Below are 72,089 nucleotides of genomic sequence, written 5' to 3' on the forward strand. Positions count from 1 at the left end.
GATGATATTATCTATTTTGAATTACTATATGAATGTAGTGATTATTTCATGTTCACATACGAACTTACTAAGTTTTATAGATTACTTTGTTTAATTTTTTATGTTTTGTAGTTCTACAAAGCTAGCTCAGATCGGGGATCGTCAAAGACTTCATCGCACTATTGATCATCTATTTTTGGTACTTTTGAAGTTATGTATATATTGTATATGGCATGTATAGGCTTATGTCAATTTGGTTTGTTTGATGGATGTGTATTTTGGCCATTAGAAATGGCATAAAATGATAAACTTAATGATGTTTTATGAATGTCCAAATAGTTCTACTTTTAATGTTTGGTAAAAGACCTATAATGAATGAATGTGGTTAATGTGATTATGTATGTTTGGATTAGTTTTGCTAAATGAATTATATATGTGAATTAAGCTTAAGAAAGCAAAATAAATTGTTTGGTTTTTGAATAGGTAAATGATATGGAATTGAGTATTGAATTTAGTTAAAAAGGATATGGTATGATTATGTATTGGTTGATGAATTTTGGTTTCTTAATTGTGTCTTAAAATGATACCATATGAGCTTGTGTAAGTATATGCAAAAAGGGTGGCAAATTGGCTTTGCAAATGACCTATTTTTGTCCACACGGGCGTGTGTCTCAGCCATGTGCGACACACGGTTATACTACACAGCCATGTGTCCCCTGGTGTTGAAATTGAATTGAAGTCAGTATGCTCGACACTGTCTCACACACGGGCGTGTGACTGACCGTATGGTATAAGTCAGTATACCCCTAAAAGGCACACGGGGGTGTGGTTGGCCGTGTGACCCAAGTCAGTATACTCTCCAGTTTTCACACGGCCTGGCACATGGCGTGTCCTCAGCCATGTGATACAAGTCAGTATGTATGCCCTATTTTCACACGGCCTAGGACACTGGCGTGTCTACTAGCCGTGTGAGGCACATTGTGACAGCCTTAAAATGACCCTAGTCGGAATGTGGTTTCGGGACCACAAAATCGAGGCATAAAAATAATTTAATATTTATTTTATTGCCTATAATATGTGTTAACTCATGTGTGACATTTTTGATGCTTTAATTTAGAGTTGTAAATGTGAATTTCACTAGAAAGGACCTAGTAGAAAACTTTGAAAGTATGATGGGGGAATGTGTGATGACTAATTAAAGCATGCATGCAAAACAATGGCCTTGCATGTCAAATACCCCTCTTTTTACAAGTGATGGCCGGCCATGACAAGGGAGTATGGGCTAAACATGTCATGAAACATGTTTTGTTGGTGCATTAGGGAGAAACAATAAACAAATAAGTATGGGTAATAAAGAAAGAAAAAAAATGTGTGTGAGTGAACCCCCCTCATTGCCGTGCATTGAAGAAAAGAAAGGAAAAAAATTTTGCTCATCCATTTCATTCTCTCTTGACCGAAAATACCAAAGAGGAAGGAAGGAATTTTTGCTTCATGTTTGGTTTGGAAGGGGATTAGGAAGAGATTTGGCTATACTTGCATCAAGATTAAGGTATGTTTGAGGTTGTGCCATGAGATTCATGCATGTTTTAGTTGCTAGCTTGATGTTCTTATTAGCCCATGGTTCAAATCTTTGCTATGTCATGGAATGATATTCGCCAAAGTGGATGTGGTGTTAATGTCATTGCATGCTAAATATCAAGCTTGATAATGATACATGTGATGGGGGATTGAGGACTCTTAGATTTTCTTTTAGCATTTTTGAATGAAATACTAAGTTCTTTGTTTAACCATGACCAAATTGAAACGGTATGGTGTTGTGGTGTATTCGGCCATGGTATATCCATAAGTATGATTCATGCATGTTGCATGGTAAGTAAGATTTAAGCTTTGGATATGTGTATATATTTAGATATAAGCCACTTGAGAATCGGCCCTTGCACCTACATGAATATATGTTTGCACATGATGTATTGGTATGACATATATACTATTTCAAGTGTATATTTGCTTGTGATGATGTTTCATTATGAAGTAAATGAGAGATGTGTATTGAGCGACGATATGTAATCGTTAGTTAGTAAAATGTATGCTGTTTTGTGTGGTATTAAGTGTATAATTGGCCTCAACATGGACATGCATATTCGCCACATGAAGGGAAATTGGTGTGCATGCATTCGGTTAGAGGCAAGCATATTGATGCCTATTCTTGGCTTAGAAAATTCGCTAAGAGGAATATTAACTAATGTGTTGAGTTCGATTCATGATTTCGTACATATGCGACTTTGATGCCTAATGAGTATATATATTGACTAAGTACCTTGAATTCCTCTTCGATGCTCAAATGATTAAATCGATTTATTTGTTAAATTAAGCTCAAGAGCAAAGGGGAACTAAATCCGACAAAGGGAAGGAAAAAGTGGTCGAATAGCCATTGAAATCGTTCGACGACATCCTAGGTAAGTTCTTGAGTAATAGAGCTTAAATTCTGAATTGATTAGATCATGTTTAAAGCAAATCAAAATCATGCTCTTTGTGTGTGGCTATTGAGCCGAAATTGCAAGTGTGAAAAGTGCCTTGTGTTTGAGTTTTGCTAATGAAAATGAAATGCGAAATGTGTCATGATTTATTGATAATTGTGCTTGGTTATTCGAATGATGTCCGGGCTAAGTCCCGAAGGCTTTGTGCTAAGTGACTATATCCGGACTAGGATCCGAAGGCATTCGTGCGAGTTAATAAATCCGGGCTAAGCCCGAAGGCATTTGTGTAAGTTACTAAACCCGGGTTAAGTCCCGAAGGCATTCGTGCGAGTCACTATAACCGGGCTTCGTCCCGAAGGCAATTGAGCGAGTCGTTATATCCGGTTAAATTCCGAAGGTACGTGATTCGAGAATGAGCGATCTTGCTGTAAAATTTTCAGTTAATACGCTTGAAAAATTCCAGCGATGAGGTACGTCGTTCGTATGTGCTTGAATTAGTTGATTCCCTGAATGATATTCGATCGGTCGAGTAATGAGTTTCCGGTATTTGGCTAAGATGATCCCTTATGTATGAATATAGGGGTTGGAATGTGAAATGAGTATGATATTGAGAATTTGTGCATATGAAATTATCCGTTAGCTTTATGAATGCTATGCTTTTGTTGTGCTGGAATTTCTTGTTCAAACTTACTAAGCATAAATTGCTTACTCCGTTTTCTCTGTTTCTTTGTTTATAGATTTTGGCTCGTCAGCTATCGGACTCGGGATTTTTGGAAGTCGAAGTCTCCCACACTATCAAAGCCCTCATTTTGGTACAATTTTGGTTGAACTTTGAAATGGCATGTATAGGACTACCCTTTTGTTGAAGGTCATGTACCTTTCGGTTTTGTGTAAACTTGGATAGCAATGCGAAAATGGCTTATATACGTTTTTAGCGTAGTACCATAATCGTTTGTATGTTGATCATTATGAGGTATGGAATTGTTTTGAAACGATTAGCCATTGGAATGGTTAATCATGATCACACTTTGTGCTATGTATGCAAAAAGGGCCAATTGAATCATGGAAATCATGAAATAGGTAAAGCCTACCTTAAAGGCAGATGCTCACAGCAGCAGTGATGTGGATGTGAAAAATCACTAAAAATAGTAGGAATGGTATTAAATAGTGAATAAATTATGTAAATTAACTTTGATGAATCTACTTTCATATGGAAGAAACGAAACGGTCATATGAGTTATATGTTAAGAGATATTAAAGTTCTCGTGAAACAGGGCCAGAACGGTTTCTGGATCCCCTGTTCCGACTTTGGAAATTCATTGTAAATTAACCAGAGATAATTAGGAGTCATGCCATATATGTATAGATTCCTCTCTGAGTCTAGTTTCTATATAAACAAACGGAATCAGTATTAAATCCATGTAAAAGTAGATATTCAATTCGTAACACACGAAGGTCAGTGTAGTCGAACCCTGGAATAGGGGAGAATTTAACTAATAAACTGTACTAATTGGCTCGACCAAAAATTCTAGAAAAAAATTTGTAGATGGACATATGAGTCTAGTTTCAGGGAAAAATTACGAAACTAATTTTTGAGCTTTGAAACTCAAGATATGATTTTTAAGGCGACAGTGATGCAGTGACCAGCTAGTCTGAAAATTTCTAAATGGACTGTGAAAATAGTTAAGTCTGTGTGCACCTTGTGTCCGATTCCGGTAACGGACTCGGGTACGGGGTGTTACACACATGGCATGTTCACACGGGCGTGTGACCCTTGTATGATTGAAAATTTTCTAAGTTTTTTTTTTTAAATTTTAGTATGTTATCGGTTTAGTCCCTAACCACTTCTAAAGCATGATTAAAGCCTCGAAGGCCCTTATAAGGGACAATGTGATTGTTTTGAATGATATATGAGAATGAATGCTTGAGGTTAATAAACGTAAGCTAAATGTTGTATATTGATCGGTAATGTCTTGTAACCCTACTCCGACAATGGATACGGGTTAGGAGTGATACAGTTATCGTCTCCACAGGGATTGTATATGTTAATCAATATTTTGAAAAATTAATATTAACAATTTGGTAAGAGAAACACAATAATTTTGAGTGTTGGAAAAAAAATAAATGACTAGATACAAAGTGATCCTTAATGCAAGTTAACCTAAATGCAAATGAAATGAATGGTTAAAATGGATGGGATGGATTTAGCAACAGGATTCACAAGATTTTAACAATGATAACTTGCATGGTCTAGAATAATTACATTATTTAACTTAGTTCATTTTCATCATGCTTACAATGTTTCGGAAAAATAATTCAAGGTAACTTGATCTTTCATGAGTTTGAAACCAAAATTAAGTCCTTTCGAAATCTTTTACTTAGAAAAAAATGCATTTTACTGGTCATATTCAACTAAGGGTTCCTCAAAATTCATGTGAAGATCAAGACCAAGGCTACTACCGAACCAATTAAGTTACTAATGGGGCTGATCACTCGCGCTCGAGCCAAGAGATTTAAGGAAGCTATCTTAGGCCTGATTGATCGAATATGGGGAGAAGCTGTTGCAGGGCTTATCGATCAATCTTGGACAAGTTCTGCATGCGTTCCATGCAGCTTGCTACAAGCTGAGCTTTAATTTTCAACTTGCTATTTTTCTATTTTCAACTTGCTATTTGCTATTTTCAGTTGCTGAAATAAGGACATTAAGTTGCTTTAGTTATGTTATTTTTTATAGTTTGAGTCTTTAATTGTGTCATAAATTAAGCATCATTAATTTGAGTTTAAATATGCAATAATCTGAACATCTTTAATATGTCTTAAGTCTATTAATTATGTCCTATTTAGTACAGCATTAATATATGTTTTTAAATTGGTCTTAGTTCAGACATCATGATTGTGTCTAATGTTTATACAAATTAAATTGTGTTATTAGCATATTTAAGCCGAGTTTAATGTGTCTTGTAGGTGTTCACATTGGCTGCTGCTAGGAAGCTTCCTTTGGGCTGTTCATATGGCACAATTATGAGCTGAACATAACCTCCCAAGAGCCATTTCGTGTTCAGCAAAGCATCAAGTGCTTTCACACTTGATTGACCGATTGGCTGCCAAGTTCACACCAAGGTGACCATCCAAATCTACATGTTCACACCAGGAGGCTGTTCATGCGCCACAATCAGGATTAAAATGTTAGATGCACATTCGACTTCCCAAGATGGAATCAAACCATGTTCACACCTCCTTGACCGATCATATACTTGCATATTCAGCTCAACTTTAAAGTCCACATGGTTTGACTGATTGGGAATTGTAAATGGCATGGCTGTTGGCATCAGCCATACCTAGGAGTTTCCAAAAGACTCCTTGGATAATTCAACAGCCATTTTACCTCAATTAAGCTGATTGCAAACATGTCCATTCGGCTGGACCTTATACAGCCTGTAAATATTAGGCTTAAAACATGTAGAACAGACTTTTTGCACCTTTGATGAATTAAAAAATATTTGTGAGTTGTTCAACTCTCTTTGTTATTTTGTGACTCAAATTGACTTATCTAGCTAATCTAGTGGCGTCAATCTGATTCTTGTGAACTTATCACTTCTCAAAGTGTGGCGTTCAGCTTTATACCGATTGGTTCCTATCTCAACATAGATAGTGGGGTCACGGTTTATCTATCTTTTCCACTTTAAGTGTTGACATAAGATTCGGGTCAATATTTATTTATAATATTGGTTCACTTTTCAACCTTAAGTCGAACCTATTCCATCCATATCCTATCTACAAAACACCCATTTTGTTATTTTAAACCAACTGCTTTCATAATCAGCCTTTCGACATGCTAGTCCGAATATTACTTAATTTTACGATCGGGAACACAAGCGGCTCGAATCATCCAACGAGTACGAGATCATATCACAGAGATAGGTTAAGTTTGAAACAATTTAATCACATAAACCTAAAAATTATGCAAGTTAATAGAGCTCTTTTGAGTTATTATGAACCTTCAATTTAGTCGGGTTAGGATCTAAATTAAACATTCACTTTTCAATTATTGCATCTATTAGTCGTCATCTGGTTAGGATCGCTCAACTAATTCTAATGCATTCAATCACATATGAATGAAATACAAACTACATGTTCAATAATTGAAATTATAAATTAATATTATATATAAAGAGAATTAAAGTTTATAATTAAAAATAAAATATAAAGCGTAATTAATTTAATCAAATATATAATAAAGCAAATTTAAAGATGTAATTAGATTAATTGAAGCAAAACAACAATCCAAAAGGTAAGCAGAAGAGGTCATGGGCCTAAAAAGGGGAAAACCAATAAGAAAACCCCATGGTGCTGCTGGTGATACTCGAGGTTCTCGGAAAACTAATGGTAACCATATCGAAACCTCAAAGCAAAGAGGGGAGGGATGGAGACGGTGGTGGGGAGGTTCAATGGGAAAGAGTGATTTTTTGAACATATTTATGTATATATATTTAATTTTTTTGAATTATGATCAAATTGAAATTATTTGTAAATTTTAATGCTTATTTTTAAAAAATTATGATTAAATTGATATAATATGTAAAAATTAAGGGCTAATTTTATTTTTCTATTTGTGATTTTAATGAAAGTGACCAAAATGATCGAAATATATAATATTAATGCTTAAATCAGTAAACTTTTATTTTGGGTTCCCAAAATAAAAAAAAATTAATAATTGAGTGAATATCTATATAGTTTATCTTAAAATATAATTTGAAATCAATTTAACTTTCATTTTCTTTCTCAAAGTGAAAAACAAATATGTATAATATATAACATATAAAAAGCTCCTAATAGAAGTCAATAGGTCAATTTAGATATTACAAATTTAAATTAATAACTTTTATTTGTAATTTTTCCCATTTTATTCTCTTTAATACACCTAATAACAAATTTACCTAATAAACCCCATTAAAATGTATTTTAACAATGTTAATTACTTAATTAAATTATTATATTTCATGTCCAAATAAACCATATCAATTTACCTCTAATTAATTATATTTTATTTTCTTAAATTTTTGCATTTTAAAAAAAAATTGAGACTGCAATTTATCTTTCTACATAGATACCAAGTTTTTAATTTCTTACAATAGTTTCATTTAAATATTTTAAAAATAAAAAGTATTTTTTTATATTGCTAACCTCTAAAATTAAACTGAGCTGTTAACTGAGAATGTATAGTATAATTGTTTTTTTATTTAAAGGAGAAAATGTCATAAATATCTCATTGAAAAAAACAAAAGAGAAAACGTCATAAATAGATGAAATATTATTCTTTTTCCTATTGTGAAGACTTTTGGCTTTTCACCTTCCTTGTTTTTTATCACATTGTTTTTATTTATTTTTCTTTTCATATAATACATTTTAAAATAAATTAAAATTTCACGAGTATTACTAAAAGTATTAAAATCTTAATCTATCTTTACTCAAATTATATTTAATTTTCTTTTATTTACTTGAACAATCTTTAAATTATGTTATTATTTCATAGTTAACATTTATGATTTATAATAGAAAATTATTATTTGAAACTATTTATAAAATATTAAAATGAAATTACTATTAATAATTAATAATCATCGTACTTTATCACAACATCCTCTCACTCCAAGTCATCAAATGAGAGTATTTATAGATAAAAAAATCTAATTAAAACACGGGATTGTTGTTTATTAAAGTGTTCTTAATTATACTTCCTTTATTATTTTAGGTAACCACTTTAAGATAATGAATTACTTTTGTATCCTTAAAAAAAAAACTTAAATGAAAATATTACAAACTGACTTTTTGCTTTTCAACTTTCTCAAATTTGTTTGATAGTTGTTTATTAAAGGATTAGATGTTAAAAATAACCTTAAGAAAATGTAAAAAAAAAATTTAATTAGTCCTTGTATTAAATTCACATCTAATTAGTCCTCTATCGTTGATTAAAATAATCAATCAAGCTCTTTTGTTAATAATTTCTATCACTGACCACTAAAATAAATTAACAAACTAATTAGATGGTGATACATGACACTTTTTATTTAATCTAATATTTTCACATAAAAATATAAAATATCAAAAAAATTATAAAAATATAAATATTATTAAATATAGAAAATATAAAAATCTATTAAACTCTAATAAATTATAAAAATCATAAAATATTGAAAATTTTATAAAAGTATATTAAAATTCTATAAAAATCATAAAAATATTAAAATTGATATAAACTTATAAAAGTTATAAAATAAATCAATCAATTGAACTGATTAAATTAAAATCGAAAAGGATATTAATCTAAGAAAACTTTTAGATCAATTGACCTAAAAATAGGATGGTTAAACCAATTTTTATTTAATTGAATTAAATAAACCAATCATATTAATAAATCAATAATCTGATCAATTCATCCATTAGCCCAATTTTGAAAAACTTTGGTTAAAAAACTAACACAAATTGTTTTAACAGAATGTTATAAATCCATCACTGTCAGACATCCTACCACTATTAAGGTCCATCACAAAGTTGACAACTTCCAACACTAAACCGATGACAGAAGTACCGTCATAACCTTTAATATTTTCTGTCTATAATTTGTCAAATCAGGCAACTGTCCGTCACCATACGATTTTTTTAGAAAATTAACACAAAAATTTAATTAATTACATAAATGATTTTTTTTATTAAACACATAAATGACCTAAAATCTCTAGTAAAAGTTGGTGGAACTAAAGACTTTGGCGCCACCAACATGCCACATCAACAATCGAGATAAAAAAATTATTTTTTTAGCAGAGCCATGTAAAATGGCGCCGCCTGTATAAATATCAGAAAAATATTGTAATTTCTGAAAAATGAGGGGACTTTAATAAAAAAAATTCATTTTTTGGTAGAGCCAAATAAACTGGTGCCACCAGTTCCCAATGTGATTTTTTTAAGTTTTCTAAAATTTTAAATATATTAAAAATGTTAAGTATAATTAATTTTAAAAGTTTAATATATTTAAAATTTTAATATACTTAATATATATTTTAATAAGTAAAGATAAAAAATTCTTAATATATTTAAAATTTTAAAAACTTAAAATTTAAATATATTAAAAATGTTAAGTATAACCAATTTTAATATTTTAATATTTTAAATATATTTTAAAAACTAAATATATTAAAAAAGCTAAGTACAACCAATTTTAAAATTTTAATATATTCAATATATTTTTAAAAATATATTTTAAATTTTAATATATTTAATATATTTTTAATAGGTAAAGAGAAAATATTTTTGATATATTTAAAATTTCAAAAAATTTAGAAAAATTTAAATATATTAAAATTTTAAATATGTTAAAGAAAATGTTAAGTATCATCAATTTTAAATATTTAATATATTTAATATATTAAAATATATTAAAATTTGAAACATATTAAAATTCTTTTAAGTATAAGCAAATTTAAATTTTAAATTTCTAATATATTTTTAATAGGTAAAGAAAAAAAGATTTTTAATATATTTAAAATTTTAAAAATTTAAAAAATCACATTGAGAACTGATGGCGCCAATTTATTTAGCTTTACCAGAAAATAAATTTTTTATTAAAATCCCCTATTTTTAGGAAATTATAATATTTCTCTAATATTTATAATATTTTATACAAATAACACCATTTTATATGACTCTACCAAAAAATTAATTTTTTTATTTCAATTGCTGACATGACCTATTAATGACGCCAAATTTCTTAGCTCCACCTATTTTCACTAGAGATTTTAAGTCATTTACGTATTTAATAAAAAAAATGAGTCATTTATGTAATTAATTAAAATTTTTTAGTTAATTTTATAAGAAAGCCGTCACGATACTCTGTCACTAGTCTTAATTCCCGTCACTATTTCAACCACTAAATTTTGTCAAAATTTTAATATCGTCAAAATTTTCTAACTTCATGTTTCTGTATAAATCTTTTGACTAGTTCTGTCGGAAATTTATTTCTATCACAAGTTGTTTCCATGAAAGACACGGGTAATGCTACGGAGTTATAAATAGAACAGAAACTATAAAGAAAACTTCTGTAATTTTTATGGACATCCAAATATGAAAAATACTGACATTAATCCAAATTTCTTAATCCGTATCTCCTGCACATTCAAATAAAAATATGTTACATAATTAAATGGTAATTTTCTTAGTTACAAAAAAAAAATTACAAAGTAACTAAAAAAATAAAATTGTAAAAGAATATAGCATGTTCATAAAATTAAATTTAATAACCAAAGCTATGGATCAAAACTTCACAGAGCAGTTAAGAGAAACTATTTAATTGCACGTGTGAAAAGAGAGATTAAGCTAAACATGTCATGTGTTTGAGCGTTAGTAACCTAAGTGGAGGAGCAACAAGCCTTGCAAAATGTTAATTAGCCATGTCCGAAAAGTTCAACAATGATACATAAGAAATAAGAAAAATCAGCAACAAAAAAGTACCCATGTTACAAGACAATGATGTTCCATAAAACATTACAGTAATCAAACTAAAAACAACTATATTTTAAGGTCCAAAGAGAAATTCAAAAGTAGTGAATATCTTAAATTTACATATTAAAAGCATGATCAAACACTCTAAGTAGCTTCATTCAAGTTGACACTCTTAATCTTATTTTACAATAAAAAAACTGATTAATGCAATCACATTCACCTTAGCATAACCATCCAAGGAAAACAAGCATGTAACGTAAACAATGTTTATTGCTACTACAGGCTAACCCACAACGATGACGATGATGCCTGTGTCATATTCTTGAATCAATTCCCCAAAAATCATATGACTTGGAATTGTTACAAGACCAATTATCTTAGCAGGCTGCATAAGACAACCATTGATTTTGAATGTCAATTAAGCAGAAACACAACTTCTGCATAGATTTATTCTGCTAGGGTAACAAACCATTGCAAGTAGTTTAAGTCATTTGGTCCATAACACCACACGGGGCTCCTACAATGTGATTCTCCACCTAATAAACAACTCAAAAGAATAAGGAAATCACATATATGCTTGAAACATGTCTGTTGAATGTAAGATGAAATTATTAATGTTTGAAACATGTCTATTGAATGTAAGACAAAATTATTAGTTATACTTGTGTAAGACCCAAATTTTGCCCGGGGCCTAATAAAATCATAGCTCAAATACCAAAATTCAACTAAAACCCAAAATACCCCAAGCCTAAATACAACCCAAAATAAAAAAATAAAAAAAAATGAAGAAAAAGAAAAAAACCTAACCTCTTCAACCTATGTGCCGCCTTAAGCGCCGCCCTAGCCCTCTTTTATCTACCACTTGTAAAAAGAAAAGATAGTAAATAATAAAAAAAAATGTTGTAACAAGGCTATAAAAGCCATCATAAAACCAAATGTAAAGGGGAAGGAGGGATAAAAAAAAAATTGTATTTTCACATAGAGATCAAAAATCCAAAGCAAAAACAGGTTGATTTTAATTTCTTGTATTCCCTTTGTTCATTTTTCATTTTTGTTATTTTATTTTATTTTCTTTATTTTATATATATATATATATATATATATATATAATTTAATTGAATTACTTATTTGAATTCCCTTGCAAACATGTTTATATTTTTCCTTTTAAATCTATTTATGTATACCATTTATTTCCCAATTTTAAATTATACTTTGTTTATTTCAAACACTTGCCTATATTACTATTTTTTATATACAATGTTTATATTAAGTTTTATGCTTTATGTATCTTGTTAATTGTTGGTAAGTAAATCTTGTTTCAAATTATTTTGTATAATTATTGATTTATATTATATAGTATGTCATTCTTATATTCTTTTGTATATTCTTATATTGTTGCATTTATATAATTCATCTATGTTACAACTTGTTAATATATACATTATTCGTTTTAAAATTTTATATAGGTACACATTACTATTGCTATGCACATAATATATATTATATACATATATACATTTTTGAATATTGGTTTTAAATTATTTTGCATAACACTAACTTTAAATTTCCTCTTATAATACTTATTTTGAAGCTCATTTATATGTTAAACTTTATATACTTTATGTATTATTTATTTTTATTTTTATTTATTTTACGATCTATTGTAAATTTTTTGCATGTATTATCTGTTTATGTATATATATACATATAATTTAGCTACTTTTAAATTGTTCATTCCAAGTTTATTTGTTTTAACATTTTTATTACCTTTTAAAATATTTTTCTTAAAATAGATTTTTATTTAACCATTAGTTAGAAACGTTAAATAGTGTATGTGGTAAGATTATTATCATTGGGCATGTTTCAATTTTCGTGTTTGTACTTTTCAAAAAATTGTATAATATATTATTGATATATGTTTTCATATTTGTTACTTTGTTTTGCATCCCCATGTATTATATTATGATTGAGATTGCCAACCTATTTGCCTGAAATTATTCATTTCATTTTCTTTGCTTCAAATGAATCGAATAAATACGTTGTAAGTTTGTTTCCATAATCACTCCCTTTTAAAAAAAAAATAAAAAAAAATTTCAAAGCGAGGTAATATTTCGTGTTTGGTAATTCGAGAAATTGTACCCTAACGTGTTGGGTTTCGATTTTCTATTTGACCAAATAAATACTCTCGAGATTTCGTCCATGTTTTTTTCAAATTAAAAATAAGGTAATATTTCGAATTTAGGAAATTCAAGAAAATAGTACCCTAACTTACTAGGTTTCAATTTTTCTTGTTTAACCTAAATAACTAAATATCCTTTTGAAATTTCAAAAGCATGAGTTTTGGAAATTATAAAATGATCTTGTATCGAGGATTTGAAATGTTGTGTCCTATCGTGCTGGGTTGCGCTTTTTCATTTGTTCAAAACAATCGAAGATCCCTTTGGAATTTCACTCAAATTTTCTAAAAACTCTTTAAAATGAAAGAAATGTTCGATGTTTGGCAATTCGAGGAATAGTGCCCTATCGTGTTGGGTTGCAATCTCCCGTTTGTTCAAAATAATCGAATGTCTCTTCGGAATTTCACTCATGTCTTCCAAGGTGAGGCAATGGTCAATATTTGGAAATTCGAGGAATCGTGCCCTCTTGAAATGGGTATCAATTTTTCGTTGGACCAAATAGTTGGGCATCCTTTTGTTATTTTCAATTATAAATTTTGAGCGTCGAAACAAGAAGATTTTTGGAAAAGGACTCGGGTTATTCAAATGTTATTAACAAGAACCACATTTCAAAAACATTTTTAATTTTAGACAAAAGGACAGTATTTAATCGATTTGGTACAATTTTGGGCGTAATGAGGGTGCTAATCCTTCCTCATACGTAATCGACTCCCGAGCCTATTTTCTCATATTTTCGTAAACCAAAATCATTGTTTTAGTAAACCAAAATGTTTTATTAAAACAACCCAAATTTCTAGGTGATCCGATCACACCTAAACAAGAAAAGATTGGTGGCGACTCCATTTTCGCTTTCCAAAAAATCGATCCATCATTTTTAAATAAAAAAAAAAACAAAAAAAAATGGTTTCGACAGCTTGGCGACTCCACTGGGGACAATAAGAGAGTCAAGCCGCAAAATAGATTATTTTCTGTCCTTTTGTTGAAAATTTAAAATTTGGTTTTTAATAGACAATCCTTTTACTTCATTCGTTTCGGTTCAAGTTCCATAGAATAATATTGCATGGCATTGCATGACCACTGTGGTCACACCTTCTAAGTTGGGAGTAAGAAACTATGCTTTCGTGAGGTTTTCACCTCCGCATGGGCTAGTGGATTGCTTCCGGGGTATATCCGTACCTATGATTTCGTGAGATTTTCATCTCCGCATGGTCATAGAGAAATGTATCCCCCCGAGCCGAACTCGATCTATATGAGCCTATAATGGGTGAGGATTGAGGAATCTGCTGGTTCGGGTACCTTATCTCTAGAACTAAACCGCATATAGTGAACCTTAGGAACTATCCTTGGGTAAAGTCGCGCCGAGCCTTAATACTTACCCATATATGCGTCATAATAACTATTATTGACACTAACTGGTGTTTTGTTTTGTTTTGTCTTTTTTACATAACATTGCATACTAAATGAGGCGTTAATCCATATTCAATTACTAAGTTAGAAAATTTGACATGGAGAATGAATTTCTTAGTAAAGTTAAGGATAATGCGGCCGTTCGTACATGGTCGGAGAGGCTGCAATCGGAGAGAGGGGATAGCTTGGCAGAAGGGTATGTATCAAAGCTGCAAGATTCCACTCGCGTCAATGTAGTACAGAACGAGCTGCAAGAGTTGAGAGACATTTGGGCTAGTTGGAATGAAGGAATCAAGCAATTGTTTTACTAAAATTATGGTGACGTATCCTACCTGCTAGACATTAGAGTGGATAAGAATTTGTTCCGAGCCTTGGTACAGTTTTGGAATTCTGCGTACAAGTGTTTCACTTTTGGAGAAACGGATTTGTTACCTACCATGGAAGAATACATTACTTTGCTCAGGTGTCCCAAAATTCAGGTCCGGAAGACTTATGCTTGGGTTTTTAGTAGTCATACTTTCGTGAAGAAACTGATGAGCATTTCTGGGATGAGCGAGCTTTGGGTCACTACTCAGATTTAGCAAAAAGGAGATAGCAAATGTATCCCTTGGGAGAATTTCCGAGATTTGATCTTGACACATCCAGATGAAAGAAAGAGGGTTGATATATTTGCCTTAAGCATCTATGGATTAGTGATCTTTCCTAAGGCTCTGAGACACGTAGACGAGGCAGTCATTGACTTGTTTGATCGCCTTGAAAAGCGAATCACACCGGTACGGCAATATTGGCAGAAACGTTCAAATCTTTGAGCTCATGTCGGAAGACAGGCAAGGGGCGATTCATTGGATGTGTACAATTATTGATGGCATGGTTCCACGGGCACTTTTGGAAGGTAGACAAAGTTTCCTATCGAGTCTTCTCAGGGATATTTCCGTTAAAAGAAGAAGCGACTATCTGAGAGGAGAGAGGATATCTCGGAGGAGAAGTGGATGGACATTCTTGAAACCTCAATGAGGGGATATCGAGTGGAGAGCTTATTGGATGGTTCTGACGAGATCATGTACCGATGTGGTAACTTCGATTGGGTGCCATTGTTAGGAATTTGGGGAGCTACCGGGTATACTCCACTGTTAGCCTTGAGGCAATATAAGTCGAGACAGTTTATACCCACGACCTATGGGCTTGCTCAGAGTGAATTCTCATTTAAAGGTGCTTATTATAAGAAGAGAGTTCGGGAGTTATCAGATGCTTGGAAGCAAACTTGTTGGATGAAAAGGTTAGCCGTCAGTTCCATGGTAACGCCCGAGTATAGCGAGTGGTTTAAGAAGAGGATTAATGATAATATTCCTAGGCCCAGCTTGGAGAATGCTCGACCTATCAGGGAACAATTACATGTCGCTCCATCAGAATTGGAAATTATAAGGCAAGATTTCGAGAAGAAGAATTCGGAGCTCGGGAAGAAGATCGAATAGTTAGAAGAAGAGAAGATGCATCTAAGGTTAGACGCTGATGCTCAGAGGTCAGAGGCTGAGAAATGGAGAAAAGGAAAAACTAAGGCTGAAGGAAGACCTAAACAGCTTGAAGACAAACTACAAGAAGCTGTGCCTATCTATGAGGACTACGGGTTTAGGTAAGACTTCCAAACAATGGCGCCACGAAATTCGAGAAGAAAAATCCACTACCGATCGGTGGGAAAAAAAATTTTGAGAAGCTCAATCACGAAACGAAGATTTGGAGAAAAGTTTGTCGGTAAGCAGAAATGAGCGAGGGGAATTAAGTGCTAGAGTGGCAGAACTCGAGAAGTCTCTGCATCAGTATCGAAACCGCAACACCGCAATAGAGTTGAGGGCAAGCTTGAGCAAGATAGAAGAAATGAAAGGAAGGATAAAAGAGTTAGAAGCGTCACTGTAGAACTGCGAGATGCGAATCCAGTTTTTCGAGGCAAACGAGGATCGTTGGAAAGAGCAGCTTCACAATGCGCAAGACCAAGTCAGAAATAGAGATTACCTTATGGGGGAAGCCATAACCCAGATTCGGGAAGTAGCAGACTACTTGCAAACTTTAGCGGTTCAGATGGACACACTGAGCGTGAAGTATGAGTTGGAGTCAGATCGCGGACAAGAGCTGGCCTCGTTGCTTAGAAAAATTAGGATTTTGAGTGTTAGAGCAAGATGTTATCTGTAACTCGACCTTATGTAAAAGATTTTATTTTCAAAGTGAAATTTTCTAAGGGCAATTGAATCAAAATTGATGCCTCCTTTGCATTCATACATTTGCATTACATCATATCATCATGCATTAAAGGCCATAAGAGTTTTCTAATTAATTAAAAATTATTTCAGTAACCAGGAAACCAACGAAAACCAACCAACCAAGCACCCCTACGGTACAAGAAAAAAATCAATGGATAAGAAACTCGAGAAATTGGAACAAATGCAAAAGGACATGCAAGAACAAATGCAGTCCTAGATGGAAGAGCAGCTAGCCAAAATTCAACGAGAGATGAAGGAGCAAATGATGGAGTCTCAGAGAGAGATGATGTCCCAGTTATCCAAATTACTGTTAAGAGGAATAGATAAGGGAAAGGGTTCCATAGAACAAGTTGAGGAAATCAATGAAGATCTCCAATACCCCCTGGCTTTACTCCAATGCATATACCGATGAAGCCCGAGATTAACCTAAAAAAACCATCGGTCACAATCATGCCCCAGCAAGTTCAGGCCGGAGCTTCAATTCCGATGAACTTCCAAATCGGCTCAGGCTCTAACTTTGTCAACAACCGGAACTATCCGCCTGTTCCCGACTTGGATGAAGTGGCTAAAGAGGAAAAAGCAAGGATGGATTCGCAAAAACAATTAGAAGAACGGTGTAGATAGCTTGAAGAAAAATTCAAAGCCATGGAGAGCGTGGATCATCATCAAAGGATTGATGCCAATGATCTGAGCCTGGTCCCAGATTTAGTTCTCCCCTCTAAATTCAAAATGCCTGAATTCGAGAAATACAATGGAACAAGCTGCCCTGAAGCCCACATCACCATGTTTTGCAGGCGAATGACGGGATATGTTAACAATGACCAGCTACTAATCCACTGCTTTCAAGATAGTCTGGTTGGAGCAGCGTCTAAGTGGTACAACCAACTGAGTCGAGCCAAGATTAACTCATGGAAGGACCTGGCTCAGGCCTTTATGAAGCAATACAATCATGTGACGGACATGAACCCCGACAGGATCACTCTCCAGAATATGGAAAAAAAGTCAAATGAAAGTTTCAGACAGTATGCACAAAGGTGGAGAGAGGTGGCCATACAAGTTCAGCTGCCACTTCTAGAAAAAGAGACAACAATGCTCTTTATTAACACCTTGAAAGCCCCTTTTATCACTCATATGTTGGGAAACGCCATCAAGAGCTTCTCTGACATAGTAATGACAGGAGAAATGATCGAAAATACTGTAAGGAGCTGCAAGATAGAATTGAGAGTGGGTGCTAAGAAGTCAGTCCCGAGGAAAATGGATAATGAAGTGAACAACACGAGCACATTCAACAAGGGGCAGCCCAAATCATTTACCATAAATCAACCCAAAATGGTGACCACCAATCAACAAAGCCCTGAATCCAATGCAAGGAAGAACACAAAAAGGCCACAATTCACCCCTATACCTATGACGTATAGGGAGTTGTACCAGAACCTGTTCAACGCTTATGTGGTATCCCTTTCTACACGAGCCACTGCAGCCCAGTATCCCAAATGGTATGACACAAATGCCCAATGTGAATACCACGCGGGAATTACCGGGCATTCAATCAAAAATTGCACTACATTCAAGAAAGTGGTTGAAAGACTCATTAAGGTGGGAATCGTGAGATTTGATGACTCAGCCATGCCCAATGTAGCAGGAAACTCACTCCCCAATCACACCGACCAAGGAGTGAACGGGATAAGCGAATGTAAAAACAAGAAGATTAAGTGTGAGGTTGAGAAAGTCAAGACTCCGTTGAGACAAGTATGGATGGAGATGGTCATGAGAGGTTTGATCGTGTTAGATTTGGGAAGAGAATCCAAAGAAAAGAGGAATTACTGCGAGTTCCACAATGAAGTGGGGCATGAAATCCAAGAGTGTGTAGAGTTCAGGGCCCTAGTGCAAAGCATGATGAACAATAAGGAAATGGAATTCTATGAAGAGACTAAAAACCCTGTAGAGAAAGACATATGTGCGTCGGAAGGAGAGTCGACGGTACAAAATCAAACAGTTAACTACCCCGTGGTTATCATATCGAGACCCAAAAATAATGAAGCTAGAGTTCAACTACCACCAAGGGTCATAATTCAGAGACTTGCAGTCTTCCCTTACAAAGATGGCAAAAGGGTCCCATGAAATTATGATTGTAATGTGACAATTTCGGGGAAGGAAAGCCTGGTCGACACTTTAAAAGAGGACCAAGATAGGGGCTCCTATACACGTAGCAGGAGACGTTATGATACAGCGAGTGAGAAGGCACAGCCCGTAAAAGGAAAAGCCCTAGTGGTCAAAGAGGTGAAAGAAAAAGCGACCAAATCTGAACTTCTTGTTAGTGAGCTAGTTAACGAAGAAGAGGCTAAGGAGTTTTTAAAATTCCTAAAGTATAGTGAATACAGCGTGGTGGAATAGCTACGTAAACAACCAGCTCGTATCTCAGTGCTGGCCTTACTTCTAAGCTCGGAAGTTCATCGCAGCGCGCTAATGAAGGTCTTGAATGAAACGTATGTTGCCAATGATATCTCCGTTAACAAACTGGACCGATTGGTTAGTAACATAAGTGCCAACAACTATATCTTCTTCAATGACGATGAGATACCACCCGGTGGCATGGGGTCGACTAAAGCATTGCACATTACCACACGCTGTAAAGGGTATACGCTGCCAGGCGTACTGATTGACAATGGATCGACTTTGAACGTCCTGCCATTAACCACACTAAACAGATTACCTGTAGACAGCTCTCACATGAAGGAGTGCCAGAACATAGTGAAGGCATTTAACGGCACGGAGAGAAAGGTGATGGGCAGAATCGAGGTACCTCTTCAGATTGGGCCAAACATATATGAGGTGGATTTCCTAGTAATGGATATCAAGCCCTCATATAATTGCTTATTGGGGAGGCCCTGGATACATTCAGCTGGGGCAGTGCCTTCTTCGTTGTATCAAAAGTTGAAGCTGGTATCGGAGGGGAGGTTGATAATGATCAATGATGAAGAGGATATCATTGCAACTGTGAGCAATAATGCACCCTATTTGGAGACAGATGACGAAACAATCGAACGTTCATTTCGATCTTTAGAATTTGTTAATGCAACCTTCATCGCTGAGGGAAGTAAAATTCTGGTGCCAAAATTGTCCAAAACCACGAGGATGAGCTTCCAGTTAACGATTGGAAAAGGAGCCCTACCCGGAAGAGGACTTGGGAGACATCTGCAAGGAATGGTTGAAACGCCAATGCCGAAAAACAAGAGAGACAGCTTCAATTTAGGATTTAAGCCGGATGTGAAACAAAGGAGAAGTGAGTTAAGAAAGAAGCAAGAAAAAAGAAGAGCTCGATTAACGGGGGAGGAAATCAAGTGGGAACCAATGACATTCCCCCATATATCGAAAAAATTTGTGTCCAGGGGAATCATTCATCCCGAGAGAGACACACCAATGACGGGAGCTATAGAAGAAAGGCTGGAAAGCTTGGACATCAACTTCATGTGCGAAGAGGAGACCGGAGGAGAGAATTTGTTGGGCATTTGCCTCTATACGCCTGGAAGTGTTCTGGACAACTGGACTGCGGAAAAGATTCCTGTAGCTTTTAGAACGGATTTAGAGTAATGTCCAAAACACACTTATTGCTCTAGGCCTAGAGTAATAAGAATCTTTTGTGAAATAGGCCGATGTTTAAAAACGACATTTCAATAAAATGCACGGTTATTATCATTTTTGAGCAAATGTTATCTCGTCCTTTCAATTCCATTCATAACCATACAAATGATTACTTTCGAATTCTTTTATTCTTGAAACATTCTTCTAAATATTCTTTCATTCGTCATTCATAATCATATCACGCAAATAAATGTTTCGAATTCTTTTGATTCTTTGTATCTGCCTTCGTCCTCATAACAGGTCCCCAGATATTAATAATACGAGTGACACCGCTAGCGACTTAGAATTTCCTTTCGAGCAAGATGTGTGTATGGATGATTCTCGAGATTTTGAAGATGACTAAGGTCAGAACCTATCTCTGATTTGTTGAGGATGGTAGAACAAGATGAGAAAAAAATCCTACCTCACAAAGAATCAGTCGAAATTGTGAGCTTAGGAGAAGGACAAGAGGTAAAGATCGGAACATGTATTACTGCGGAGATGAAGCGAGACCTTATTGAATTACTTTAAGAATTCAAAGATGTCTTCGCATGGTCATACCAAGTTATGCCCGGGTTGGACACTGACATCGTGGTGCACCGACTCCCTATAAAAGAAGAGTGTAAGCCTGTTCAGCAAAAACTCCGAAGAATGAGGCCCGACGTCTTGCTAAAAATAAATGAAGAAGTTCGAAAGCAGTTTGACGCTGGATTCCTGAAGGTGGTAAAATACTCAGATTGGGTAGCCAACATCGTCCCTGTCCCTAATAAATATGGAAAAGTGCGAATGTGTGTGGACTACAGATATTTGAATAAAGCCAGCCCAAAAGACAATTTCCCACTACCTCATATTGACACCCTAGTGGACAACACGGCGGGACACTCACTGTTTTCATTCATGGACGGTTTTTCGGGATATAACCAGATCAAGATGCATACTGAAGATATGGAGAAAACCACATTTGTAACTATGTGGGGCACATTCTGTTACAAGGTGATGCCGTTTGGACTGAAGAATGCGGGGGCAACTTATCAAAGAGCCATGGTAACCCTTTTTCATGGCATGCTGCATAAAGAAATCGAGGTCTATGTGGATGACATGATAGCTAAGTCTCGAACAGAGAAGAAGCACATACAAGTCTTGGGAAAATTATTTTTGAGGTTGAGGAAGTTTCAGCTAAAACTCAACCCCGCCAAATGTACCTTTGGAGCCAAGTCTGGAAAGTTGCTCAGATTCGTGGTTAGTGAGAAAGGGATCGAGATTGATCCAGAAAAAATTAAAGCCATACAAGAGCTATCCCCGCCGCGCACTCAGAAAGAAGTTCGAGGCTTTCTAGGAAGATTAAATTACATTGCTCGGTTCATTTCACAATTGACCGAGAAATGTGACCCTGTCTTTCGCCTCCTCAAGAAACATAACCCAGGTGAATGGGATAAAGAATGCCAAAGGGCTTTCGACAAGGTCAAACAGTATTTATCCAACGCCCCGGTGCTGATGCCACCTAACCCCGATAAGCCGTTGATACTGTATTTGGCGAGATTCAAAACTCCATGAGATGCGTATTGGGTCAGCATGACGAGTCGGGGAGGAAAGAAAAAGCTATTTACTATCTCAGTAAAAAGTTCACAGAATGTGAGGCAAGGTACCCGCCGATAGAGAAGTTGTGTTGTACCCTAATTTGGACAACCCGAAGACTGAGGCAGTATATGTTATATCACACCCCTTGGCTTATCTCAAAATTGGACCCCTTGAAGTATATGATGGAGTCAATAGCTTTGAATGGAAGGATGGCCCAATGGTAGATTCTACTTTCTGAATTCGACATAGTTTATGTGAATCAGAAAACAGTAAAAGGAAGTGCAATAGTAGATTTTCTGGCCAGTAGAGCCTTGGAAGACTACGAGCCTTTGAACTTTGACTTTCTAAATGAAGACCTAATATGTGTTACTACCACTGAAGAAGATGACCCGGAAGAGCTTCTTTGGAAACTAAACTTTGATGGGGCATCAAATGCTGTGGGTAATAGAATCGGGGCAGTCTTGGTATCCCCAAGAGGAAATCATTATCCATTCACTAGTAAATTAGATTTTGATTGTACGAATAACATGGCGGAATACGAAGCGTGCATCATGGGTATCCGTGCAGCCATAGAATGCAAGATTAAAGTGCTAGAGGTGTATGAGGATTCTGCGCTAGTGATTTATCAACTCAAGGGAGAATGGGAGACCAAAGACCCCAAGTTGATCGACTATCGGAAACTGGTCCTTGAATTGGTCAAAGAGTTTGATGACATTACCTTCTGTTACTTGCCACGAGATGAAAATCAGATGGCCGATGCTTTGGCCACCTTAGCTTCCATGATCAAGGTGAACAAACAAGAAGATGTCAAACCCATCCGGATGAGCATTTATGAAACTCCGGCCCACTGTTACAGTATTGAGGAGGATGAGGAAAAAGATGATCACCCTTGGTATCACAATATATTACAATACGTGAAGAATCGTGAGTACCCGGACCAGGCAGGCGAGAATGTCAAAAGGACGCTGAGAAGATTGGCCATCGACTACGTCTTAGATGGAGAGATCTATACAAAAGAAGAAAGGATCAAGTGTTATTAAGATGCGTAGATGCTGTAGAGGCTAAGAGAATCTTGGAAGAAGTCCATGAAGGCATCTGCAGGACACACGCTAATGGCTTTACAATGGCCAGGAAAATTATGAGATTCGGGTATTATTGGTCCACTATAGAAGGAGACTGTATCAATTACGCCAAGAGGTGTCATAAATGCCAAATCTACGGAGACAAAATTCATGTGCCTCCTTCACCGCTGCATGTCATGGTCTCCCAATGGCCATTCTCTATGTGGGGTATAGACATGATTGGACCGATATCACCTAAGGCTTCTAATGGGCATCGGTTCATCTTTGTGGTTATTGACTACTTCACCAAATGGGTAGAAGCCGCTTCATATGCCAACATGACAAAGTCGGCAGTGAACAAATTTCTGAAAAAGGAGATCATATGTCGATACGGAATGCCGGAGAGGATTATATCTGACAATACCTTAAACTTGAACAATAGTATGATAGTGGAAGTCTGCAGTCAATTCAAGATCAAACACCACAATTCATCACCGTATCGCCCAGAAATGAATGGGGCAGTGGAAGCAGCCAATAAAAACATTAAGAAGATTATGGGGAAGATGACTGAGACCTACAAAGAAGTTACCATTTGCCCTCTTTGCTTATCGAACATTTGTCAGAACCTCAACTGGGGCAACGCCTTTCTCTTTAGTTTACGGAATGGAAGCAGTTTTGCCAATCGAAGTCGAGATCTCATCCCTTCAAGTGCTATCGGAGTTAAAGTTGGACGAAGCAGAATGGATCCAGTCTCGATATGATCAATTGAACTTGATTGAGGAAAAGAGGCTAAGAGCTATCCGTCATGGTCAGATGTACCAAAAATGAATGATGCGGTCTTATGACAAAAAGGTTCACCCTAGAGAATTTCACGAGGGAGACCTGGTTTTGAAAAAGATTCTTCCCACACAGAAAGATTTTTGAGGAAAATGGATGCCTAATTGGGAGGGGCCTTACGTGGTGAAGAAAGCTTTCTCCGGAGGAGCATTAATTCTAGCCGAGATGAATGGTAAAACCCTGCCCCATCCCATAAATTCGGATGCCGTTAAGAAGTATTTTACCTAAAAAAGGAAAGGCCGAGGTGAAAACCCGGAAAGGGCGCTTTGAGACCAAAAAAAAAAAAGATGGAAAGGCCAAGGTGAAAACCCGCAAAAAGGGCACTTTGAGACTAAAGGGGTTTTTGAGTTGAAAACCCAAAATCGGGTAGCTGAATTTTTAAATATAGGGCATGTGGTAGTCTTATCCTCAAAGAGGAAGAACAGTACATCTTGGGGCATCAACAAAATACGAGGGATCTCTTGAATACACATTTAGCTCGAAAGAGTCTTCGAAAAATTAGAATAGTGAAGCTCGTGTTGCGATATCTAGGGCACCTTTTTTTTGCACCTTATCAGATTTATTATCCTATATATTCACATCAAATTTTACTTAATAAAATTCTATTTGTCCATTATGATAATCTCTTTCGAGCATTTTTGTTGAAATCATGATTTTTGGACTTATCATATTCACACAAAAGAAGTTACGCATATTACGCTGGAAAGTCTCTAAATAGTACAAGGACCTGAAACAGGGCCACTAGTCAGAACTAATCAGATTCAAAAGTGGAAAACATTGGGAAAAGAGTAGTCCAAATTATGACTATTTCTTCAAATTTTCTGTCAGAGATAACAGCTAAGCAAGAAGACGCGATAGTACATCAATGAGGGAACCAGCATGAACTATGAGCAATGATACTTTAAGCGTTTAAAAAGGAATCACTCTCATAACATTTCTACATTCATAATCATTCATTTAGTTAGGAACATTTGATTCATTTCATAACATCCTAATTATTTGACATAAAGTATCACATTTAGTTAGGAGCATTTGATTCATTTCAATCATAGCATCCTAATTATTTGGCATAAGCATGGATACATGAAACTGATTTTACAGATCATGTTCCTCAGAGGACAGTACAGTAGAATCGGTGAATTCACAAGTCTTAACCCCCTAAGCAGTGGGGCAACAAGCTGAATATATCCAAGATGATTTGGCATTTCTGTATCAGGCGGGGAGCAGATTGAAGACATAGCTGATTTGGCTTTCACGTGTTTACGTTGAAGCAGATCCAAGATGATTTGGCATCTCTGTATCAAGCAGGGAGCAGATCGAAGACATAGCTGATTTGGCTTTCACGTGTTTACGTTGAAGCAAATCCAAGATGATTTGGCGTCTCTGTAGCGGCAGAGAGCAGATCAAAGATAACAGATTTAGCGTCTCTGTAGCGGTGGAGAGCAGATCGAAGATAACATATTTGGCGTCTCTGTAGCGGCGGAGAGCAGGTCGAAGATAACAGATTTGGCGTCTCTGTAGCGGCGGAAAGCAGATCAAAGATAACAGATTTGGCATCTCTGTAGCGGCGGAGAGCAGATCGAAGATAACAGATTTGGCATCTCTGTAGCGGCGGAGAGCAGATCGAAGATGATTTGGCATCTCTGTAGCGGAGGAGAGCAGATTGAAGATAACAGATTTGGCATCTCTGTAGCGGCGGAGAGCAGATCGAAGATAACAGATTTGGCGTCTCTCTAGCAGCGGAGAGCAGATCGAAGATAACAGATTTGACATCTCTGTAGCGGCAGAGAGCAGATCGAAGATAGCAGATTTGACGTCTCTATAGCGGCGGAGAGCAGATCGAAGATAACAGATTTGGCGTCTCTGTAGCGACGGAGAGCAGATCGAAGATAACAGATTTGGCGTCTCTGTAGTGGATAACAGATTTGGCGTCTCTGTAGCGGCGGAGAGCAGATCGAAGATAACAGATTTGGTGTCTCTGTAGCGACGGAGAGCAGATCGAAGATAATAGATTTGGCGTCTCTGTAGCGGCGGAGAGTAGATCGAAGATAACAAATTTGGCGTCTCTGTAGCGGCGGAGAGTAGATCGAAGATAACAGATTTGGCGTCTCTGTAGCGGCAGAGAGCAGATCGAAGATAACAGATTTGACGTCTCTGTAGCGGCGAAGAGCAGATCGAAGATGATTTGGCATCTCTGTAGCGGCGGAGAGCAGATCGAAGATAACATATTTGGCGTCTCTGTAGCGGCGAAGAGCAGATCAAAGATAACAGATTTGGCGTCTCCGTAGCGGCGGAGAGCAGATCGAAGATAACAGATTTGGCGTCTCTGTAGCGGCGGATAGCAGATCAAAGATAACAGATTTGGCGTCTCTGTAACGGCGGAGAGCAGATCGAAGATAACGGATTTGGCGTCTCTGTATTAGGCGGGAGCGAGATCAAAGATAGCGAGATATCGCCTTCCGAGTTGCGATGAAGCGATTGAAGCCGTCAAGAGGCCATTTAAAGAAGATCAAGGATCAAGAACTCAAGACTCGGTGAGCCCGGGCAAAATTGGTCTTTTTATAGTCTTTCCTCTATTCCTGTTAACACAGCAATGAGCAAAGAGGGACAGCTGTAAGACCCAAATTTTGCCCGGGGCCCAATAAAATCATAGCCCAAATACCAAACAACTAAAACCCAAAATACCCCAAGCCCAAATACAACCAAAAATAAAAAATTAAAAAATAAAAAAATGAAGAAAAAGAAAAAAACCTAACCTCTTCAACCTATGTGCCGCCCTAGTCATCTTTTGTCTACCACTTGTAAAAAGAAAAGATAGTAAATAATAAAAAAAAATGTTGTAACAAGGCTATAAAAGCCATTATAAAACCAAATGTAAAGGGGAAGGAGGGATAAAAAAAAAAATTGTATTTTCACATAGAGATCAAAAATCCAAAGCAAAAAAAGGTTGATTTTAATTTCTTGTATTCCCTTTGTTCATTTTTCATTTATTTTATTTTCTTTATTTTATATATATATATATATATACATAATTTAATTGAATTACTTATTTGAATTCCCTTGCAAACATGTTTATATTTTTCCCTTTAAATTTATTTATGTATACCATTTATTCCCCAATTTTAAATTATACTTTGTTTATTTCAAACACTTGCCTATATTATTATTTTTTATATACAATGTTTATATTAAGTTTTATGCTTTATGTATCTTGTTAATTATTGGTAAGTAAATTTTGTTTCAAATTATTTTGTATAATTATTGATTTATATTATATAGTATGTCATTCTTATATTCTTTTGTATATTCTTACATTGTTGCATTTATATAATTCATCTATGTTACAACTTGTTAATATGTACATTATTCGTTTTAAAATTTTATATAGGTACACATTGCTATTGCTATGCACATAATATATATTATATACATATATACATTTTTGAATATTGGTTTTAAATTATTTTGCATAACACTAACTTTAAATTTCCTCTTATAATACTTATTTTGAAGCTCATTTATATGTTAAACTTTATATACTTTATGTATTATTTATTTTTACTTTTTATTTATTTTACGATCTATTGTAAATTTTTGCATGTATTATCTGTTTATGTATATATATACATATAATTTAGCTACTTTTAAATTGTTCATTCCAAGTTTATTTGTTTTAACATTTTTATTACCTTTTAAAATATTTTTCTTAAAATAGATTTTATTTAACCATTAGTTAGAAACGTTAAATAGTGTATGTGGTAAGATTATTATCATTGGGCATGTTTCAATTTTCGTGTTTGTACTTTTCAAAAAATTGTATAATATATTATTGATATATGTTTTCCATATTTGTTCCTTTGTTTTGCATCCCCATGTATTATATTATGATTGAGATTGCCAACCTATTTGCCTGAAATTATTCATTTCATTTTCTTTGCTTCAAATGAATCGAATAAATACATTGCAAGTTTGTTTCCATAATCACTCCCTTTTAAAAAAAAATAAAAAAAAATTTCAAAGTGAGGTAATATTTCGTGTTTGGTAATTCGAGAAATTGTGCCCTAACGTGTTGGGTTTCGATTTTCTGTTTGACCAAATAAATATTCTCTCGAGATTTCGTCCATGTTTTTTTCAAATTAAAAATAAGGCAATATTTCGAATTTAGGAAATTCAAGAAAATAGTACCCTAACTTATTAGGTTTCAATTTTTCTTGTTTAACTTAAATAACTAAATATCCTTTTGAAATTTTAAAAGCATGAATTTTGAAAATTATAAGATGATCTTGTATCGAGGATTTAAAATGTTGTGTCCTATCGTGCTGGGTTGCGCTTTTTCATTTGTTCAAAACAATCGAAGATCCTTTTGAAATTTCACTCACGTTTTCTAAAAACTCTTTAAAATGAAAAAAATGTTCGATGTTTGGCAATTCGAGGAATAGTGCCCTATCGTGTTGGGTTGCAATCTCCCATTTGTTCAAAATAATCGAATGTCTCTTCGAAATTTTACTCATGTCTTCCAAGGTGAGGCAATGGTCAATATTTGAAAATTCGAGGAATTGTGCCCTACTGAGCTGGGTATCGATTTTTCGTTGGACCAAATAATTGGACATCTTTTTGTTATTTTCGAATTATAAATTTTTGAACGTCGAAACAAAAAGATTTTTGGCAAAGGACTCGAGTTATTCAAATGTTATTAACAAGAACCACATTTCAAAAACATTTTTAATTTTAGACAAAAGGACAGTATTTAATCGATTTGATACCAATTTTGGGCGTAATGATGGTGCTAATCCTTTCTCATACGTAACCGACTCCCGAACCTATTTTCTCATATTTTCGTAGACCAAAATCATTGTTTTAGTAAACCAAAATATTTTATTAAAACAACCCAAATTTCTAAGTAATCCGATCACACCTAAACAAGAAAAAATTGGTGGCGACTCCATTTTCGTTTTCCAAAAAGTCGATTCATCATTTTTAAATCAAAAAAAAAATAAAAAAAATAGTTTCGACAACCAACAGAATAGGGCAAGCTTTCTTGGACTAGTGCTCAATCCTGCAAAGCATGTAAATATGGTCTAAATAAGTTACCAGCCCAAAATAATTACAAACTTTATCTTTCTAGAAAACGTCTAACCCTTGGAAATCTGCTTTTTATGCGATATAACCATGACAAAGACGATCACATTTTGAGCGAAAGCTTAATAGTTCAACAGGAAAGCATCAAAAGTTGAACTTATTTCACTAATTTCACAAGTGAATGTTCATTACATCACTCTAGAAAGCAATCCAGCCAACTACAGATTTTAGCCAATTGGCTTTAATAGCAATCATAGCTCAGCTTCAAATAAAAGCATTTACCTCATAAACTAGCTTTAAAATAAAATTCATTGGAGTGAGCAATGAAAATTTCCTAACAATGAAAAAAAAAAAAAAAAGTGAGTCAGTGAAGCTACTTTTCCCAAGAAAATTAAATATCCTAACGAATTAAATTTAAAATAACTACGCAAAATTAAAAGCATTAGATTAAAGCTACAAGAACTAGAAGAAATCTAGAGAAATATAAGCAAGTTCATTGTGTCATAGAAAAGAAAGAAACTCAAAGTAGCAAGTGAAAATCGCTAAGGAATCAAGATTAAAATAGGGGAAAAAAGAAGAAGAAACGAATTAATTAATTAGAATATAAATAAAAAACAAAAATTCCTTTAAAATAAGTAATTTATGCTTTGAACTAGTTTTGTAAGTCACCTAAACTGCGATGCAAGAGCCTTCTTCCCTCTTGCTACCTTGATACTAAACAGCTTCGGGTCTCTTTTTTTTTTTTAAGATCATACAAGAAATATTCATTGATCTATTTTATTAAGAATCAACCTAAGCCGCACCCTAATATCCTCCCAATCATCTTACCAGAAAACACTAGCAAGAACATTAGAAACACCCAATTTTTCGCTGACCCGCTGACCTTAAAATCTAACATAACTCTCAAAAAGATGAGAGGGCAAAAAAAGAAGAAGGCAAACTGACCTTAAAATCTGATATAATTCTCAAAAAGAGGAGGCAGCTTCTAAACGGGCTTAAACGTCTACATGGCAGCTTTCGCCTTTTTCGCTTGCTCTTCCCCAGCCCAGAAGTCCAGGTAACACTTGGAGCAGAGATTCATATTCGCCGCCGTGCCGAAAATCCCACAACTGTTGGCGCAAAGCTTCGATTCTGATGAGAAAAGGAAAAAAAAAATATTTACAAGTGCCAGGGAGGGTGGCGCTGCTTCCTGGAATCTTTGGGACGCTTTAGTTTAGGGCAAATGATTGGAGTGGGGGAAAAGAGTTTTTTTTTTTTTTTTTTACTGTGTTTTAAGTTTTACTTTTGAAAACACATTTTATTTTATTTTAAGTTGATGAAATTCGAACAAAGGTTTTATATACATATATAATTATCTAATTTATAATTTTTGGGGGATATTGTCAATTTTATTGGTTATTCATGATTTTTATTTATAATTTTTAAATAAATTTATTTTATTTTATTTTGACGAATTTCACAATGTTTTATTTATTTTTGGTGAAATCAAACATGTTTTATTTAAGTCTTTTTATTTGAATAATATAAAAATAAAAATAATATACTAAAATGGTTTGTTTGAGGATTATACACCCTTATATCACCAAAATCTGACCCATTAACATTGAGGTGACAGGACCACTGGCGATGTCCAACAAATAGGAGGCACACCCCTAAGTCATGCCCAATAGATAGGCGACATTGGGCTAGTGAAGCCAACTTCATAGGTAGCACTAGACTGCAAACAACAGTCCCCTCCAATGGTGGTTGCGATGGGACGAGACCATGGTCCCATGAATTGTGTTTTCGGGACCTTATAATGGTTCCTAATGTCCCTATTTTGCCTTCAAAGTGGATGAAAGAAAAAAAGATTAGAAGAAGAGAAGAAGAAGAGAACGGGAAGGGAAGGAAGAAAGAAAAAAAAGAGAAGCAGGCTAGAGAGAGAGGGGAAGAGAAAAAAAGAGGAGCAGACTAGAGAAAGAAGGGGAAGAAAAAAATAGAAGAGAGAAAAAGAAAGGAGGAAGGGGAGGAGAAGAGGGTTGTGTTTGAGATTTGAGAAAAGAATTAGGGTTGTGTTTAGGGTTTGAAAAAAAAATAAGAGGTTGTATTTGGGGTTAGAAGGATTTGGTGTTTAAAAAAATCATAAAGTTATTTTTTTTATTTAGTAATTTTTTTTGTAATAAATAAATGTTAATTTTTTGTTGTTTTATTTATTTCAAAATTTATTTTATTTTTGTAATGTATTATTTAGTTTAAAAGAGCTATTAAGGTATGTGTTTAGTATATGATTATTTATTTTATATTGTCATTCATAAGTTTTTTTGATGTTTATTCAAGTAAAAAGCCTATTTATGTAGAATCTTTTATATTTTATTTTATGTAATTTATTTGTCATGTGTGTTTTAGGTTTATTATATTTATTATGTTTTTAAAATAATAATAATAACAATATTAAGTATTTAGTAGGTTTATTATGTTGAGATTGTTTATGTTATATTTACATTATATTTTTGATTGACATGTTATTTTATTATTTTAATATAAATTTTTGTTTTTATATAAGTAAAAGATGTGACCATTGAAATGGAATTTAGGAATGAGACCATTGAGTTGGAATTTATGAGATAAATTAGGAATAAGAGTTTACGTGCTCTAAATTTTTAGATTTTATAATTGGGAATAAGAGTTTACGTGCTTTAAATTTTATTTTATGTTTTTATAAATATTATAATTGAAATTTCTTTTGAATCATTCTATGAAAAAAAATTCTATTTTTTTGACAAAATTAAGTTGGCATGTTATTATAATTAAGTTTGATTATTGTGTATCACAATACGTCGAATCTGGTTCCCGACTGAAGACGCGTTAATGTTTACATCGTCATTCACACCTTCGTCGTCAATATCAACCGAACCTCGTCCACATCAGGATCACTATCACTATCGACCTCGTGATCACAAGGATCACTACTATCATATCTATCATCACCAACCACATCAATATCGGGTGTAACATTAAGATCAACGTCGCTCCAGCGTACAGTCGATTGACTATCAACGTACAATATCGAAGCCACTATACACGGTTCTTGAGCTCTATATTCTTCACCTAATGGAGTGAGATCTTCAGTTGGCTCTACACCAGCTAACTCAGCAAATAACTGAATCGATGCATTTTGGTCACTCCAATTCCCACAATAAAGAGTGACCATTGTCTCCACATCTTCATCGTCTACAAGTTCCATTTCGGTCAATTTGATGGGATTTGTCGAAACTAGAAACTTGTAGAAAAGTTTTGAGAGCTTTCTCCCACAATGTCTAACAATTTTTGCACTAATCATTTCCTTCATATCATCAAACGAGACATTTCTATTAAATCTCATTGCTATTTGTCGGAGACATTCAAATATACATCCAACGATTGTTGTCAAGATTACTCCATCGAAATAAATGCATACGAAAAATTAATTATCCATATTCAATACTCAATCTGTTAGAAAAGAAATAAAAATTCTCAAAACAATTTCGAACAACAAAAAATTACTTACATAAAAAATTTAATGAATAAAAAGAGATCAAAATTATATCAATTTGCAAAATTTTTCATTCGTAAGCTCAGAGTTTTTCAGTTCTCATTTTGTACATGAATAATTTTTATCTTTATATTTAACCACTTAAATTCATTTCTACGTTTTCTTCCATCTCCAGTTTTGTATCTTGCTCTGGAAAATTCTCTATATTAAATTCTGAATTCTCTTCAAATTCATCTTCTACAATCTAATTTAGAAATTTCTCAGGATCTTCTTTGTAACACCCCTTACCCGTATTCAACGCCGAAACAGGATACGAGGCATTACCGGACTTACATCACAAACAAACATACAAATCGAGTCATAAATTTCCAACCAAATTAAAACCATTTGTATTCAATCATAAAGTCCCTAATATGAGCCTACGAGGCCCAAACATGCTTTGGAATTGATTCGGGACTAAATCGAGCACTTAAGAAAATTTTACAAAACTTAAATTTTTTTTGCCATAAACAGGGGTCACACGCCCGTGTAGGCAGGCCGTGTGGTAACTCATGCCCGTGTCCCTAACCCGTGTAACTCTTTGTTTTGCAAAGCATGAACAAATTGAGGTCACACGGCTAAGTCACACCCCCGTGTGCTAGGCCTTGTGGTTAATTTAATTTTCATAAAATAGGTACAGACTTCACATGGTCGGGACACACGCTTGTGCTTGAGGCCGTGTCCCTCACACGGCTGAGACACACGCCCGTGTCTCTGCCCGTGTGCTCAATTCTGAGCATTCTGTTTCTCAAAATTAAGGTGCAAGGGACATACGGCCAGAACACATGCCCATGGGGTATACCGTGTGTCACACATGGCCTAGACACGTCCGTGTGGACAAAATAAAGGCTATTTACGAAGCCATTTGCCACCCTCATTTACACCTACACTTACACCAATTCAATGGCACAATTTATGGCACACTTAAGCAACCAAAACATCCACAATCATAGCTAGAGTATATCATTTCATTGTTAACACTTAACAATCTTACAACTTCATATTTCACCAAACTAAATCATACCAATCTCACAACCACAAGTATCAACACCTATACCTTCTTTAAGCAACATTTTGTTTGAGTCTTCTAACATATCAAATTACCAACTTAACCATTCAACAAAAAAACCAAAGAGCCACATTCAACCATTTACTAAGCATTGAAAAACCATATCACCAACAAGGCATTGGCACATACATGCATATATATAACATATAAGCTTACAACCAATTCAACCAAACTGAACCAAGTTACATGGCCAAAGGCCACATCAAACCTTTGACAATTACAAGCCAATACATTTGGCCAAATTCATAATGAAACATATAACAAAATGACCAAGTCCCTATACATGCCATATACTTCAAATGTTAAATTTCATCAATACCCAAAATGATAGTTTTGATAGTGTGAGGCGAATCTCCAACTATCCCCAGTCCGAGCTAGCTTGGCGGCACTATAAAACATGAAAAATAAACGGAGTAAGCTATATAGCTTAGTAAACTTGTATGTAAGAAATAAGTAAACCTTACCATACATTTAACATTTAAATAATTTAATACAACACAATGTAATTTACTATAATATCATAATCATAATTCATTCTATTTCAAACTTACCTCGGATTCATCATTTCATGAATTTAATAGTCATAAGTTTTAAGCACATACCTGAACCGTCTCGTAATAGTTTCATATTCAATTCTCATCTTTGGCATACCCAATGAACCACTCGGAATAAAAATTTCAGATACTCGAGAAAACTTGCACATAATGTAACACCCCTTACCCGAGTCCGAGGCTGGGATAGGGTACGAGGCATTACCGGACTTAAACGTACACAAATATGTAAAACCAGGCCATAAAAAAATTTCGTTCAAATTAAAAACATTCATTCATATTCATAATGTCCCTTATACAGGCTTACGAGGCCCAAAACATACATCGAGGGTGGTTCGGGACTAAACCAAGAACTTACGAACTTTTTACAACACTTAGAAAATTTTCTAGTTTTGGAGAGTCACACGCTTGTATGGCTCAGACACGCCTGTGTTCTCAGCCCGTGTAACTCTCTGTTCATGACGTCAGCAATATTTTAAGGTCACACGGCCAAGACACATGCCCGTGTGCAAGGCCGTGTCTTCCACACAGCTGAGACACATGGCCGTGTCTCTGTCTGTGTGGCCAACACTTAGGCTATTTTCCAATCCTTGGTCAACCTTAATCCCTCACACACTTATACAACATCAAAGGAATAGAACATGGTATCCAATTAAAGATTAAACATCCTCAATTAAGTTACAAACATAACACTTGCATGTCATCATACTTGTGTTTCTCATACTCATTTAACCTTGTCAATTATAATACCACTTATACTTTTATACCACGATTATCATCATACTAATTAACTTCAACTTAATTATAGCAAACAAGTATAACCACATCACACAAGATCTTGGTACATATAAGCACATGATCACATTTCAAGGTGTTAACACATTGCACATGGATAAATAGGTTTACAAACCCATAACATTTGCATGTCATCATACTTGTGTTTCTCATACTCATTTGGCCTTGTTTATTATAATACCACTTATACTTTTATACCACGGTTATCATCATACTAATTAACTTCAACTTAATTATAGCAAACAAGTACAACTACATCACACAAGATCTTGGTACATATAAGCACATGATCACATTTCAAGGTGTTAACACATTGCATATGGATAAATAGGTTTACAAACCCATAACCAATATAAGCCACATCTCATGGCTATATACACTTAAATCATTATAAGCCAATACATTTGGCCAAACCATTAAACACATAACACAAAGGACTTTAAACATATAGCACAAAGGACTAAGTCTCTATACATGCCACTCACTTGAAAACACTTAAGGTTTATCGATACACCAAAATTGATAATTTGATAGTGTGATGCTGCCTCCGACGATCTCCAACCCCGAGCTAACCTTGCAACACTAAAGAAATGAAAATGAGGGGGTAAGCTATAAATCTTAGTAAGTCAGTATAAAAATACTAAGCAATTTATTAATGATATGTGATATTCGTGACAGGTTTTAAAAATTTATAATTAATCGTACTTGAAACTAACTATTATCACGATGAAGGCAAGTGTACCTATCGAACAGCAGTATAGCTTTAGCAAGATTGGATTGTCGAACTCAAAGGAACCAAGAGTACTAGTAATTACTTTCTTTTTATTATCTAGCCTAAAAATTAAGGGATTTGTTTATCTAAACTAATTAACTAAACTAAGGGTGCACAGAGAGAAAATTGGGAAAAAGCTTTTGGGAAAACTCGATTGATTAAGACAATACCCAATGAAAAATCCACCTAGACTTCACTTGTTATTTGACTCTGAATCAGACGATTTATTCATTTGACTTGATCTGTAGAAATCCCTAAGTTATATTATTATCTCTCTCGAGACTAATAATGTCTAACCCTAGGTTGATTAATTGAAACCTCTTTCTAATTAACACCCTAGTGTTGCATTAACTCGATCTATGGACTCCCTTATTAGGTTTCACCCTAATTCGGCAAAATCTTGTCACCCTATCTCTAGGCGTGCAATCAACTCCGCTTAATTACGATAAATTTACTCTTAGACAGGGACTTTTGCTCATTTGAATAAGCGCATTAACTTGAATCAATATCCTGGAATATTAAAATAATAATTAAGAACACATAATTAAGAACAAGTCAAATATTTATCATACAATTCAGATAATAATAACAAGATCCGTCTTAGGTTTCACTCCCCTTAGGTATTTAGGGGGTTTAGTTCATAATTATGAAAGAAAACATTTGAAAAGAATAAAGATAACAAAACATAAAGAAAATCCAAAACTCCTGAAGGAAATTGAAGGAAATTGAAGGAAGATTTTCAGTCTTGACGATGAATCCGGCTTCTGAGATGGATCAATCGGCTTTCCTTGAGTAATTCCTTGCCTCCTACTCTGTGTGTCCCTTCTAATTGCCTCATCAGGTGTTTCAATAGGCTTTAGAATACCTAAAAGCCCTCAAAAGTAGCCTTTTCTGAATAGGACTAAACTTGGGCTCGATAGGGACATGCCCGTGTGACACGCCCGTGTGACACGCCCGTGTGACACGCCCGTGTGCGATTTCTTCAAGACAGTGCTCAAGGCTATTAAATAGGCACGGGCGTGTGGTCTACCCGTGTAAGGAACTCTAGGCCATGCTGATTTCCTACGTTGGTCTGTTTTCTCCGTTTTTGGCCTATTTTCTTCGTTTTTGCCCGTTTCTCGCTCTTTTTACATTCCTATGCTCACCTAAGTATAAAACATGAAATTAAAGGATTAGGAGCATCGAATTCACCAAATCTAAGGATAATTCATCCAAAAATATGCTAAGCATGAGGTAAAAATATGTATAAATTATGATAATTCATCCAAAAATTTTACTTATCCTCAAGCAAAATCCTCAACTCACAATCAAAATAAATTCTTCTCAGCTTATAATTCTTATCAATAGTCTCTCAAAATAAACCATAAGTAATCACACATTGAGAATTCAACTAGAAGAACATCAAAGTTTCAAACATTCCAAGTTGAGCATTTTATCACGAAAACATAGGTGTCTTCCCTCATCTAAGTGATTACCTTTGATTCAAAATATCAAAAAGTTTAACCTCTTCACTAAAGATTCACTCAAATCACTCGAGGTGTTTAAGGACAAGAAAATTTAGCACTCAACAGTCAATATGAAAAGTTATTACCATAGGCTTGCGTGAAAATCAAATCTCCACCATTATATATTAAGATGATTCATCAATCAAAAGGTCTTTAGAGGGTTGTAACGTGGCTTTGGTTAGGGGGTGTGGTTACAAGCTGAAAGAAAAGGTTAGAATTGAGATTAAATTGAAAATTTTCCTAACTAGAAAAATACTACAACTTGATAAATTACATTTTTAATTAGAAAATCCTAGAATTGAGCTTTTCTTCATGGGATAAGGAATTTAAAAACTTAAGCTCAAAAACAAAGAATTACTACTAATATGAATGCCTTTTTTTTTAAGAACAAGTCAAATAACATAGAACTTTGCTAATTTTTACAACGAAAAATAAAACATAGTTAAGCAATTAATTCAAATCAAATCTCGACAAAAATAAGGATCAAATTAGGGGATTTCAACAATAATGGGTTATGGGTTAATATTGAGGGTAAATCAATGAATGGCTTGTTAGGCTCAAAGGGTTCACTAAGGGTTAATTATGAAGGTAGGCTTTTATGGAGTGAGTGGATTAAACCTAAGTGCTTTTACCATCTTGACATATCAAATCAAAGGTGTGGTCTTGACATGTATAATCAAGCAAGTTCTAGAATAACAGATCAATATTCACGTACTCAAAGCAACAATAAAAGTGAGCATGAAAGAAATAATAGATGCTCTAAAGGCTCAATATCTCACAAAAATTATGGCTTTTTGATGTTTAAACCTGTGAACTTCAACTCAAGATAATACCTAAACTTGGGGAAACAACCAAAAAAATTTTTAATTCTCAAAAATCAACTTATCATGCTTGATTCTCTGATTCCTTAAGGTTTAAACAATGCATAAATGCCTATATTTTAATTCAAGACATATTAATAAAAATCATAAATTAATCAAAATTCATTCTAATGATGATATGAAAAAATTATTTGAGAACAAGACAAAATTAAGGGATTTTCTGATAATGATATAAATGACCCCCCCACACTTGAGATGTACATTGTCCTCAATGTACAATGATAGATATATTGAAAAATATAGATATATAATCATAAGATAGTGAGAAAAGTGAAACCTCCTGAATGATGAATGGACTCCTTGAATTGGAGTTATGGAGAATAATCGGCTAAGACAATGATAAGAGTGGAGGAGGATACTCTGGTGGTGGTAGAGGTTCATTAGTCCATAAGTCCTACACCAAAAGAATATTATTTTCTAGTGGAGTTTCAAGTTCCTAAGTGATGATGAGCTTTGGAGCTCTTTATAACGGTGATAAAGTCAAGAACTTTTTAGGAAATATAAGAAAGCATAATTACTCATAATGAAATAGCCGAAACTATAAATTGTTCAATAAAAATTATAAAACCTAAAAATGAAATAGTATTAAAAGAAAGTAAAATAAAAAGTACTTTAAGAAGATAAATAAAGATAAATAAAGATAAAAGTGAAAATAGAAATAATAAATAAAAAGTTTTTAAACATCGTCATCGTCGGATGGTTCGCGAGGTGGTGGTGGTGATGAGATGTGAAGGTGCTGACAAATATGATGTAGGGTAGCATCAATGTGATCAAAGCACTGAAAACACTACTGCTCAAATCGAGTAAGACGCTCAGAGATGTCAGAGTATGAAGCCGCTGTATGAACTGGACGATGGATGGGTGGTGGCTGAGACGGTGGGTTCTCGTACTGTGGAGGGACATTATCATAATGTCCTCTGGGTCCTCCTTTTTGGTGGATTGGACTAGGCGGTACTGGGGAGGGTCAACTCTACGTCTTCGCTTGATCATCCTCATATGTAGCATACTCGAGATGCCCTGTGGGGACATTTGACCAATGAGGGTGAGGGAGGATGCTTGCGTCGCTGTGTTAAGGAGACCGAAATACTGTGCCAGTCGAGTCACATAGAGGCCAATGGAAATGACTCATCTCCTATGCCGTTCCGTTTGATGGCAAATGGCGAGTGTAATGAAATAGGCAAGGTCGAAGATGTGCTCATTTGCCATACTCCATAAAAAGTAGGTGTCGTGAGTGTTGACGATGCTGGTGCTCTCCCGCTGCCCTGTCAGAGTGTAGGCCAAGATGGCGTGTAAGTACCTCAGGGATGGGGCGAGGGCCGATGCCTTGGAGTGGCTAGGGTCATAGGTGGCCGAAGTAGGAACGAGGGCTCTCTAGCAGTTGGAGGGAGACAAGTGGATGTGGCGATGGAGGGTGTCAAAATCATCTTCGTCCATGAACTCCTCCGTATAGAGCCCCAAAGCGATGCCGAACTCAGGTACGCTCAACTGGAGGACTAAACCGCCGAGACGAAACTGGACCGTTTCGAGATCATCAAACTCTGTCATAACTACTTAGAGGTGAAAGGTCGAATAGAGTTCGAGTGTGAGCTCAAGGTACGTTGGCTCAACGATCTAAAAGAATAGCCCCCACAAGTCAGTCGTCAGGAAGGCTCGGACCGCGTCAGGTAGTTGGATTTGTTCAAGTGCAGCCCAGTCAATGCAGTGGCCCACATCTAGGGGTCGGGTCCATAGTATTTGAAAAAGTTTCTCCTGTGGTCTCAGTGGGAACTTGAGGAATGGGTGCCTGATTTCAGCGGTAGGACCTGAGGATGATGTTGCTCCTTTCCTCTTCTTCGAGGAGGGGGCGACAGTTTTCTTACTACGATTTGACATGATATTTGCATGGTAAGACGAAATAAAAATAAAATTACTCCTCAACAATAGCATGGAAAAATATGCAATGCATGTTAGAACTAAATAGAGATACTTTATAGGAGTCATGTACTAAAAATAATTATGCTGAAAGATAACCCAATTAGATATTTTAAGTCATTACTACGAATAGGAATATGTGAATAATGCCTAGTGAATGGATGCATATGGGAAATAGATTGAAGTCCATGGTAACACAATAATGAATGAACCATAATCCATCAACTAGATTAGCAAGAAACAAAGGGTATAGGCATTGCTATTATTAGAACTATGAAGATTAACAATCAAAATAAAACAAGCAAAATCAAATTAGTAAAAGAAATGAAGAGAAAAGAATGAACAAATGCAAGAGCTTGGTAGAGGAAAGAGCTTGGGTCGTCGATGGTGGTGTTGTGGTCGGCGCACGGGCGTGGCAGGAAGGGTGTGTGAAGGAGTTGCAGCAGCTAGGGTTAGGGATTTTGGGGAAGGGAATGATGAATAGTAAGGGGTTTATATAGATTTGGGGGTACACGGCCGTGGGGTACGCCCGTGTGCCCTTATTTCAGTCCATGTTTATCATGATTTTCAAATTTTAGCATGCTTGAAATTCTTCCCACGCCTGTGTCCTTTGGGCGTGTTGATGCACATGGTCGTGTCATACGACCGTTTCCTACTTCGTTCGCTTCTCCCATGCCCGTATGTATAGGCGCATGCCCTTGTTGTTTTATCAGTCTTAAGCACGAGTGGTGGGCACTGGTGTGTCTCACGCCCGTGCTAAATTTTCAGTTTCAACCACGGTTTCTAGATACGGGCGTGTCGTATGCCTGTGTTGTTTTAGCAGACTCACCTACGGCCACGTTGCACTGCCGTGGCAACTTATCGCATCTCATGTTGGGAAAAAAATTTACCCTATTTTCACATGGTCGTATCACACGGCCGTGTCTTCACCCGTGGTGTGAGCATGGCCTAAGGCACGCCCGTGTGGATTATAAAACTTGTGTTTCAAGGACTCAGTTAGTGATTAGATGTTCAAAACTAAAATTTTAAAGAAATCAATATTGTTAGTGCTCGGGTTGCTTCCCGAGAAGCGCTTATTTAGAGTCTAAGCTCGATTTACCTCTCTTTTGCGTGATCATGGTGGTGCGAGGAGTTTACACTCCTCATCCCTGCTATCAATTTCATCAAAATAAGGTTTTAAACGAGTACTATTTACCTTAAAAGTGCCGAATTTGGGATGAATTACCTCGACTGTACCGTATGGAAAAATGCTGAGTATCATAAGCGGGGTTGCTCCGTTAGGTTCAGAAGTGGCAATACGAGGGTCTGCTGTATCTAGTAGTACTTTGTCTCCAACCTTAAGTTGATTTGGTGAAATATTGAGCTCGTCATGGCGTGGTTTTTGTTTATTGTGTGTCCTTGGTTTATGTGTTCGCAATTCATCTAGTTCCTCGATTTGTAGCCTTCGTTCTTCATAGATGGGTTCTTTGTTGTTACTTGAATAAGGCTCATGTGTGCTCTTCGAACGTGTTTCCTGTAAAGAAGGTTGCACCACATGGTCAGTATTAATAGGATTACAAGCTTGAAGAGTAACTGAGTCATCACCCACACGAAGTGTGAGTTCACCTATACCAGCATCAATAACGGTTCTAGCAGTTGCTAAACAGGGCCTTCCTAAAATTAGAGGTGCGTCACTACCCTCTTCTATGTCTAGAACAACAAAGTCGATTGAGAATATAAATTCATCAATTTTTACAAGTACATCTTCAATGATACCTCTAGGAAATCTGATAGTTTTATCTGCTAACTGAATACTCATCCTAGTTTGTTTGGGTTTCCCGAGACCTAGTTGTTTAAACATTTTGTAGGGCATGGCATTAATACTAGCCCCTAACTCAGCCAAAGCATTTTAACATTTAAGCTACCAATTAAATAAGGAATCGTAAAACTCCTTGGATCTTTCAATTTGTTGGCTAGCTTGTTCTGTAGAATGGCTGAACAAACTGTATTTAACTCTACGTGTGACGCTTCATCCAACTTCCGTTTATTTGCTAAAAGCTCCTTTAAGAATTTGAATGCATCTGGAATTTGTGAAAGAGCTTCAATAAATGGTAAGTTAATGTGTAATTTCGTTAATAGTTTAAGGAATTTACCAAATTGTTCATCTGTGCGGTCTTTCCTTGTCGCATTGGGGTATGACACTCGTGGTTTGTACTCTTTACTTACCGATTTCTGCTCACTATGGTCTACCTCGCCTATACCTTTACTTACCACAATTTCTTGCCTCGGTTCTGGTTCAGGTTCAGGTTCAACTAACCCTTCCTCGTCTTGGATAGTAATTGCATTGAGTTGTTCCCTTGGGTTAGATTCTGTGTTACTCGGTAGGCTACCTTGTGGTCATTTAGAAATCAATTTGGTGAGTTGGCCTATCTGAGTTTCGAGCCCTTGGATCGACGGTTGTTGATTCTTAAGTGCTGTTTCGGTATTCTGAAAGTGAGTTTCTGACACTGAGATAAACTTCGTTAGCATCTCCTCAAGGTTCGACTTTTTCTCTTATTGGTAAGGTGGTTGTTGGAAGCCTGGAGGTGGTGGTGGTCTCTGATTCCCTTGGTCTCCCTATGAGAAATTTGGGTGGTTCCTCCATCCTGCATTGTAAGTGTTACTATGAGGATTATTTTAAGGTCGAGGATTATTACCCATATAATTTAATTGCTCGTTTTCCATGATGTGGCCATAAGATGGGTATTCTGAATTTCTCGTCCCTCCTCCACTCGCATTGCATTGCATTACTGGGTGAACCTGTGAAGAACCAAGAAAACTGTCAAGTTTTTATTCAAAAATTCTACCTGATTAGAGAGCATGGTGACCGAATCAACGTTAAAAACGCCGAATGCTTTCATTGGCTTTGTCCTCATGACTTGCCACTGATAGTGACATCTTTTCGATAAATTCATAAGCATCCTCAGGTGTCTTATTATTGATAGTGCCACCAGCGGCTGCGTCAACCATTTGTCTTGTGACAGCCCTAAATTGACCCTAGTCGGAAAGTGGTTTCGGGACCACTAAACCGAGTCATAAAAATAATTAGCCGTCATAGTTGATGCTCATTATATGTACATATGCATGTGTGAAAATTTCATGTTTGAATTTTGTTAATTGTAAGTGAATTTTATCAAATAGGACTTATGTGAGAAAATTTAGAAATGTGCTAGGCAAATGTAAAGTGGCCTATTAATGCATGTTGTGAAAATGATGGGTTTGCATGTCAAATTTCCCAAAATTAAAGCATAGTGGCCGGCCATGCTATGGGGTGAAACATGTTGTAAACATGTTTTGTTAGTGTGTTATGTTAGAAAGAATAAAATAAGAGGTTAGTAATAAAATAATGAAAAGAGTGGGGTGATGAAAACAAAGTTGCTCATCCATGCCCCCCCTCCATTGCCGTGACTAGAGAAAGAGGAGAAAAAAAAAAGAGTTCATTCTTTGGTTCTTCTTGGCCGAATTAAAAAGAGGAAGAAGGGGATGAAGCAAACGGCCATCATAGGTGAATATTAAGGTAAGAAAGTTTATGCTAGTTCTTGAAATTTTAGTTGATATTGAGTGAGTTATCAAGTTATTTTTGGTAACCCATGTTGAAATTTTGATTTTGGATTGAGTAAGGTTTTCGGCTATGGAGATTAATAAGGGTGATGGTTATGTTTCATGCTAAATCTAGATGAACAATGGTAGATGCTTACACCTTGATATTTATGAGTTCCTTTCTTGGTTCTACCTTAGATCCATGAAGTATATTTTCATTTGGTGTTGTTGGAGATTTCGGTCATGGGTAGAAAAAAAAGAACTATAGATTTTGAGATTTATGTTAGAAGCTAATGAGTGAGAGTTGGATGAATATTAGAAGGTTATAATTCATGGGATTATAAGCTTGTAAGCTTGATGATGAAATTTATGCTTTGTGAGGGTAAATGGTTTAAAAGGAGCATTCGGCCATGATGTAAGATTATGATGAAGTGATGTTAAATGCTTTGAATATTGAGTATATATTATTATAAGTTGAATTTGAGGTTTGTTAAGTTGTCTTTGTCATTGCCGAATGTGTGTATAGTTAAAGAAAACTTGTTAAAGTGCTTAGTTAAGTGATATTAGGTTAATGATATGTGTATCCGGTCATAAAGGTGTACACGAGGAAATGTTAGATTAATTGTGTTAAATTGCTCAATGTGATTAAAAATGCGTATGACCATTTTGTATTTGAGCTAAAGGTGGCCATATGACCTATTAAACTCCTTGTCATATTCGGCCATAAGCTAGCATAATGAGACTTTAATAAGTTAAATTTGTTTGAATTAGCTCAAGAGCAAAGGGGAACTAAATCCGATAAAGGGAAGGAAAAAGTGGTCGAATAGCCATCGAAATCATTCGACAACATCCGAGGTAAGTTTTCGAGCAATGAGACTTAGTTTATGATTTGATTAAGTCATGATGTATGAGCATAACAAATATACGGTGATATGATGATTCTACTTGAATTATATGTTGAGTTAATTAGTCTATACATATGACGGGTAGCCGTATATGCATAGAGATCGTGTCATAAAGCAAACTAAACCATGCTGTTTGTATGTGGCTAGTGAGTCGAAAATGGGATTGCTTAATACGTGACTTGTGTTTGAACTCTAAATATGAAAATGAAATATAGATGTGTCATGATTTATTGATATGTGCATGAATATTTGGATGATAACCGGGCTAAGTCCCAAAGGCATTTGCGCTAGTGACTAGTTCCGGGCTTAGTCCCGAAGGCATTTGTGCGAGTTACTATATCCGGGCTAAGTCCCAAAGGCATTTGTACTAGTTACTATATCCGGGCTAAGTCCCGAAGGCATTTGTGAGAGATACTATATCCGGGCTAAGTCCCGAAGGCATTTGTGCGAGTTACTATATCCGGGCTATGTCCCGAAGGTATTCGAGCGAGTAGCTATATCCGGTTCAATCCCGAAGGTACTTGGCTTGGGAATGAGCGACCTTGCTGTAATAGTTTCAATTAATACGCTCGTAAAATCCCAGCGATGAGGTATGTTTCGGTATATGCTTTGAATTAGTTGATCCCTTACAAATAGTATTCGCTCGATCGATAAATGAGCTACTACCTTTGGCTAAGTTGATCTTTTGTGTATGAATATAAGGGTTGGTAATGTGAAGTAAGTATGATATTGAGAATTTGTGCATATGAAATTATCTGTTTAGCCATATGAATGCTACACTTTAGTTGTGTCTAATTTTATGGCTCAAACTTACTAAGCATTAAATGCTTACTCTGTTCTTTGAATCTCTGTTTTATAGATTTTGGTTAAATCACTATCGGACTCGGGATTGTCAAAGTCGAAGTCGTCCACACTATCAAACCCCCTTTTGGTACACTTTTGGTTGAACTTTGAAATGGCATGTATAGGACTACCCTTTTTGTTGTGGGTCATGTACCCTTCGGTTTTGTATAAATTTGGATAGCCATGCGAAAATGGCTTATATATATTTTTGAGCATAATGTTATAATCATTTTGTATGTATATGATTATTGAGAGGTGTGGATATGCTTGGCAATGATTGGCCATTGGAATGGTTAATCACGATCATACTTTGTGCTATATATTGTAAAGGGTTAGTTGAATCATGGAAACTGTGTAATAGGTAAAGTCTACCCTAAGGGCAGATGCTGACAGCAGCAGTGGTGTGAATTGAAAAATCACTAAAAATAGTAGAAATGGATTTAAATAGTGAATAAATTATGTAATTGAACCTTGATGAATCTAATTTCATATGGAAGAAACAAAAAAGTCATATGAGTCAGATTTTAAGAGATATTTAAGTTTTCGTGGAACAGGGCCAGAGCGATTTCTGGATCCCATGATCTGACTTTGGAAATTCATTATAAATTAACCAGAGATAATTAGAAGTCATGCCATATATGTATAGATTCCTTTTAGAGTCTAGTTTCTATAGAAACAAACGAAATCAGTATTGAAGCCCTGTAAAGGGAGATATCCAAGTCATAATGCATGAAGGTCAGAATAGTCGAACCCTGTAACAGGGGAGATTTTAACTAATAAACGGTACTAATTGGCTCAACCAAAAATTCTAGAAAAATATTTGTGGATGGATATATGAGTCTAGTTTCAGGAAAAAATTATGAAACTGATTTTCGAGTTTTGGAACTCAAGATATGATTTTTAAGGTGACAGTGATGCAGTTAGTCAACTGTCTAGAAATTTTTAAAATGGACTGTGAAAATAAGTGAATTTAGTCTGTGAACCCCTCGTGTCCGACTCCGGTAACGGTCTCGGGTACGGGGTGTTACATGTCTAGTTGAAGAATTCAGGCCATTGTGAAAAGTTTGAACCTGTAGCTAAAGTGGTAGCCCATGGTGAGGGCACCTTCTCAACAGATCCTTGTATCTCTCCCATGCATAGTAGAGTGTTTCTAGATCCATCTGCACAAAAGAAGAGATATCATTCCTTAATTTAGCTATTTTAGCCGGCGAAAAATATTTTAGTAAAAAATTTTTGGTCATTTGTTCTCAAGTAGTGATTGATCCTCGTGGTAACGAGTTTAACCACTGTTTAGCCTTATTCCTTAATGAAAATGGAAATAACCGAAGACGAATGACATCATCCGAGACGCCATTGATTTTAAATGTGTCGCGGAGATCCAGAAAATTCACCAAGTGAGTGTTTGGATCCTCATCCTGCAAACCATCAAACTGAACAATTTGTTGTATCATTTGAATCGTGTTAGGTTTCAGTTCAAAATTATTTGCAGCAATAGTAGGCCTAACTATACTTGACTCAGTTCCTGTTAAATTTGGTTTAGCATAATCATACATAATGCGTGGAGCATTATTCTGATTTACTGGATTAGCAGCAATCGCAGGAGGTAGCGGATGTTCTTGATTTTCAGCCATCTCCTCGGTTGTAATTTGAATGTCGTCCTCTTGCTCTTCCTCTGTGTATCTTAGGCTTCACCTTATTTCTCTTCGGTTTCTGCGAGCTGTGTGATCGATCTCACTATCAAAAAGTAATGGTCCCGATAGGTTTCTTCTAGTCATACACTATAAAAAAAAACCTGCCAGAAGCGAATAAAAGAGAAAATTAGAAAAGAAAATAAAAATTTAAATTGCAAATTAAGTAAAATGGCTAAAGTAATAAAAATTGAGTGTTCCTAATATCTTAGTTCCCCGGCAACGGTGCCAAAAACTTGATACGTGATATTCGCGACAGGTTTTAAAAATTTATAATTAATCATTCTTAAAACTAACTATTATCACGATGAAGGCAAGTGTACCTATCGAACAGCAGTATAGCTTTAGCAAGATCGGATTGTCGAACTCAAAGGAACCAAGAGTACTAGTAATTACTTTATTTTTATTATCTAGCCTAAAAATTAAGGGATTTGTTTATCTAAACTAATTAACTAAACTAAGGGTGCACAGAGAGAAAATTGGGGAAAAGCTTTTAGGAAAACTCGATTGATTAAGACAATACCCAAGGAAAAATCCACCTAGACTTCACTTGTTATTTGACTCTGAATCAAACGATTTATTCATTTGACTTGATTTGTAGAAATCCCTAAGTTATATTATTATCTCTCTCGAGACTAATAACGTCTAACCCTAGGTTGATTAATTGAAATCTCTTTCTAATTAACACCCTAGTGTTGTATTAACTCGATCTATGGACTCCCTTATTAGGTTTCACCCTAATCCGGCAAAATCTTGTCACCCTATCTCTAGGCATGCAATCAACTCTGCTTAATTACGATAAATTTACTCTTAGACAGGGACTTTTTCTCCTCTGAATAACTTCATTAACTTGAATCAATATCTTGGAATATTAAAACAAGAATTAAGAACACATAATTAAGAACAAGTCAAATATTTATCATACAATTCAGATATAATAATAAGATCCGTCCTAGGTTTCATTCCCCTTAGGTATTTAGGGGGTTTAGTTCATAATTATGAAAGAAAACATCTCAAAAGAATAAAGATAACAAAACATAAAGAAAACCCAAAACTCCTGAAGGAAATTGAAGGGAGATTTTCAGTCTTGACGATAAATCCGACTTCTGAGATGGATCAATCGGCTTTCCTTGAGTAATTCCTTACCTCCTACTCTGTGTGTCCCTTCTAATTGCCTCCTCAGGTGTTTAAATAGGCTTTAGAATGCCTAAAAGCCCTCAAAAGTAGCCTTTTCCGAATAGGATTAAACTTGGGCTCTACAGGGACACGCCCATGTGCGATTTCTTCAAGATCGTGCTCAAGGCTGTTAAATAGGCACGAGCGTATCATCTACCCGTGTAAAGAACTGCAGGCCGTACTGATTTCCCACATTGACCCGTTTTCTCCATTTTTTTCCCGTTTCTCACTCTTTTTACTCTCCTATGCTCACCTAAGTATAAAACATGAAATTACAGGATTAGGAGCATTAATTCACCAAATCTAAGGATAATTCATCCAAAAATATGCTAAGAAGGAGGTAAAAATATGTATAAATTATGGTTTATCAATTAACATACTTCTACCAATTCTCACATCATGATCTCAAGGTAAAACAATCATAATTGCACTTTTTACTTATGTTCATGTCAAGCTGTTTACTCACGTCATAGTAACTAAATTATTAATATATTGAGCTACAGAATTCTAAATTAAGATCTGTTAAAATAATTTGAAACTAGAATTATATATCTTTCTACCATAAAATTTTCAGGATTTATGGATTGGCCAATAAGTATATTTTATTCTTCAAAGTTACCCCTATTCTGCTGTTTGGTAGCTTCGACTTTTCTTTACTAAAAATTAATTATCTCTTAGTATGGGATTTGGATGATATTCCTGTCTATTTATCTTGAAAATAGACTCATTAAGAATTTTATTCATATAAATTATAACAGATAATTATTTTCATACAATTTTTAATAATTTTCCAAAGTTAAGATAGGGGAGCCCGAAATCACTCTGACCCTGTCTCACAAAAATTCAAATATCTCATAATATGAAATTATTTTGCTTACACCATTTACTCTATGTGAAACTAGACTCAATAAGATTTAATTTCATATTTTATTCAACCTTTAGCTCAATTTCCAAAATTCTCGGCGGATTTTTAAAGTCGGACTACTGCTGCTGTCCAAAACTATTTTAGTGTAAAATAATGATAACTAAGTTTATAACACCTTTACAAATCATTTTAACCATCATGGTAAAAATACCTATTTATACATCATAATTATAAACCCATAATCACAAGGTCATCACAAAATCATTTTTATGGGCATGACTTACTTATTTGCATCCTTACCAAAGGTGCATCATAAACCGACATCATTTCTCATGAGTTTTGCGCACATACCTGTACCACTTCATAACTTAATCATAGATTATCACAAATTTGACATAATTTTTGAATTACCATTTGAACCACTTGGAATATTAAAGGATACTCAGAATCATCATACACATAATAGGATGCGAAAGCCATGTCCTAGATGTGGTCTTAAATGGGATCACACATCGATGCCGATAGCCCAGGTACGGTCTTACACGATTGATCTATATATTATCAAATTCAGTACATTCAGTATTCAATCTATTCAATTTATCCCATAATTCATATTTTGGAAAATTTACACATTTGCCCCTAAACTTTCACTCTTTTTAAAATTTAGTCCTTATCACATAAAATTGCAAATTCATGCAATTTAGTACAAACCAAGCTTATCCAAATTTTAATAGTGTCCTTAGCATCCCATGTCTTTTATTTACACGCTTTTACCCACATAATTTCACATTTTCACAAATTAATCCCTTTTTGACATTTTTGTCAAAAATCACTTTACAAAACTAGTTTAACTATTAACAATTATTAAAAATTTATCATCAACCATCAAATTACTCAAACATTCAACAATGGAAACATGTTAAATCTTTAACAATTTCAAAATCTAAGGTACGGGCTAGCCAGAATACGAAGCAATGATCTAAAAAACGTAAAAACCATTAAAAATCGAGCTAAAATGAACTTACAATTAAGCTCCAAAGTGACCGAATATTCAAAGCCCTAGCAATGGCTTTCTTCTTCTCCAATTTCGGTTGAAAGAAAGAAAGATGGACACGTTTTATGATTTTGTTTTTATTTATTATAACTTATTTCATAATTTACTAAATTACCCTTGGTTCAAAACATTAAAATTCACATGTTTTATGTCCATAAATGTCCACTCACCAACATAATGGTTTAATTACAACATAAGGACCTTAACTTTTAGGTTCTATAGCTATTTAATACCTTTAGCTAATAGAACATGCATTTTACATTTTACGCAATTTAGTCTTTTTTACCAAATTAAGCATTCAAACAGTAAAATTTCTTTACGAAACTTTCACACATACATACTATCATGAAGTAAACTTTAATAAATTAATAAAATAAATATTTTGACCTTAAATTTGTGGTCCCGAAACCACTATTCTAATTTGAATAAAAAACGTGCTGCTACAAGTCTCTCTCCTTAGGGATTTTCGTCCCCGAAAATCTTACCAATGAATAGGTTAGGGTACCGTTTTCTCATAGCTTGCTCAGGTTCTGACATAGCTTCCTCAATCCCGTGTTTATGCCAAAGAACCTTCACCAGAGCTATGCGTTTATTTCTCAATTCTTTGATTTCACGAGCTAAAATTTTGATCGGTTCTTCATTATACGTCAAATTAGCCTATATCTCAATATCTACAGGAGAAATTACATGAAGGATCGAATCTGTATCGACGTAGCATAGAAATGTGAAAGACGTTATGAATCTTTTCAAGTTCTGACAGTAAAGCTAGTCAATATGCCGCTGGCCCTATCCATTTAATAATCTCATACGACCCAATGAAACGCGGACTCAACTTCCTTTTTACGGCCGAATCAACGAACTTTTTTTGCATGGTGATACTTTAGAAACACTTGGTCCCCGACTTGAAACTCAATTTCTCTATGTTTTAAATCCGTGTATGATTTTTGTCGATCTGAAGCTGTTTTTAAACTGTTGCAAATCGTTTTCACTTTTTCTTCAGTTTCTCTGATCAATTCAACCCCGTGAATCTTTTTCTCACTTAGTTTACTCCAGTATAGCAGAGTTCGACATTTGCAACCATATAAAGCTTTGTACGATGCCATGTTTATACTCGTTTGAAAACTATTGTTATACGCGAATTCAATCAATGGTAAGTATTTTTCCCAACTGTTTTCAAACTCTAGAATACAATCTCGACATTTCTTCTTGAATCTGTATAACTCTCTCGGTTTGACCGTCAGTTTGAGGATGAAAAGCAGTGCTGAAATTTAATTTCGTACGTAGAGTTTCTTGGAATTTCTTCCAGAATCACGATGTAAACCTCGAATCTTTATTAGAAATAATAGGTAGTGGTACCCTGTGCAATCGAACAATCTTAGAAATGTACAATTCAGCTAATCTGTTAAGTGAGTAATCTGTACGTACCGGTATGAAATGAGTAGACTTTGTTAATCGCTCAATGACAACCCAGATAGCTTTTTTCTTTTTCGAAGTTAGGGGCAATCCCGATTCAAAATCCAATGTAACTCTATCCCATTTCCACTCAGGAATCATCACAGGCTACAGTAAACCCAATGGTACTTGATGTTCAGCTTTGACTTGTTGACAAATTAAACATTTAGAAACAAATTCTGAAATATCTCGTTTCATGCCTTGCCACCAGTATAATTGTTTCAAATCGTTATACATTTTAGTAATCCCCAGATGAACAGATAAGCAACTACTATGCGTTTCGTGCAAAATCTTCTGAATGAGTTTTGAATTTCTCAATATGCAAATTCTATTTCGGAACCTTAAACAATCATCGATTCCAATCTGAAACTCTGAATCAAGGATATTCTCACATTGAATTCGTTTAACTTGCAATATACAATCAACTTTATGAGCTTCACAGATTTGTTGAAGAAATACCGGTTTAGCCTTTAATTAAGCTAAAATAGACCCATCATCACAAACCATCAACCAGGTATTCATTGCTCGTAATGTAAACAAAGATTTTTGGCTCAGGGCATCATCAACAACATTAGCTTTTCCCGGGTGATAATCAATCACAAATTCATAATCATTCAATAACTTGAGCCATTCAAGTTGTCGCATATTCAAATCTTTTTGTGACATCAGATATTTTAAGCTTTTGTGATCTGTATAAATGTGACATTTCTCACTGTATAAATAATGTCGCCAAGTTTTCAATGCGAACACAATTGCAGCCTACTCTAAGTCATGCGTCGGATAGTTCTTTTCATGCAGTTTGAATTGTCGGGAAGCATAAGCTATAACTTTTCCTTCTTGCATCAGAACACATCCTAGACCATTTAATGACGCGTTGCTATAAATTAAAAATTATTTCCCCGATTCCGGTTGATCCAAAACTGGTGCTTCAGTTAACAATACTTTCAACTATTCGAAACTCTTCTGACATTTTTCTGACCATTCAAATTTCACATCTTTTTGGAGTAGTCATGTCATCGCTGTCGCACTCATCGAGAATCCTTTCACAAGTCTTTGATAATAGCCCGCTAAACCCAGAAAACTACTGACTTCAGACATATTTCTCAGAGGTTTCCAGTCAACAATAGCAGAAATCTTACTCGGGTCAACTCTAATTCCGTTAGCTGAAATAATATGCCCAAGAAATCCAACCTCATGGAGCCAAAACTCACATTTGTTGAACTTTGCAAATAATTGCTTATCATGTAGAGTTTGTAACACAACTCTCAAGTGCTCGGTATGTTCAGATTCATCTCACGAATAGATCAGAATGTCATCAATGATTACAGCAACAAATCTGTCTAAATACAGTCTGAATATCCGATTCAGTAAGTCCATAAAAACTACAGGAGCATTAGTTAATTCGAAAGGCATAACCATGAATTCATAATGTCCATACCTCGTTCTGAACTCAGTTTTTAGTACATCCGATTCTTTAACTCGTAATTGGTAATAGCCTGATCTCAAATCAATCTTTAAAAATACTGTAGCCCCTTTCAATTGATCAAATAAATCGTCAATTCACAGTAGAGGGTATTTGTTCTTTATAGTCGCTTTATGCAACTGTTTGTAGTCAATACACATTCTTATCGTGCCATCTTTCTTTTTTACAAACAATACCGGTGCACCTAGGGAGAATAACTCGATCGTGCAAAACCTCTGTCTATCAATTCTTGCAACAGAGCTTTCAACTCTTTTAATTCTATTGGAGCCATTCTGTACGGAGCTATCGATATCGGTGTTGTTCCTGGTACTAATTCAATACCAAATTCAACCTATCTGATCAGTGGCAAACCCGCTAATTCTTCTGGAAATACATCCAAAAACTTACAAACAACAGATACAGATTTAATCTTTGATTCAGACACCTTAGTATCCAATACATGTGTAAAATATGCATCATAGCCCCTTTTCATACATTTCTGAGCTAACATTGACGATATTACAGTAGGTATTTCACTCGAATCATTAGGCTCAATCCGAAGAATTTTACCGTTTGACATTTCAATTCAATGATCTTTTGTATACAATTCACTACGGCATCATGCTTAGTCAGCTAGTTCATACCCAGAATCACATCAAACTTATCGAATGGTAGAAGCATCAAATCAACCCAAAAATAGTAACCCCGAGTCACCAAAGGATAATTCTTACAAATTTTATCAACTAAAACAAACTTGCCTAAGGGGTTCGATACTTTAATTACAAACTTTGTAGACTCGACATGTAAACTCTTTTTAAATGCTAAATTCATAAAGATATATGAATGGGTTGATCTAGGATCTATCAAAGCAATTATATCAGTATCAAAAAGAGAAAAAGTATCGGTAATAACGTTTGGCGGTGATGCCTCCTTCTGTTTACAGATAGCATAAGCTCAGGCAAGTGCTTGTGCCTAAAATCTCACAACAGAATCTTTCATAGCACCTCTATTACCACTCGTATTTCCAGTGTTTTGGGGTCGTCTCCCTCTAGTAGCCATATTACTTACTTTCGCCAGTTGATCTCTTTCAGCTACAAACTATTCTGGACAGTCTTGGAGATAATGATCAGGAGATCCACATTTAAAACAAGATCCGCTTACTAATCTAATTCACCATAAGGTCGCTTATTGCAGTGCTTACATTCAGGTCCAGCATTTCTAACACTACGCATGCTGGCAATAGATGTCGTCTGAGGTTTAGAGCTAAAATGTCTAACATTTCTATCTCTGATCGAAATCCCCGTGGAAGCAGTAGAACAAGGGTGATATTCTTTAGATTTCTTTGATGTTGACTGATATGATTTGCCCGTAAATTTCTTTCTGAAGTCTCTAGCCTCAAAATTGGCTTTTCTTTTCTCTTTGCAAAGCTCTTCAGCTTTACAAGCTCTGTCAAATAGAATGACAAACTCTTTAAGCTTAAGAATCCCAACTAGTAGTTTGATTTCTTCATTTAATCCATCCTCGAACCGTTTACACGTTATAGCTTCAGAAGAAACACATTCATGAGCATATTTGCTGAGTCATACAAACTTTCTTTCATATTCTATTACTGACATACGACCCTGTTTCAATTCAAGAAATTCTTTTCTTTTCTGATAAATGAACCTTTGGCTGATGTATTTCTTTCTGAATTCAACTTGAAAGAACTCCCAAGTAACTCTTTCTAGTGGAACTACGGATATCAAGGTATTCCACCACTGATACGCAGTGCCTCTCAACAGTGATACAACACATTTTAAACATTCTTCAGGTGTGTATGACAGTTAATCAAATACCCGAATCTTGTTCTCAAGCTAAAACTCGGCTCTCTCAGGGTCATCGTTAATAGTGGCTCTAAATTCCTTAGCCCCATGTTTCCGTATCTTATCAACAAGTGGCTTATTCAATTGCAAAGGATCTATACCTTGAGGAATTACAGGGATTGGTTAGGGAATAGGTGGGGGTAGAGGTTGCTGAACAGCTAGGTTTGTACGAATGTACTGTGTGAACCACTCGTTCATTATTTGAAAGAAAGCTTCTTTAGCCTTACCCCCGTGACTATTAGACACTGGTCTAGATTCAGAAGGTACTGTCCCTTGAGCGGGAGCTGGCGCGTTACTCTCTACATCATTTGCTACAACTTATTCGGGATCCATTACTATATAAAAACACATTTGAAAATGTCAGGAGTTATCACACTATTACAATTTAAATATGGCATGTTTAGCTAGACTCACATACGCTATATTAATCCTAGAATCAACTAAACCGTAGCTCTTATACCAATAAATGTAACACCCCTCACCCTATTCAATGCCAGAATAGGGTTACGGAGAATTGCCGGACTTATAACACATATAACTATACTATTTTCATACGTTCGATTAAATCATACAATCAATTTTCAATTCCAATCAATTTGTCTCTTATAATAGCCTATGAGGCCTTAAGCATGCTTTAGAATTGGTTCGGGACTAAACCGATAACATATAAAAATTTTGGAAACTTAGGAAAATTTCAAACATACAGGGGTCACACACCTGTGTGAACAGGCCGTGTGCCTCACACGACTAGTAGACATGCCTGTGTCTTAGGCCGTGTGGAAACAGGGCATACATTCTGACTTGGGTTGCACGATCGACCATATGCTCGTGTGTCTAGCCCGTGTGCCCTTTGAAATGGCCACACATGCCTGTGTGCCAGACCATGCCAAAACTATAGGGTATACTGACTTATGCAATACGGCCAAGTCACATGCATGTGTGCTAGGCTATGTGCCAAATAGGGGGTATACTGACTAGTACCACACAGCCAATCACACACCTGTGTGTGAGACCGTGTGGAGCATACTGACTTCATTTTTAATTCAACACTAGGGGACATACGACCGTGTAACATGACCGTTTGTCGCACACGATTGAGACACATGCTCGTGTGGACAAAAATTGGCTATTTGCAAAGCCATTTTGCCACCCTATTTTCACCTGCATACCCACACATAAAATTTCAACATTTTATAACCCAATAACCAACCATTCCCTGACATTTCATTCACACATGATACCAATTCAACATAGTATTAAAATACCTAATTAACATACATTTTTCATTCATAAACCTATCATATAACAATACATCATTTGCAAAATTACATTCCATATAATACTTACCAAAACATACCAAAACATAATATCAAGTTTAGCCAAATCATATAGCTTAGACTTATCAGAACATGAACCAAAATCACCATCTTAAGTGATCATAACTATCATCTTTATAGCTAGCCTATACATGCCATATTTACATATACTCATAAGTTCAAAAGTACCAATTGGCAACTGCATAATGTAATGCCTAACTCCAACTTGTCTGAAACGAGCGAGCTATCGAACCTCTATAAAACATAGAAAAAGAAACAGAGTAAGCTTTATAGCTTAGTAAGCCCATATAATTTAGAATTAAACTTATCATTTATACGATTAAGGCAATAAATAAGGTATACTCAATTCAATTTCCAAATGCCTAAACACAAACATTCATCAACAAGTTAGCCATATATGTACATGTAACCATCCATTATTTCAATTCAATACTCAATACATTGCATTATACCAAATTCATATATCATGTACAACATTAGTAACATTTCATTCTCAATCATAAATACAATAATCCATTTGCAAACAATATTTAATCCATATAAACAATATTTATGCCCGTTTAACCTATTAGAATATCGAGGGATACTCAGGTGATATACATTAAGTATAAATCAGTAATCCGTCAATTCATTATCATTTTTGTCTTTTTTGAGCTATGAATAGTAAGCTCCTCCTGAGCTAATGGACAGTAAGCTCTATTGAGTTGAAACGATAAGCTTTGACAAGTTAAAAATAGGAAGCTCTTATAAGCTGAAACAGTAAGCTCCAACGAGCTAAAAATAGTAAACTCTTACGAGCTGATATATCGGTAAGCTCATTCGAATTTCTGTGAGTCTGCAACACATGCAGGATCTCGACCAAAACGGTAATCCTAGTGACATGTCACTCGTATCCTACGAATTTATACGGTTCAAACGGGGCTCGGTAACTATCAGTCTATATTAACAAGGCATTCATATTCCAAGTATATCAATTAATCAATTATATACACACATTTCAAATAATTACTAATGTTTAAAAGTTTGATTCTAATTATACGAACCTACCTCGTATAACTCAGATAACAAATATCGACTATTCGTCCACTTTTCTTTTTTCTCGATGTAATTCTGATCTCGACTTATCTTAATCTATATATTATCAAATTCATTACATTCAGTATTCAATCTATTCAATTTAGCCCATAATTCATATTTTGGAAAATTTACACATTTGCCCCTAAACTTTTACTCTTTTTATAATTTAGTCCTTATCACATAAAATTGCAAATTCATGCAATTTAGTACAACCCAAGCTTAGCCGAATTTTAGTAGAGTCCCTAGTAGCCCATATCTTTTATTTACACACTTTTACCCACATAATTTCATATTTTTACAAATTAATCCTTTTTTGACATTTTTGTTAAAAATCACTTTACAAAACTAGTTTAACTATTAATAATTATTAAAAATTTATCATCAACCATCAAATTACTCAAACATTCAACAATGGAAACATGTTAAATCTTTAACAATTTCAAAATCTAAGGTACGGGCTAGCCAGAATACGAAGCAATGATCTAAAAAACGTAAAAATCATTAAAAATCGAGCTAAAATGAACTTACAATTAAGCTCCAAAGTGACCGAATATTCAAAGCCCTAACAATGGCTTTCTTATTCTCCAATTTCGGTTGAAAGAAAGAAAGATGGACACGTTTTATGATTTTATTTATTTATTATAACTTATTTCATAATTTACTAAATTACCCTTGGTTCAAAACATTAAAATTCACATATTTTATGTCCATAAATATCCACTCACCAACATAATGGTTTAATTACAAAATAAGGACCTTAACTTTTAGGTTCTATAGCTATTTAATACCTTTAACTAATAGAACATGCATTTTACACTTTACTCGATTTAGTCCTTTTTACCGAATTAAGCATTCAAACAGTAAAATTTCTTTACGAAACTTTCACACATACATACTATTATGAAGTAAACTTTAATAAATTAATAAAATAAATATTTTGACCTCAGATTTGTGGTCCCGAAATTACTATTCTGATTTGACTCAAAAACGGGCTGTTATACAATTATTGCACTTTATTCTTTCTAATTAGTTCATGACCCTTCCATAACACTTCTTGCATCTTTTGATTTATGGTAATAAGGTGTTGAACGTTGTCTTCTTCTAGTTTCATTATGTAATATTGCAATTCTTGCATCATCTTATCAACTTTCTCCTTTTGTGCTGGTAATAAGGTGTTGAACGTTGTCTTCTTCTAGTTTCATTATGTAATATTGCAATTCTTGCATCATCTTATCAACTTTCTCCTTTTGTGCTGAAGTTATTATCTCATTAGACAATATCATATTTATTGCCATTTCTACCAATATCTATGGCGTAAAATATTTTTATTTTGATTTTCAATATTTATCTTTTTTTTTGGTGTTATCACTAACTAACAATTACTTTATAATAGTTACTAAGAAAATAACTTTCAGATATATTAAAAATATTAAAACGTAATATTTATAACCTAAAAAATCACAATAAACCCTAAACAAATAATTAACCTAAACACAAAACTTACTAACAAAAAACTTTAAAATAACTTAAAAATTAATATAAATTTTCATTTATAACCTAACAAATCACAATAAACAAAATAAATTAAAAAATATATAAAAATAAAAATAAACAAACTATATAATACTAACAAAATAATTTATTCTCATCATAATCCATTCTATTTAAAAAAATAAAAATACATTTTCTTTCTTTCTTCTCCTTCTCTTCTTTCTTATCTTCAGCTATTTTTTTTAACTGACCTTTCTTCTTGAACCAAACAATTAAATAGGAGTGCAAATTTAATACACTGGTGTCGCCTACCAGATAAGGCTCACTGGTGCCGCCTATCAGATAGGCATCACACTCCTGCACTATATCCGTATATATATATGGGTTCATACCAGCTCGACAAAAATGTGGTGCCGTCTATTAAGTAGGCACCACTATTAAAATAATATATATTTTAGTCAAGACTGTCAGAATTTTAAGGTGGTGCCGCCTATACACCACCCTCCATTTGCATGAATGTACCATTTTGGTACATAATCCTCTCGACATACCATTTTAGTATATTATTTTTATTTTTATATTATTCAAGTAAAAAGTTTTTATTTAATTTAGAACGTGATATTTTTGGATTATTTTATTTAATTTATAACTATTTTGTGATTGGTTATTTAAGATGGTTATTTAAGAAAATTTTTATTTATAATTTTAATTTTTATGATGGAAATATCAATCACTATTTATAATTTCAATTTGTTACAATAATTTTTATAAAAAAACTTAATTAATAAAATAATTATAATTTTTATGATGGAAATATCAATCACTATTTATAATTTCAATTTGTTACAATAATTTTTATAAAAAACTTAATTAATAAAATCCGTCAGACATTCATCACATAATATTGTCACAATCTATAATTTCAATATTTATGATGAAAGTTTCCGTCACAAATTGTTTCCAATAAAAAATTCCGAACCAAATTCGTCACTAGCTTTTGTTACACTGAATTAAATGTTATTTTTGTCATTACTCTGTCACTAATTTGTCAGTTATATGTTACATACTACAGAAAACTGTGACGAAAAGAATTGTCTCTATTAAGACATTTTTTTGTTAGTGAGAATATTCTGTTAATAATTGGATAGTAAAATTTTAGTTTGATAAAAATTATGAAAATAATAAAAAATCGATTTAATTGGACGGTTTTTAGATCAATCAATCTAATGGCTTTTTTCGGATTGCTACCCTTGCTAATTTTGGACTAACTGATCCAATCAACTGATCTAGTCCAATTTAATTTTTTTATGATTTTTTATAATTTTATAAGTTTATATCGCTTTTAATATTTTAAATAATTTTTATAATATTTTTTCAAATTTTTATTTTTAAGAATTTTAATATGTTTTTAATAAAAATTAAATATTTTAAATAAATTTTATAATTATTTTTATAATTTATTAGATTTTATTTGTATTTTATAATATTTATAAGTTTTTGAAATAGTTTGAATCATAGTATTATGAGATTGCTTCTCCTAGCTGGGAATTTGAAATAAAAATTTGAATAAGATTTACAATTTAATTAATAAAATTGAATGAATTTAAACACGCAATTGATGATAAAAATTAATCAATAAAAAATTAGTTGAGAACCTATTTAAAAAAAACAAAAAGAAATTGAATTAAAGATAAAAGATAAAAATCTTACTGAGTTTGGAGATGGAAAATTTAGGAGAGAGCAAATGAAATATATTAAAAAAATAATACAATTATAAATATTTGTAAAAGAAATAGTTTATTTCCAATCCATAAATAGGGGGATAACGTGTTACAGCATACTCGAATTCACATTCTCTTGCATTGACAATAATACCTATACCAATCGAACTAAGACTCAATTGATAAAACATGTATATTTTTATTTTAAAATCATGAATGAATTGAAAATTTAAGGTAATTGAAGGTTATATATACTCACTCATACAAGAGTGAAATAACCTAAAAATGTCAAAAGTTAGAAAAATTACCAGATTCGGCCATTTTTTTGAAAAATTACGAGACTAGACCGATTTTACGAAAACGCTTCCAACTGGAAGCGTTTTTAGCTAATTTGCAAAAAAGCGATTCCGGCTGGAAGTGCTTTTAGCGTATTTGTAGGAAAACGCTTCCAACTGGAAGCGCTTTCACCACATAAGCTAAAAACGCTTCCAGTTGGAAGCGTTTCCCCCCAACGGTTACTCACCCAGACAACTATTTTCCCCAACGACCCCTCACCCCCCAATAGCCATATATTATTTTCTATATACCCTCAATTTCATTTTTTTTACTTCAATTCAATCTCAACTTTCTCTCACATTCTCAAATATCTCTCAAATTTCTCTCAATTCCTTTTCATTTCTCACTCATAATTTATTTATCTCCCAACTAACTTTATTTTATTTTATTAAATTGTCTTAAGATTTTCATAAAATAGTTTTTCTATTACAATTTATTTTGTATTTTCAAAATTAACAATGGCACAATCTCTAATATGTTTGGATGACAAGCACATTTCATCACTCAATTACAAATGGTAAGATTTCTTTATTATATTTAATGTAATTTAATTTAAATATTTTCTTGTTATATTGAAATTTAATACTTTGTATTTTTTTTTATATATAGGTAGAAGATCAAATTTTAGATATGTACACTCGTAATCTTCCTACTCCTCCTTCACCCCTAATCGAACCTTACTTGAAGGATGTCAGATTTTTGCATGTGATCTTGGTCGGGGGTGTAAATTGGACCCCACACTTGTAAGTACATTGGTGGAAAGGTGGAGACCTGAGACGCACACATTTCATGCGACGAGTGTATATCTGTGACAGCCCAAAATTGACCCTAGTCGGGAAGTGGTTTCGGGACCGCTAAACCGAGTCACCGAAATGTTTGAACGTAATATTTATTGTCTAAGAATATGTAATTATGAATGTGTGAAAATTTCAAGCTTCGATTTAGCCGATTGCATGTGAATTCAGTTAGTAGGACTTGTGTGACACTTTTGAAAAGTGATAGGCTAATCTGTGAGGACCTAATAGTGCATGTAGTCAAAGGGGAGGACTTGCATGTCAAATTTCCCCCCCAAGTTCTAGTGGCCGGCCATGACAAGGAATCATGGGCAAAACATGTCCTAGACATGTTATGTTGGTACATCATGGGAGAAAAGAAATAAACAAATAAGTATGGGTAATAAAGAATGAAAAAAAAAAAGTGTGTGAGTGAACCCCCCTTTTGCCGTGAGTTGAGGGAAAGAAAACAAAAAAATGAAAAAAATGTTCATTCTTGAACATCCTTGGCCGAATAGAGGAAAGGAAGGAAGGGGAAGAGCTTGAGAAAATCGGCTATGGTGGTTGTTAGATTAAGGTATAACATCATGTGATTCTTTTGGAATTTTTGTGAAGTTGAGTTTGTTTTGGTGCTCATAACATGACCCATGTGTTAATTTTTGAGTTTTGTGTTGCAAGAAACATTTGGTTATGTCCTTATATGTCAAATTGATAATAAATTTTTGATATTTGGTGAATGAATATGGGTTTCGGTCATGGTAGATAACGAAGAATGTGGTTGTTGTTCTTGTAAATTTGGATGAATTTTTGGTGGATAGGTGCTTGAATCAAACAAATGATCATGTGTGTACACTAGGTGCTAGTTGAGAAGAATCGGTCACTATATTGGAGGCCATTGCCGAATTTGAGTTTAGTTATTGAGAGGGATGAATGTGTTTTGAGTTGATGGAATAAAAGAATGCTTAAAGATGTGTTTATGAAGTAATACATATGTTCTCATAAGCTAAGTTATGTATATGTGATATCTTGCATATTGGTTGTTATGGTAAGGTTTGAGATATTGACGTATGAATATGTTTTGTTTGTGGTTCGCAACTAATGGTTAAGTTGTTAAGTTACATGCTTGAGTAGTAAATATGTTAAGAATGGTTCTAAAATGTATATGGATGCCGTGTGATTGTGTTTGATTGGGAAGTAAATTGTTTGATTTAGCTCAAGAGCCTAGAGGATCAAAGTCGGATAAGGGAAAAGAGAAAGTAAACGAATAGCCGTGGATATCTAGTCGTCGACCACTTCCGAGGTAAGTTTTAAGTGATTAAACGTTGAGTAAATTCAATCATAATAGGACATAATGAGTTGATTTAATAAGATATGATGTGGCCATGATATGTCTTAAACCCAAATGGTAAGTTCATAAGTGTTTGGACTTGGAAGTTTAAGAGCAAATAGTAATAATTTGCTTGGACAGCAGCAGTAATGTGATTTTAGAAAATCACTATAAATTGTTGGTGTGGAATTATAGGCTGAATAAAATATGTAATCAAAGCTTAGTTGGTCTAGTTTCTTATAAAAGAGACCGTGGAAGCAAAGAAATTTCCTATAAAGAGATATTTAAAGTTGTACGGGACAGTGTCGGAATGACTCCGAAATCCCCTGTTCTGTTTTTGGAAAAATCATTATAATTTGTACAAAAATGGTTATAAGATAAGATTTATATGCTTAGACTCCTTAATGAGTCTAGTTTCAAATGGAATCAAATAGAACACATTATGTATTCTGTACAATGAAAAATTTGATTCATAGCGAAGAGTGGTCAGATTAGTCAAACAGTGAAACAGGGGAAACTTTAAGAAAAATCTGGTATTGATTGGCCAAACCAAAAATTCTAAAAATTTCATGGATGGAAGATATATGAGTCTATATTCTGAGAAAATTAACGGCAAGTGATTTGGAGTCTTGTAGCTCCGGGTATAAATAATTTAGTGACCATCGCTCAGGAAAACAGCTCGTAGCGAATATGTGATTTTGTTGTAAACATGGATAAAAACTTGTTTTAGTTGCTCATAAGCTATTGATTGATCCCATACTTGAATTCTAAATTGTGATATTGTAAAATGATACATGAGTGTTAGATGGATCTTTGATATCAAAATTTGTGAAATTGTAAGTTTATGAGTATTCGAATATGAAATGATAGTATGGCGTGAAATTGAATTATTCGTTGGAAAATGATTGATGTAGATTCAGCCAAGACCAAGTCTGTACGTAAAAATATATGTGATAAGGCCTAATGGCCGATGTGATGAATGTGAAAATATATATATATATATGTGATAAGGCCTAATGGCCGACGTGATGAATGTGAAAATGTATATATATGTGATAAGGCCTAATGGCCGATGTGATGAATGTGAAAATGTATATATATATGTGATAAGGCCTAATGGCCGATGTGATGAATGTGAAAGTGTATATATATGTGATAAGGCCTGTGATGAATGTGAAAGTGTAAATATATGTGATAAGGCCTAATGGCCGATGTGATGAATGTGAAAATGTATATATATGTGATAAGGCCTAATGGCCGACGTGATGAATGTGAAAGTGTATATATATATGTGGTAAAGCCGAATGGCTAATGTGAATGTTGTAACATGTGATTAAGTGTACATGAAACTTGGAAATATGTTCCGGGTGAGACCCGATGACTACGTGTGGAGATTATGTCCGGGTACGACCCGATGACTACGTGTGGAGATTATGTCCGGGTAAGACTTCGTAATAAGAATTGCTTATAAATATACGCAATGCGAAAGGTTAAACAGGTATGTACTCCAAGTTTATATATGATGCATACGAGAGCAACCTATGGGACTATTCCTATGATTATGTGACATCGGATTAGTGTGAGAGGTTATGTGAAATCATACGATATATCTATGTCACATGAGCTCACTTTTATGTGAGATTTTATCGCCTATTGTATATGATAAGATGTGCATATTCGGTAAAGGGATGGTATGCCCGAAGGAAGAGTGAAATAAAATACGAACAACTATGTTATAATTGATTGTTATCTGTTGACACTGCTTAAAACTTACTAAGCATTGTAATGCTTACTCAGTTACTCTGTTTCCTCCGCCTTATAGGTCTCATTCTTGAAGCTACTGTGCTCGGGATCGTCAAGAACTAGTCACACTATCACTATCCACTGTTTGGTACTGCTATGTTTTGGAATATCTTATGGCATGTATAGAATAGACTAGTAGTGAGAGGATATTTTGGTTAATGTATAGGACTACTCTTTCGTTTGTTGGTCATAGACCCTTTGATTTTGTATAAATTTGGATAGCCATGCGAAAATGGCTTGTATACACTTTGGCATGGTATCATAATCATTTTGTATGTTGTCCATTAAGAGATGTGGAAATGTTTGGAATCGATTAGCCCTTGGAATGGTTAATCGTGATAATCTTTGTGCCATGTATGCTAAAAGGGCTAGTTGAATCAAGGAAATTATGAAGTAGGTAAAATCTACCTTAAGGACAGAGGTTGACAGCTGCAGTGATGTGGATGTGAAAAATTCCTAAAAATAGTAGGAATGAAATTAAATAGCGAATAAATTATGTAAATGAACCTTGATGAATCTACTTTCATATGGAAGAAACGAAACGGTCATATGAGTTGTATGTTAAGAGATATTTAGGTTTTCGTGAAACAGGGCCAGAACGGTTTCTGGATTCCCTGTTCTGACTTTAGAAATTCATTGTAAATTAACCAGAGATAATTAGGAGTCATGCCATATATGTATAGATTCCTCTTTGAGTCTAGTTTCTATAGAAACAAACAGCATCAGTATTGAAGCCCTGTACAGGGAGATATCCAGGTCGTAATGCATGAAGGTCAGTGTAGTCGCACCCTGTAACAGGGGAGACTTTAACTAATAAACTGTACTAATTGGCCCGACCAAAAATTATAGAAAAAAATTTGTAGATTCATATATGAGTCTAGTTTCAGGGAAAAATTACGAAACTGGTTTTCGAGTTTTGGAACTCAAGATATGATTTTTAAAGTGACAGTGATGCAGTTAGCCAACTGCCTGGAAAATTTTTAAAATGGACTGCGGAAGTGAATGGTTTAAGCCGTTAACCCCTCGTGTCCGACTCCGGCAGTGGACTCGGGTACGGGGTGTTACAATATCACTCTAGAGGACATGCATTTATAGCTCGGGTTATAAGTGGATGGGTCGGTAGTGACTAGGTCAGTTCATGTAGCCGATTGGAGAGGCATATGCGAGCAACTTTTGGGGAGTGTTCTAGAAAATGATTTGTGGAGCCTGGATAGATCTGAATTGGTTAAAAAGAAATTTTGGTAGGCTCGACGTGGATTGTACTGAAGTCCAAAGAGAACAACGTGCTCGGGCATACATTCTTATAATTATCGGGGGTCTCTTAATGGCCGATAAGTCATGAAATCTTGTTCATTTAAGGTGGCTTCTAAAACTCGTCAACTTTAGAGAAGCGAGAAAACTTAGTTGGGGGTCAGCCATGTTGGCAAGGTTGTACTGGGAGATGTGTCGGGTGATAGAACCATAAAAAATCAAAATTGGTGGTTGCATGCTACTAATACAATCATGGGTACGATACCAGCTGCCATTTTTATGTCATCAAGCGGACTACCCTTATGCATTCCCACTTGTAACAAGGGAAAATCCATTAGATAATATATTTACAATAATAAAATTATTTAAATTTTAAATTATTGTGTTAACATATTATTTCAATAGGTGGAACTATGGACCGAGTCACGTGGGACTACCAGATGAGCTTTAAGATATACGGCTTCTATTAGAACAACGATTGGAAGCGAATGTATGTATTTTTTTAAATTTGAATTATATAATATTAATGTAGTTCATTTAAAAATTAGTTGTCATACTCCAAAAATCGGGTTAGTGAATCGAGAGTGGTCACACCCTAATTTTTTTAAAGGTTATCTTTGCGTATTTGATAATAAATAAGTATCTAGTCTAGTGATTAAGTAATGGTGGATCTGTCCTTGAAGACTTGAGTTTGGATCCTTTCCCTCACATTATTTTCTATTTGGTGCAATTCTGCTTCAAACCTTAGTAAGTTTCACGCCATATTTTTAAAAAAATGTTGTAGGAGTGTTAACAAGCAAGTGAATTGGCCTAACGTTTAAGTAGTAAGGAGTTGTGTAGAGTTTCTCAAGTGACCCAAGTTCAAATCCCCTTGGCATATATAATTTTAAAAGTTTCAACTATTCCCTTGGTCAATCCATCTAGAAGCCGTCCCAAATGAAAGGAAGAGATGATTGGGGGTCAACCCTTAAATCATTCCCATTTATTCCTTTCATGATCCGCTTTTGACTCTTATGTTCCACCCACTTGCCAATTTTCCTTCCTTGTCTAGCTTGAACTACCTATCCCACCAAAATAGCCATCATTCTCACATTTTTTTTCATTTTGTTACTCTCATTCTCTCTTGACTAATTCCTCAATTGCTCCTCATTTCTCTTCCATTTTCTTCTTCTTTAAGTCACCATTTCACTTCTTTTGCTCCACCGCTCCTCCACCTTCCACCACCATTAGTTAACCACACCACTACCACAGTACCGCTGGACCACTACCATGACCACCATTTTTCCTATTTTTATTTTCTCTTCTAAAAAACTCGCCACTTCCACCTTAATAGATTTTTTATTTTGATAAAACCTTGCTGGAATTTTATTGTTTTTTCCCAAATAGATCATTTTATATAAACTATTTCTTCGATTTATCTTTGCTCTCCTTTTGATCAGTTGATTCAACAAATATTTGGATAAGGAGTAACATAAGTATGGGATGATATTGGGTATAATTTATCTCTTCATTCTTATCTTTTTGTTAATGGCTGAATGTAGTAGTAGTGTAGGACATTGTTCTTCTTCAATATTAACATCTTGTATATTGTTCTTGTGTTGATGGTTCGATTGCTAACAACTTGGACCACCTTTGACTTTTGGAAGTAAATCACATATCTGATTCTAGTCGTATAAGCGTGAGTGTGATATTGGATGTAACATCCTGCCTGGAGAAGCCCTAGTATTTAGACTTTCTTTTAGAAGAAACATTTTTAGAACGAGTTCTGAATAAGGGAAGTGATGGATTCATTTAAGAAATAAAAGTTTACGAGTACGCCTTTGGGTGAAGTTCTGAAAGTTTGGAATATAGTCAATAGTAATAAGGCCTAAGAGGATAGTTTTAAGTTGTCCAACATTAGGGTTGGATTATGTATAAGTTACTTTCTGAGTGTGTTAGTGACGCCTTAGTCTAACGTATTCTGAAGGAACGAAACTTATAGCTAAGTTAGGTACGATTAGTCAAAGAATAATGGTAAGAGTGTATAAGCCTTAGGCGAATAATTATATAGAAAAATGATAGGTGAAGAAGTGTTCACCCAAAAAAGCCCATCTTGGCATATAGAATAGGCGAACCAAGAGTGTTTTGTTTATACAACCATCTGTAATAGGAACAATTAAGGAACTATAAGGAGAAATGTTTAATAGAGTAGTATGTAATAGCTCATTTTCGATAAAATTGGAATAGTGGTTTCAGCACCACAAATCCATTTCTGGAAGGGAAATTTAATTTAATTTAATTTTATGGTCTATAGTATGATGGAAATGTTATATGAAAATTTCGTAAAGAAATTTTACCGGTTACATGTCTAATTTGATAAAGGACCAAATTGCCCAAAGTGCAAAAGTTGAGTTCTAATAGCTAAAGGGATTAAATAGCTATAGAAATTTAAAGTGGAGGTCCTTATATGGTAAATAGACCATTTAAAAATGCCTAGTGGTTAAGGATGATGATTCATCCATGGAAAATAAAATAAAGAAAAGGATGAAATTGGAAAGTGAAAATTTAAAAGATGATAAATGATTAAAAAATAAAAATACCATCATTTTATCATCATCTTTCCAAAATAAAATATGGAAACCCTAGCTAAGAGAAATTGAGCTCAAGCAAGCTATTTTGGCGAAATTGGGTAAGTATTCAAGTCCAGTTTTTAGTAATTTTCATGTTTCCGAGATTTTAATAGCTTAATTTAGCTATCTCGAGGACTAATTTGTAAAGTGATCAAAGTACTAGGATTTTTCCATGGAATAGTATGCTGAAATTTTGAAACTTATGTAGAAAATGAAAGGTTGTTGATAGAAAAACAACTTTTGTAAAGTGATTTTTGATGAAATTATAATTTTAGGACTAAATTATAAAGTTGTAAAATTCATGGAAAATTTTGAATTTTTATGAAAAACATGGGCTGTAAATGTTACATGTAAAATTCGGCTAGGCTTGGAATAATGATTAAATTGCATGAATTTCATTTTCCGAGCCTAGGGACGAAATCATCATTAATTAAAAGTTTAGGGGCAAAACGGTAATTTTTCCTAAGATGTGAATTGGACTGAATTGAGTATGAATTGTATTAAATTAATGTTAAATTTAATCGTATAGATCCAGATAGACAAAATTAAGAGTTAGAACAAGGAAAAGAGAAAGTGTCGGATTAGTAAATTTTACGTATACGAACATTTATTGAGGTAAGTTTCTGTAACTAAATTTGTACATTTATATGCTTGAATTGAATGTTGTGTATGAGAATTATGTAGTTTTCATGCATATGAAATTGAATACATATCCGAAAATGCCCGATAAATGATAAGTCCCATTTGAATAAAAATTCGATGGATATAGGATTTCCAGTGTTGGTTGTAGTCCTGCATATGTTGCGGACACACCATAGCTCTTACGAGCTTCCTGTTATTAACCCTCTTGAGCTTCTCGTTATATGGTTCCTATGAGCATCCTGATTGATAGTGATCCTGCATGTGTTGCGGACATACCGTAGCTCTTTGTAAGCGTCCTGTTATATGATCGGTAGTGATCCTGCATGTGTTGCGGACATACCGTAGCTCTTTATGAGCATCCTGTTATATGGATCTCTGGAGCTTCTCGATATTGCTTGCTTGAACTTTCCGATATATAGCCATCTGGAGCTCCCGTTACATAGCTCTTTGTGCGTAACACCCCTTACCCGTATCCGATGCCGGGACAGGGTTCGAGGCGTTACCGAACTTAAATGTATACCATTTTATAAAACCGGGCCATAAAATTTCATTTAAGATAGAAACATTTAATCACATGCATAATGTCCCTTATATGAGCTACCGAGGCTCTAAACATACATTAAAGGCGGTTTGGGACTAAATCGAAAACTTTGGAAAGTTCGGGAAAATTTATAAAATTTTTTCCATGAAGCAGACTCACACGCCCGTGTGGACACAGGGACACGGCCGTGTCCTCAAGCCGTGTAACTCTCTGACTATGGCGTCATCTTGCAAAATGAGCCACATGGCCAAGCCACACGCCCATGTACTAGGCCGTGTCCTCCACACGGCTAAGACACATGGCCGAGTCTCTGCCTGTGTGGCCAACACTTAGGCTATTTTCCAATCCTTTTGTTGTCTTTTAATTCTCTCCCATACTTAAACACGTCATAGGCACAAATTATAACATCAATTTAATGGTTAATCATCCTTTAGTAACATTCAATTAAAGCATTTGCATGTTGTCATACATGTGTTTATCACATATACTCATGTTACACCAAGTTGGGCTTACCAGTTCACGCTCAATAGTCTTATCATATTGATGACCATTTTTAACAATTAACCATAATATTTTACCCAACACTTAATCTCTACTTAATCAACAATTTTCATGTTCAATCATTATCAACTTATTACCATGCCACACATTTATTCCATGGCCATGACCACCTCGTATAGTCCTAGGGCATTCATCATGTGCATATGCCATATACTACCCATTCATATTAATAAGCATAATCACATCACAAGATATTAACACATAGCATGGATAAATAAGCTTACGAGCATAGCATGGATAAACAGGCTTACAAGCCATAACCATTATAAGCCACATCTCATGGCTATATACAATAAATCAGTATATACCAATACATTTGGCTAATCATAATAACATCTATCATAAAAAGTAAGTCCCTATACATGCCACTCACTTGTGTACGCTTAACTTATACATGTTAACACTTCAAAGGTGATGGCCTGATAGTGTGATACTGCCTGCGACGATATCCAACCTCGAGCTAACCTAACAACACTAAAGAAATGAAAATGAGGGAGTAAGCTTTACACTTAGTAAGTCCATATGAAAATAATAAGCCTGTAACATCCCAAAATAGGGCCTAAACGGAATAGTGGTTGCGAAACCACGAATTTGAGGTCAAAAAAAATTATTCTGATTAAGGTTTAAGGTTTATTCATTGATTGAATAATTGCGTGAAAATTTCATGAAGAAATTTTATGTATAAGTGCCTAATTTGATAATTAGGACTAAATTGAAAAATTAGCAAAATGTGTGTTCTAGATAATCAAGAGGATTTAATTGAAATGGGTTCTTAAAGTGGAGGTGCGTATTTAGCAATTAGACCATTATATTGAAGTTTGGACAAAAATGGGCAAGAATAGGACAAAGTTGAAAGAAAAGCATTTAAGGGCATTTTGGTCATTTAGTAATTAAAAGAATTAAAAAGGGAAAATAAAGCCAAAATTGGTCCATCTTCTTCATGGAGGTCGGATATAGCATGGGGGAAGCCATGGTTAGGGTTCGAGCTCAATAGTAAGTCAGTTCTAGCCTCGTTTTTAATGTTTTTTACATTTTTGGAGTTCCGATAACTTGATTTAGCTTATTCTAGCAATAATCATGCTAGGGTTCATATTTGGAAAAATACCCATAGGTTAAATGTGTTTATTTTTATGTTTTATGGTAGAATATGAAGCTTGAAATTATGTTAAACAACTTTTTCTAAGCGATTTTAAGTGAAAACGAGTAAAACGACATAATCGGTAAAAATACCTAATGTTCATAAGCACATGATAGAGTGGGAATTTGATGTTGCCATAGAAGGGAAAAAATTCATCGTGTCATAAAACATACAAAAAATGGATAAATTTTAATTTCCGAACCTAGGGGCAAAATCATAATTCTACAAAGGTTTAAGGGTAAAATTGTAATTTTTCCAAAGTTTGAGTTAGGGAATGTTTTGAATAGTACATTAACTAAATAAGTGAAATATGATGTTTTAGATCCCGGAAAGTGAGATTTGGACCTAGAACAGGAGAAAAACTGAAAATCAGGAAAGTTGGCAAAATGGTCATTTTGGTATCGAGGTAAGTTCATATGTTTAATAAGCATTTAATTATGCATATTTGAATGATAGATTGATATTTTGGCCATAAATAATTTAGTATTGAGTTTCAGATATAATGATTAATGTTCGATAATAATTCGAAATTGGAAAGAGAACTTGTATAATTTATATGTAAGACCATATTTTGTATTATGGCTTTGTACGATAACAAGAAAGTATTGACTAGCATAGT

General features: G+C 34.6%; 1 protein-coding gene, 1 long non-coding RNA gene and 1 other non-coding gene across 3 annotated transcripts; 2 read left to right on the forward strand and 1 right to left on the reverse strand.

Annotated features, from left to right (window-relative positions):
• The first annotated feature begins 17,433 nt into the window (after nt 1-17,433).
• LOC108462434 (uncharacterized) lies at nt 17,434-18,909 on the forward strand. The gene has a single exon (XM_017762381.2). It carries the CDS (start codon nt 17,434-17,436, stop codon nt 18,907-18,909), a length of 1,476 nt encoding a protein of 491 aa, XP_017617870.2.
• A 10,163-nt stretch (nt 18,910-29,072) lies between these two features.
• On the reverse strand, nt 29,073-30,293 carry LOC108463119 (uncharacterized). Its single transcript, XR_001868008.2, has 2 exons — nt 29,910-30,293; nt 29,073-29,298 (listed from the first exon to the last, which is right to left on the reverse strand). It is a non-coding gene; the product is annotated as an uncharacterized LOC108463119 (long non-coding RNA).
• Nucleotides 30,294-46,390: 16,097 nt separating this feature from the next.
• Nucleotides 46,391-46,497, forward strand: LOC128287551 (small nucleolar RNA R71). The gene has a single exon (XR_008278251.1). It is a non-coding gene; the product is annotated as a small nucleolar RNA R71 (small nucleolar RNA).
• The last annotated feature ends 25,592 nt before the right edge of the window (nt 46,498-72,089 follow it).

Source organism: Gossypium arboreum, chromosome 13 (assembly GCF_025698485.1).
Source record: "Gossypium arboreum isolate Shixiya-1 chromosome 13, ASM2569848v2, whole genome shotgun sequence".
Classification (NCBI taxonomy): domain Eukaryota; kingdom Viridiplantae; phylum Streptophyta; class Magnoliopsida; order Malvales; family Malvaceae; genus Gossypium; species Gossypium arboreum.

What these genes read in the sequence shown, in the direction of transcription:
- LOC108462434 (XM_017762381.2), top strand. Translation starts at nt 17,434, where the DNA reads ATGGAGAGCGTGGATCATCATCAAAGGATTGATGCCAATGATCTGAGC.